General features: G+C 38.2%; 1 pseudogene; it reads right to left on the bottom strand.

The window, feature by feature from the left end:
- Positions 1-45,662: 45,662 nt before the first annotated feature.
- On the bottom strand, positions 45,663-51,708 carry LOC142167779 (uncharacterized; annotated as a pseudogene).
- Between the last annotated feature and the right edge of the window lie 15,265 nt (positions 51,709-66,973).

Genomic DNA, 66,973 nt, shown 5'->3' with positions numbered 1-66,973 from the left:
TCACGACCCAAAATCCCACCACATGAGTCGTGATGACATTTAGTCTCTAAAACTAGGTAAGCCGATTTCCATTGTATTTTTGAAGCTATTTTTTTTTAATTAAATAAATAATCAAAACTAATAGCGGAAAAAATTACAATATACAACCTCCCAAGACTGGTAGTACTGAGTCACGAACTCTAACTGAATACATAGAATGATCACGAGGACCGAATATACAATACTGTTTGATTACAAATTAACAGTACAATGAAATGAAAAAACTCCAAGGGACTGCAACAACCAAGCAGCTCTACCTTGAATCCTTACGATCCCGCTTTAACTCTGTTCAAATCTGTTAACTTCAATACCTGGCTCTGCACAAAAATGTGCAGAAGTGTAGAGTGAGCACACCACAGCGGTGCCCAGTAAATATCAAGACTAACCTCAATGGAGTAGAGACGAGGTATAGTCAAGATACTCACTAGTCTAATAACCTGTGCAATATAATATGCAAAATAATAGGAAACAAATAATCATAAAGGCAGGATAAAACAACCAGTGATATACACAACCGACAACAAGAATACCATTAATATCATTCAACAATTAATAAATACAATTACACCCAATTAAATCAAGCCCTTCAAATAAATGTCTTTCACATAATTCTTCCAGATAACTCTCTTTCAAATATAATTTTCTCAAATAATTATTTTTCAAATATAATTCTTTCAATAAATCTTTTCAAATACAATTTTCTCAAATAAATATCTTTCAAAATACAATTCTTTTATATAATATTTTCTAAGTAAAAATTCTTCCAAATAAATATTTTGAATATAATTCTTTCAATTAAAAAGTTACCACGTGACACCTCATTTCAAAATTATCAAAATACGGGTCTCAGTCCATTTTTATATTTTTCATAAATACGGGTCTCAGCCCATTTTTATATTTCAATGGCACCCCGTGCCCATAATTAAATCATCATATCTGCTCGGCACCTCGTGTCCTCATTTCATATCACAACTGCACGGATAATTCACGTGCCAAATATCATTATCATTTCATCACAGCACCTCGTGCCGATATTTTATATCACAACTGCACGGACAATTCACGTGCCAATATCCCCATTTCATATCACAATTCACGGCACCTCGTGCCTACATTTCATTTTATAAACCGCCTGGCAATAGCCACATGCTCCCAATTTCAACATAAATCAGATTATTATCAATTTACTAACAACAAGACAAGTTGCACAAGGTATAAACATAAACACAAGAAAATCACAACATCACATGAAAATTGTCAACACCACAACCCCACATCATCACATATCGTCCCTGACAATAGCCACCCTTATCACTCCTATAGCCACCCTTATTGCTCCGCCCAGACAATACCAATAGTCACCCTTATCGCTCCTATTGCCACCCTTATCGCTCCTATAGCCACCCTTATCGCTCCGCCCAGACAATATTCCAACAAACACAACAGTGAAATGCCACTCTTATAACCACATAATATCAACGGTGAAATGCCACCTTTATCTCCCCAAAATAACAACTCACACAACACAACAATTTACACGAGAAATTATCACAGCAACATAATAAAATTAATTCATATCACAATTTGCCCAATGGCCACAACCAAATTCCAAAGATATGACAAAATCAATTAATTTCACAACAAATAGCCCAAGGCTCCACACAATGTATATAACACCCAAAAACAATCAATAGAGATAGAAATTACTCAACATAAAACAAAGTCTTCATTAAATTCAAATTTTCAATAATTATATAAACACCTCTTCTTAAGCTCATTTAATTAATTATTTACAGAGAAAAATTCATATTAGAATTAATTTCCAAGAAATATTAAACCAACAATACTCACGAAATTTCATAAATATTTTAAGTAACCATCACATCAAATTATCATATAAAAATAAATTCAACAATAAGGATTTAGGCATGGCAAACAGATGATTTAATAATTTTTCACAATTTTCCAATTTACTACACAAAAATGCCTAAGACTTTAATTCAATGAATTTTTGCACGTATAATCCCGAGTACGTACTCGTCACCTCGCATACACGGCTTTTCAAATTTTACAAATGGCACATAAGACTCAATGCCTAAGGGGTAATTCCCTCACTCGAGGTTAAGCAAGACACTTACCTTTTTGAAGTTAGGCCGATATGTTAAAATAGCCTTTTTGCTTGAATTGACCTCCGGACAGCTCAAATCTATCTAAATTAATTGTATAACTTCATTAAAATTTATCGGAAACAATTCCGGATAATAATGCGTCGACTTAAAATTTTATTCCAAAAAGTCAACAAAAGTCAACGCGGGGCCCGCCCCTCGGAACCCGACAAAATTTTCATGAAATCCGAACACCCATTCCGATACGAGTTCAACCATACCAATTTTATCGAATTCCAATAACAACTCGACCTCCAAATCTTAATTTTTTGTTTTCAAATCCCTAAGTTCAAACCCCCGATTTATACCTCAAAAACATGTAATCTAATCGGATTATTCAATAATAATTCAATATTATGGAGTAGAAATGATCACAAGGGACTTACCTCAAGTTTTCCCGTGAAAACCTTGCTCAAAAATCGCCCAACCCGAGTTTGAAATGCCCAAAAATGGCAAAAGCTCGGAACCCCTATGTTTTTGTATTGCCCAGGGGTTTTCGCATCCGCGGTGATTTCTTCGCACCTGCGGTAAATTTTTCGCACCCGCGGTGCCTGTCCAGTTCATGAATTTTTCCGCTTCCGCGACTCATTTCTCGCATCCGAGCTCGCACCTGCGGCCCTTTTTCGCGCAGGTGCGATCACACCAACAGCCCAGCTGCTTCAGCTCCTCCTCCAAATCCAAATTCGATCCATTAAGCATCTGAAACTCACCCGAGACCCTCTGGACCCCGTACGAACATACCAACAAGTTTCATAACATAACACGGACCTACTCGAGGCCTAAAATCATATCAAAACGATGAATCGCACCTCAAATCAAAATCTATGAACTTTGAACTTTCAAATTCTATATCTTGAGCCGAAACATATCAAATAAATCCAGAATGACTTCAAATTTTGCACACAAGTCATAAATGACATAACGAAGCTATTCAAATTTTCAGAATAATATTTCGACCCCGATATCAAAAAGTCAACCCCCCGGTCAAACTTCCCCAAATTTAATTTGTTTTCGCCATTTCAAGCTTACTTCCACTACGGACCTTCAAATAATTTTTCGGACACGCTCCCAAGTCCAAAATTACCATACGGAGCTATTAACATCATCAAAATTACATTCTGGTGTCGTATACTCAAAAGTCAACTGTAACGACCTGACTTGTCGTTTTAAGAATTTACGCCCCGTTCAGTGACTTAAGGTTTCGAGCAACCTCGTAATATGTATTATGACCCATGTGTGTGGTCGAGTTTGAATTACGGATGATTTGGAGTGATTTGGGACACTTAGTCTCTAAGACGGAAGCTTAAGTTTTAGGATTTTGACCGTAGTCAGAAATGTATGAAGACGACTCCGGAATGGAGTTCCAACGGTTTCGTTAGCTTCGTTGGTGATTTTGGACTTAGGAGCGTGTCCGGACTATGAATCTGAGGTCTGTAGCCAATTTAGGCTTAAAATAGCGAAAGTCGAATTTTTGGGAAGTTTGACCGGGGGGTTGACTTTTTGATATCGGGTTCGGAATGCGATTCCGAGAGTTGGAACAGCTCCATTATGTTAATTGGGACTTTCCTGCAAAATTTGACGTCATTCCGGGTTGGTTTAATAGGTTTCGGCACGAGTTTTAGAAGTTGGAGGTTTTGGAAGTTCATAAGTTCGATTTATGGTGCGACTTGTATTTTCAGCGTGATTTGATGTGATTTGAAACCTCGAGCTAGTCCGTGTTATGTTATGAGACTGGTTACCAGGATTTGGATGGGATCCCGAGGGGCTCGGGTGTGTTTCGGACCAAATTGGAGCTGTTGGACTACTGTTGCTGAAGTCTGATTTCCTTCTTCGCGAACGCGAAGAGGAATTTGAGGGGCTGATGAATTGTCCTTCGCGAACGCGAAGCTGTGAATGCAAACGCGAAGAAGGAGCAAGGCAAGCCTTCGTGAACGCAGCCCAGGCAACGCAAACACGAAGAAAAAAGGAAGATTTGGGGCCTGGGATCGTTTGGCCTTCGCGAACGCGAAGAGTGGAACGCGAACACGAAGGAGTTGGTCAGCTGGTCATCGCGAACGCGACGAGGACTTCGCGAATGCGAAGAGGAAATGATGGGGCAGAAACAATTGGCCTTCGCGAACTCAACGATGAGGTCACGAACGCGATGTAGGATTTGAGGCAGTTGGGTTTTGGCCTTCGCGAATGCGAAGCAATGGTTGCGAATGCGAAGAAGGTCTATCTGGGCAGAATTAAACGTCCCAAAAACGGGAGTTTGAGTTCATAACTCAAAATCAAATTTGGAGCTCGGTAGAAGGCAATTTTTGGAGAGATTCTTGCGTGGGTGTTTGGGGTAAGTGATTCTCATCCATTTCTGATTAATTTCCATGATTATGTCTTTGAATCCATCATTTAATTCGGATGTAATGGAGGAAAAATCAAGATTTTTGTAAAATCTTCCAAAAACGAAAATTTAAGATTTGGAAGTCCAGTTGTTATTGGAATTCGAAAAAATTGGTATGGTTGAACTCGTATCGGAATGGGTGTTCGAATTTCATGGAAATTATGTCGGGTTCCAAGGGACGGGTCCCGCGTTGACTTTTGTTGACTTTTTGGAATAAATTTTTAAAGTCGACGTATTATTATCCGGAATTATTTCCGATGAATTTTAATGAAGTTATATAATTAATTTGGATAGATTTGAACGGCCCGGAGGTCAATTCAAGCAAGAAGGTGATTTTGGAATATTTACATAACTTCAAAGAGGTAAGTGTCTTGCTTAACCTCGAGTGGGGGAATTACCCCTTAGGTATCAAGTCTTATGTGCTAAATTGTGTAATTAAAAATCATGTACGCGAGGTGACGAGTACGTACTTGGTTTATATGTGCAAATTTCATGGATTAAAAATTCTTAAATACCCTTATGTATTAAATTAAAAATTATTGGCAATTATTAAATCTTCTATTTGTTATGCCTAGATCCTTGTTTGTTGAAAGTAATTTTACATGATGATTTGGTGGAATTGCCACATTGACTTTTATGTGAAATATTATTTTGTTGAGTTGTTCACTTTAGGATATTTTGTTAAGATTTTTGTGCACATTATGGTCGAGCCATGGGCTCCTTATTGTAGAAAATAATGTATTGTTGATTTCTGTGGCAAGTTATAATATTTGGGCACTCGAGGTGCAATTTGTGATATGTTGTAAGATTTGAGCACACGATGTGCAATTTGTGATATGTTGTAAGATTTGAGCACACGATGTGCAATTTGTGATATGTTGTAAGATTTGAGCACCTGATGTGCGATCTGTGATATGTTGTAAGATTTGAGCACTTGATGTGCAATTTGTGAAATGCTGTAATATTTGGGCACTTGAGGTGCGATTTGTGAAATATTGTGATATTGATACGCATGCGGTGAGATAAGGGTGACTTGAAGCGCGTGGCTAGTAGGAAAACTACTAGAAGTCATGCGGTGATATAAGATCAGGGTGTTGAAATGCATGCGGTGAGATAAGGGTGCCTTGAAATGCGTGGCTAGTAGGGGAACTACTAGAAGCCATGCGGTATGATAAGGGTGGCTAAAACGCGGGATGCTATTTCGAAAAAATGATTTCCTAGTTGCATTGTGTTGACTTTGGCTTTTTAGCACGAGACTCTGAAGAAGTATATCTTTGGATTTTCTTACTGATTTTCGATGATTGAGTTGATTTAAATAAAAAAGAATTTTTATTATGTTTTAAATTAAATAATTTTACAACCAAACCACTAGTTTATCTGATGCTTCGATATAAGTGCAAAGTTATTTTCTTCACCCAAATGATTTCAAAAAAATAAAATAAATTCTTTGTTGATTTCTTACTTGATTTAAAAAAAGAACTTTCAAACTCATTTTAGTGGAAATAAATTGATCATGTGGATTTTATATACATTGAGGATATTGGCATGTGAATTGTACGTGTGGTTGTGATATAAAATGTGGGCACGAGGTGCTGTGATTAAATGATAATGATATTTGGCACGTGAGTTGTCCGTGCAGTTGAGATATAAAATGAGGGCACGATGTGCCGGAAAAATATAATGATTAAATTATGGGCATGAAGTGCCGTGGAGATATGAAAAATGGGCTGAGACCCGTATTTATAAAAAATATAAAAATGGGTTGAGACCCGTATTTTTTTATGATTATGAAATGAGGTGTCATATGATGACTTTTTAATTGAAGAATTATATTCAAAATATTTATTTGGAAGGATTTTTATTTAGAAAGTATTATATGAAAGAATTGTATTTGAAAGATAATTATTTGAAGAAAAATTATATTTGAAAGAGAGTTAATTGGTAGAATTAAATGTGAAGGATATTTAATTGAAGAACTTGATTTAACTAAGTATAATTATATTTATTAATTGTTGAGCGATATTAAATGGTGATCTTATTGTCTTACTGTGCATATCATTAGTTGTTTTATGTTGCCTTGTTGTGATATCACAGGTTGAGTTGTTGTTATCATTGCTAGTATTTTTTCAGTACTATTGTATACTATTATATTGTACTGGTTATTAGACTAGTGAGTGTCTTGACTGTACCTCGTCTCTACTCCATTGAGGTTAGTCTTGATACTTACTGGGCACCGCTGTGGTGTGCTCACTCTACACTTCTGCACATTTTTGTGCAGAGCCAGGTATTGAAGATAACGGACTTGAGCAGAGTTAAAGCAGGATCGTAAGGATTCAAGGTAGAGCTGCTTGGTCGTCACAGTTTCTTGGAGTCCTTTGATATCATTATACTGTTAACTTGTAATCAAACAGTATTATATATTCGGTCCTCGTGACCATTCCATATATTCAGTTAGAGTTTGTGACTCAGTACTACCAGTCTTGGGAGGTTGTATATTGTAATTATTTCCGCTGTTAGTTTTGGTTACTTTTTTTTTTTTTTTTAAAAAATGGCTTCAAAAATGCAATGGAAATCGGCTTACCTAGTCTTAGAGACTAGGTGCCATCACGACTCCTGTGGTGGGATTTTGGGTCGTGACATCAATTCTCCGGTCAACTCTTTCCATTTAAGCTTCAAATTAAGGATTGTTCTTTTAATTTAATTCCAAATCTTCTGTAAATCAAACTCGACCACAACCGTGGGTCATAATACATATTAAGAAACTTCTCGAGACCTTAAGCCACTGAACGGGGCGTAAATTCTTAAAACGACAAGTCGGATTTTTACAAATACAGAGAGCAAACAACACACCATATTGGGAGAAACCCGCATAGACATGCAATCTGCCCTGCCCTTCATTAGTTTTTTCTCAAAAATATTTTAACCCGCCCCGCACCCGTACCGCTCTGCAAAACTTTAAACCCGCCCCGCCCTGCACAGGTTTAGACATATATATTATTATATCATCGTATCATCATATCATCATACTATATTATAAGTGTGAAGGCCGAAGTGCAAAATTAAAAGACCAAAATATTCATTAAAAGCTAAGTGATATTTTTGCCCTTCATATAAATACTACTCTTATGTCATTTTTGCACCAAAAGGTAAAAGTATCTCATAATAAATTGAGCCTTTAATTCTCTACTACACTTTACACGAAAACATAAAATATAATGTAACGTATAAAATATTTTTTGAAACTTGCAAAATATTTTTGTAGTCCCAACTAAATTCATCTAATATCCAGTTGAAACTCTTTTAGTCATTTTCATAGTCTTGCCCATTAGTCTTAATTGGATAACTACTTAATGTATATGGTCTATTAAAAATATCTGATATTTTTTGTATTCTCGATTAAATTCATAGAATCTTTGCTTTGAGAACATTCCAGATAAAAATACTATTAATGATATTTGATAGACATATTATTTTATAAACAAACTAAAATATAGTAGTAGTATTTACTGGCTAGCGCTCCTTGTATTATAAGGAAGACAAAGCCTGCCATTATTTTCGTAACTAACTTTACAATTTTGGGTTGCCTTACGAGCCTAACAAATCACTTGCTTATATGGATGACATATCTAATAAGTTCTTGGATATGGTGTTGCCTTTGGACAATCATTGGTGTTGCAACAAGTTAGAGGAGGCGTTTGTGCCGATGATAATTTAATGACGTCTACTATAAAAATTAGAGAGCTTACAAGGCTAAACACTTTTCTCTTTTGTGTTCAGATAAATATTTTTTCGGCATAATTTCTTTAGTTTTTACTCAAAGTATATAGCTTTTTGCCACCCTAAAGGTGTTTTGACTTTTTGAAACAAGCTAATAAATATATCTAGATCACCATAAGATATCAAGAACTTGTATTTCTTTCTTTAATCATCATATCATCATCATACTATACTAAAAGTGGGAAGACTCTAAGTTGTAAAGTTGATTTACTAAAATATTCATAAAAAACTAGACGACATTTTTAACCCTCATCTAAAAACTACTCATATAATAAATTTGTACTAAATAGTAAATTTACATTCCAATAAATAATAAATATATCAATTAAATGGGAAGTCATTGGCTTGAAAGTTCCATGTATCTGCCAAGCACTTATTCACTTTCTTGAAATTGGAATTACTTTCGTCTTCCGGTAATTATTACTATGTCTATTCATTAATGTTTTGAAAACTCTCATTTTCAAACAATATTGTCTCAAAATTAGCCGAAGAGTTGTAACAGAACTGGGTAATTAAAGAGTTGTAGTATTGGTGACTATTTTGCCATTATTTTTTAAAGATAACAAAAAGAAAACAATTTATTAAAGTTAACAAAAAATGTGATAAAATCCAAAGAAAGAGAAACATTCAGATGAGTTCAAGTGGCCAGCCTTTAATAGGACAATCTTTTAGTAAGGTCTTTGGTTTTCTTAGGATGTGTGTCAAAGCGCAACAGTGAAACTGAAACTTTTTATAAAATAAACAAGCTAAATGTGGAGAATTATTTCATCTGCCAGTTGTTATTGCAGTGTGTCAGTTACATAAAAAATTTTAATTGTTATTTACAAATCTTTTCACATTTTTTTGTTGTTGTTCCTTTCAGCTTGCACTGTAATATTCTTTTTGCACAATCTTTGACATTTTTTACTGCAATCTATAGAAGTGCACAACTAAAAGTTCCTATTTCTCTTGCTTCTGTCACAATTCCTGTAACGACCCGACTTGTCGTTTTAAGAATTTATGCCTCGTTCAGTGACTTAAGGTTTCGAGCAGCTCGCAATATGTATTATGACCGCGTGTGTGGTCGAGTTTGATTTACGGATGATTCAGAGTGATTTGGGACACTTAATCCCTAAGACGGAAACTTAAGTCTTAGGATTTTGACCGTAATCGCAACTGTGTGAAGACGACTCCGGAATGGAGTTCTGTCGGTTTCGTTAGCTCTGTTGAGTGATTTTAGACTTAGGAGCATGTCCGGACTGTGAATCTGAGGTCTGTAGCCAATTTATGCTTGAAATGGCGAAAGTCGAATTTTTGGAGAATTGGACCGGAAGTGGACTTTTTGATATCGGGGTCGGAATGCGATTCCGAGAGTTGGAACAACTCCGTTATGTTATTTGGGACTTGCCTGCAAAATTTGACGTCATTTCGGGTTGGTTTGATAGGTTTCGGCACGAGTTTTAGAAGTTGGAAGTTTTTGAAGTTCATAAGTTCGATTGGTGGTGCGATTTGTATTTTCGGCGTAATTTGATGTGATTTGAAACCTCGAGCGAGTTTGTGTTATGTATTGGGACTGGTTGGTACGATTGGACAGGGTCCCGGGGGCCTCGAGTTTGATTCGGGGTGGTTCCGGACCAAGTTTGGGTATTTTGATGTTGCTGGTTGCTGGTTCTGGTGATGTTCTTCGCGTTCATGAGGAGCCTCTTGCGTTCGCGAAGAAGGATTTTGCTGTTAGGACTTTGTTCTTCGCGTTTGCGAAGAGGTTCTCGCGTTCGCGAAGAAGAAAGTTTTGCTGTTCGTCGTCTGATTTTAGAAGCTCATATCTCGCAATCTATAAGGAATTTAGAGATGATCCAAAAATAAAAGTTGTAGCCCTTTGTGTCTAGGTTTCAGAAAAGTAAACCATTTGGCATTTGGAGTTGTGTACAAAACGTTATGGTGGATACACTATAGGCTGTTCGGGAAGAGTTTGAAAATCTCTGTTGCACCGGGCTGACTTTGGAAGCTTATATCTCGTAATCTATAAGGAATTGGGAGATGAGCAGCAAATGAAAGTTATAGTCCCTTGGAGCCTTTGTACAAAAAGTTATAACCGTTATACTAGAGGCTGTTTGAGAAGAGTTTGAAAATGACTTTTGAAGAATTTGTTCTTCGCGTTTGAAGAACAAACCCCTGGACAGCAAAATAAAGTCCAAATTCGTGTCATTCTTCCATTTTTGGACCAAGGAAGCACGGGTGAGGCGATATTTCGAGAGTTTTTCATGGAAAACATTGGGGGTAAGAATTCCTAACTTGATTTTGGTTAAATTACATGAATCTATTATTGTTTTTATCACTAAATTAGTGAATTGGGTTGAAAATTTTAGAAAACCCTCTTGGTTTAAATTTAAGATTTTGAGGTCGATTTATTATTGGAATTCGATAAAATTGGTATGGTTGAACTCGTATCAGAATAGGTATTCGGATTTCATTAAAATTATGTCGGGTTCCGAGAGGCGGGTCCCGCGTTGATGTTTGTTGACTTTTTGGAATAAAACTTTAAGTCGACGTATTATTATCCGGAATTGTTTCCGATGAATTTTAATGAAGTTATACAATTAATTTGGATAGATTTGAGCTATCCGGAGACCAATTCAAGCAAGAAGGCTATTTTGGAATATCGGCCTAACTTCAAAAAGGTAAGTGTCTTGCTTAACCTCGAGTAGGGGAAATTCCCCTTAGGCATTCAGTCTTATGTGCAATTTGTGTAATTGAAAATCATGTACGCAAGGTGACGAGTACGTACCTGGTTTATATGTCCAAATTCTATTGAGTTAAAGTCTTGAGCATATTGTATAGTAAATTGGATAATTGTGAGCATATATTTAATCATCTACTTGTCGTGCCTAAACCCTTGTTGTTGACTCTGTTTTTATATGACAATGTGATGTGTTTGTTATTTGATTATTATGAATTTTTGTGAATTTGCTGGTTTGATAATTATTGGAATTTAATTTCATTTTGAATTTTCCCCTTTGCATATAATTAATTAAATGAGCTTAAGAAGAGGTGTTTATATAATTATTGAAAATTTGTTCTTTTATGAAGACTTTGCTTTATGTTGAGTAATTTCTATTTCTATTGATTGTTTTTGGGTGTTGTACACATTGCGTGGAGCATTTGGCTATTTTCTGTGAAATTAATTGACTTGGTTGTAGCTTTGAAATTTGGTTGTGGCCATTGGGCAAATTGTGATAGTTTCCCGTATAAATTATTGTGTTGTGTGAGTTGTTATTTTGGAGAGATAAGGGTGGCATTTCACCGTTAATACTATGTGGTTATAAGGGTGGCATTTCACTGTTGTGTTTGTTGGCTATTGATATTGTCTGGACGGAGGGATAAGGGTGGCTATAGGAGCGATAAGGGTGGCAATAAGAGCGATAAGGGTGACTATTGATATTGTCTGGGCGGAGCGATAAGGTTAGCTATAGGAGCGATAAGGGTGGCAATAGGAGCGATAAGGGTGGCTATTGTCAGGGACGATATGTGATGATGTGGGGTTGTGGTGTTGGCAATGTTCATGTGATGTTGTGATGTTCTTGTGTTTATTTTTATACCTTGTGTAACTTGTCTTGTTGTTAGTAAAATTTATAATAATATGATATATGTTGAAATTAGGAGCATGTGGCTATTGACAAGCGGTTTATAAAATGAAATGTGGGCAGGAGGTGCCGAGAATTGTGATATGAAATGGGGATATTGGCACGTGAATTGTTCGTGCAGTTGTGATATAAAATTTGGGCACGAGGTGTTGTGATGAAATGATAATGATATTGGGCACGTGAATCGTCCGTGCAGTTGTGATATGAAATAAGGGCACGAGGTGCTGGGCAAATACGATGATTTAATTATGGGCACGAGGTGCCGTGGAAATATGAAAATGGGATGAGACCCGTATTTACGAAAAATATGAAAATAGGCTGAGACCCGTATTTTGATGATTTTGAAATGAGGTGTCACATGGTGACTTTTAATTGAAAGAATTATATTTGAAATATTTATTTGAAGGATTTTTACTTAGAAAGTATTATATAAAAGAATTGTATTTTGAAAGATATTTATTTGAGCAAATTGTATTTGAAAAGATTTATTGAAAGAATTATATTTGAAAAATAATTATTTGAGAAAATTATATTTGAAAGAGAATTATCTGGAAGAACTATGTGAAAGACATTTATTTGAAGGGCTTGATTTAATTGGGTGTAATTGTGTTTATTAATTATTGAGTGATATTAATGGTATTATTGTTGTCTGTTGTGCATATCACTGATTGTTTTATCCTGCCTTTATTATTATTTGTTTCCTATTATTTTGTATATTATATTGCACAGGTTATTAGACTAGTGAGTGTCTTGACTGTACCTCGTCTCTACTCCATTGAGGTTAGCTGAGCAAGCATCCACACATACTACTAGGGCTGCAAGAGGCCGGGGCCGAGGTAGAGGCCGAGGAAGGGCACGTGGTACGACTAGAGCATCTGTCAGAACAACAGTTGGGGAGCCACTAGTAGCTCCTGTTGGGGGACAGGTACCAGAAGCACCTACCAGGCGGGATTGATCTCTGTTGCACCAAATATGTCGCAGATTGGGGGAGTAACTCAGACTCCTACCACCACTCCAGAGCAACAGGTTCACGTTGCTCAGGTTCCGGGTGTAGTACCGGTACAACCTTATATTCCGGCATCAGAAGAAGAACAAAAGAGACTTGAAAGGTTTAAGAGGTATAGTCCACCTACTTTCAGTGGTACAACTACAGAGGATGCCCAAGGATTTCTGAAAAATTGTCACTGTATTCTCCGTACCATGGGTATTGTGGAAGTGAGCGGAGTTTTCTTTACTACATTTCAACTGTCAGGCACAGCATATTGGTGGTGGCAAATCTATGAAGAAGGTAGACCAGCCGATGCCACACCACTAACTTGGGCTCAATTTTTGAAAATGTTCTTGAAAGAATTTGTTCCCCAGACTCTCCGAGATGCGTGGCGCACAGAGTTTGAACGGTTACGTCAGGGCACTATGACAGTGTCAGAATATGCTATCAGGTTCAGTGAGTTAGCCCGTCATGCACCTATCTTAGTTCCTACAATCAGAGAACGGGTCCGCAGATTCATTGAGGGGCTCGATTATGATATTAAAATATTTATGGCTCGAGAGTTGCAAACTGATGCTCCATTTCAACAAGTAGTGGAGGTTGCAAGGAATATTGAGGGTGTTTTAGGCTAGGAAAGGGAGTCTAAGGAGGCCAAAAGGTCTCGAAGATCTGGAGAGTTCAGTGGATTTTACTCTTCAGCTAGAACCCATTATAACGGAGGGTCAAGCAGTCGGTCAGCTCAGTCCGCACATCAGATTACATGGGGTGCTCTAATTTATAGTGCACCACCGACACGAGATTCTTACAGTGGTTATTCCAGTTATCTGGCACAGACTCAGTACGAGCAACCGCGACCTCAGAGGGGTTATTATGAGTGTGGTGATATTAGGCATATCATGAGAGATTGTCCCAGACTTGGGAGGGGTGGATTTCATCAGAAAACTCCAGCTACAAGCTTATTCCAGTTGATACTCCACGTGCACAGTCAGTTAGAGGTGGAGGACAGGCGGGTAGTGGGCGCCTAAGAGGTGGAGGCCCGACCCATTGATTTAATCACTATATATGATTTGGCTAAGGCCAATACACCAGATGGTATCATTACAGGTACGATCCTGATTTTTATTATAAAAGGATATATTCCTTAATTTGATTCAGTACTGAATATTGAGGTGAATCCTCCTATTATGCTCCACTTATGGGTGAGCTTCGTAAATTTGTGACCCACTTATATGTGTATCCATGTTGGGAGATTTAAAGATGTGAGCCTGTGTCTATCACTTTATTTTTGTGCACCATTGAGGGCTATAAGTCTAAAAGTAAAATTTTATTATTCAATTCAGTGGGTTTAATGTGTTTCGGAATAATTGATTCCAATTTTTATGAATTATACGCCCTACCGGTATGAGGGTTCATTATATGTGGTAAAAATTGTGTATGAAGTATATTGAAAAGAAGAAAGAAAGGAAATTGAAAATTTCAGTTGGCACAATATGCAACGTAATTGTGATTCGGATTTGAGGACGAGATCCTCGCATTTTAATACATGATGTGAAATAATTAAACCGGGCTGCAAGCCGCGATGGAAGTTATATAAGGACGAGGTCCTTGTGGTAAAATATTTATGAGTTTAAAAATTTTCTCTTTGTGAAATTAATTTGTAAAATAATATTAATAGGGAGTCATGCCTGTTAGGCTTATTTGATAATTCTTGTATATTTTTCTGTTCATATTTAGCCAGTTTCGTGCTGTAAACATTGAGTTTTTGCTTATGAGGTGAGTGCCCAGGTGGCGTTAAATATGACTCATTAATCCGAGTAAGTAATCATGAGGTCTTCATGCCTCACATTCTGTTGTCAGTATTGTGAAAATTCAAAACGAGGTGATGGTTAATATGAGATTAATTGATGATGCTGGAATTAATTATGAACAACTTTTAAGACCAGATATGTGGTGATGAGCATACATATGATGTGCCTCATGTCCTGATATCATTATGATAAGGCAATGCTAAGATTAATGTTATTGATATATACCCAGTGGTATTTTGTTGGGTTGTGGATATGTTGTTAGAAGTTGTTTGGATGTTACTCTAGCAGGTGGATAGGCCCAATTAGAGGGGAGATTCTGCCGAAATTTCTAAAAAATTTGGGAGTTAGTAAAATTTGGGGGCTTGAGATTTGCAAAGGAAAAGATAAATTATGTTATGTGTTTGAGGGCGAATGATCCTAAGTGGGGAATAATGTAGCACCCCAGAGAAAGTTTTGAATTACTTCAACACTATTGAGAAAATTTATATGTGCATATGCACGAATTGCTATAGTTAGTTGAGACTAATACTGTGCGTTGTTGTGAGAAATCAGGCATTTTGGAAATGATTGGAGAGTTAGGGACTTTGCTTTAAAGCTTATAAGAATGGAGAAAATAAATAATCTCAATTGAGATGGTGTTGTCGGACCTGTGTTAAATTGCGGGAATGTAAAATCACTCACAATTATGTGTGCAAGAATATACTAAGTAATTTAAAGACCTCAGAAAGATTCTTAGCAAGTTCGAGGACAAACGTTTGCTTAAGAGGTGGAGAATGTAACGACCCTACTTGTCATTTTAAGAATTTATGTCCCGTTCAGTGACCCGCGTGTGTGGTCGAGTTTGATTTACGGATAATTCGGTGTGATTTGGGACACTTAGTCCCTAAGACGGAAGCTTAAGTCTTAGGATTTTGACTGTAGTCGGAACTGTGTGAAGACGACTCCGGAATGGAGTTCTGTCGGTTTCGTTAGCTCCGTTGGGTGATTTTGGACTAAGAAGCATGTCCGGACTGTGAATCTGAGGTCTGTAGCCAATTTAGGCTTGAAATGGCGAAAGTCGAATTTTTGAAGAATTGGACCGGAAGTGGACTCTTTGATATCAGGGTCGGAATATGATTCCGAGAGTTGGAACAACTCCGTTATGTTATTTGGGACTTGCCTGCAAAATTTGACGTCATTCCGGGTTAGTTTGATAGGTTTCGGCACGAGTTTTAGAAGTTGGAAGTTTTTGAAGTTCATAAGTTCGATTGGTGGTGCGATTTGTATTTTCGGCGTAATTTGATGTGATTTGAAACCTCGAGCGAGTTTGTGTTATGTATTGGGACTGGTTGGTACGATTGGACGGGGTCCCGGGGGCCTCGGGTTTGATTCGGGGTGGTTCCGGACCAAGTTTGGGTGTTTTGATGTTGCTGGTTGCTGGTTCTGGTGTTGTTCTTCGTATTCGCGAGGAGCCTCTCGTGTTCACGAAGAAGGATTTTGCTGTTAGGACTTTGTTCTTCGTGTTCGTGAAGAGGTTCTCGCGTTCGCGAAGAAGAAAGTTTTGTTGTTTGTCGTCTGACTTTAGAGGCTCATATCTCGCAATCTATAAGGAATTTAGAGATGATCCAAAAATGAAAGTTGTAGCGCTTTGTGTCTAGGTTTCTGAAAGGTAAACCATTTGAAATTTGGAGTTGTGTACAAAAGTTATGGTAGATACACTATAGGCTGTCTGAGAAGAGTTTGAAAATCTCTGTTGCACATGGATGACTTTGGAAGCTTATATCTCGTAATCTATAAGGAATTAGGAGATGAGCGACAAATGAAAGTTATAGCCCTCGGAGTCCAGTTTTCAGAAAGTCAAACCATTCATTATTTGAAATTTTGTACAAAATATTATGACCATTATACTAAAGGCTATCTGAGAAGAGTTTGAAAATGACTTTTGAAGAATTTGTTCTTCGCGAACGCGAGGGGAGTCTCGCGAACGCGAAGAACAAACCCCCGGACAGCAGAATAAAGTCAAAATTCGTGTCATTCTTCCATTTTTGGACCAAGGAAGCACGGGTGAGGCGATTTTTCGAGAGTTTTTCATGGAAAACATTGGGGGTAAGAATTCCTAACTTGATTTTGGTTAAATTACATGAATCTATTGTTGTTTTTATCACTAAATTAGTGAATTGGGTTGAAAAATTTAGAAAACTCTCTTGGTTTAAATTTAATATTTGGAGGTCGATTTGTTATTGGAATTCGATAAAATTGGTATTGTTGACTCGTATCGGAATGGGTGTTCAGATTTCATTAAAATTATGTCGGGTTCCGAGAGGCGGGTCCCGCGTTGACTTTTGTTGATTTTTTGAATAAAATTTTAAGTCGACGTATTATTATTCGTAATTGTTTTCGATGAATTTTAATGAAGATATACAATTAATTTGGATAGATTTGAGCTATCCGGAGACCAATTCAAGCAATAAGGCTATTTTGGAATATCGGCCTAACTTCAAAAAGTTAAGTGTCTTGCTTAACCTCGAGTGGGGGAAATTTCCCTTAGGTATTCAGTCTTATGTGCAATTTGTGTAATTGAAAACCATGTACGCGCGGTGACGAGTACGTACCTGGTTTATATGTGCAAATTCTATTGAGTTAAAGTCTAGAGCATATTGTGTAGTAAATTGGATAATTGTGGGTATATATTTAATCATCTACTTGTCGTGCCTAAACCCTTGTTGTTGACTCTGTTTTTATATGACAATGTGATGTTTTTGTTATTTGATTATTATGAAATTTTGTGAATTTGCTGGTTTGATAATTATTGGAATTTAATTTTATTTTGGATTTTTTCCTTTGCAAATAATTAATTAAATGAGTTTAAGAAGAGGTGTTTATATAATTATTGAAAATTTATTCTTTTAAGAAGACTTTGCTTTATGTTGAGTAATTTCTATTATTATTGATTATTTTTGGGTGTTGTACACATTGCGTGGAGCATTTGGCTATTTTCTGTGAAATTAATTGACTTGGTTGTAGCTTTGAAATTTGATTGTGGCCATTGGGCAAATTGTGATAATTTTCCATGTAAATTATTGTGTTGTGCGAGTTGTTATTTTGGGAAGATTAGGGTGGCATTTCACCGTTGATATTATGTGGTTATAAGGGTGGCATTTCACTGTTATGTTTGTTTGCTATTGATATTGTCTGGGCGGAGCGATAAGGGTGGCTATAGGAGCGATAAGGGTGGCAATAGGAGCGATAAGGGTGACTATTGATATTGTCTGGGCGGAGCGATAAGGGTGGCTATAGGAGCGATAAAGGTGGCAATATGAACGATAAGGGTGACAATTGATATTGTCTGGGCGGAGCGATAAGGGTGGCAATATGAGCGATAAGGGTGGCTATTGTCAGGGACGATATGTGATGATGTGGGGTTATGGTGTTGACAATGTTCATGTGATGTTGTGATGTTTTTGTGTTTATTTTTATACCTTGTGTAACTTGTCTTGTTGTTAGTAAAATTTATAATTATCTGATATATGTTGAAATTGGGAGCCTGTGGCTATTGTCAGGCGGTTTATAAAATAAAATGTGGGCACGAGGTGCAGAGAATTGTGATATGAAATGGGGATATTGGGTACGTGAATCGTCCGTGCAGTTGTGATAGGAAATGAGGGCACGAGGTACCGGGCAAATACGATGATTTAATTATGGGCACGAGGTGCCGTGGAAATATGAAAATGGGATGAGACCCGTATTTACAAAAAATATGAAAATGGGCTGAGACCCGTATTTTGATGATTTTGAAATGAGGTGTCACATGGTGACTTTTTAATTGAAAGAATTATATTCAAAATATTTATTTGGAAGGATTTTTACTTAGAAAGTATTATATAAAAGAATTATATTTTGAAAGATATTTATTTGAGCAAATTGTAATTGAAAAGATTTATTGAAAGAATTATATATAAAAAATAATTATTTGAGAAAATTATATTTGAAAGAAAATTATCTGGAAGAACTAAGTGAAAGACTTTTATTTGAAGGGTTTGATTTAATTGGGTGTAATTGTGTTTATTAATTATTGAGTGATATTAATGGTATTATTGTTGTCTGTTGTGCATATCACTGGTTGTTTTATGTTTTTCCTTTATTATTATTATTATTATTATTATTATTATTATTATTATTATTATTATTATTATTATTATTATTATTATTATTATTATTATTATTATTATTATTATTATTTATTTTTTATTATTTTGTATATTATATTGCACAGGTTATTAGACTAGTGAGTGTCTTGACTGTACCTCGTCTGTACTCCATTGAGGTTAGTCTTGATACTTACTAGGTACCGCTGTGGTGTGCTCATTCTACACTTCTGCACATTTTTTGTGCAGAGCCAGGTATTGAAGATATTGGACTTGAGCAGAGTTAAAGCGCGATCATAAGGATTTAAGGTAGAGCTGCTTGGCCGTCGCAGTCCCTTGGAGTCTTTTCATTTCATTGTACTGTTAATTTGTAATCAAACAGTATTGTATATTCTGTTCCTTGTGATCATTCCATTTATTCAGTTAGAGTTCGTGACTCAGTACTACCAGTCTTGGGAGGTTGTGTATTATAATTATTTCTGCTATTTGATTATTTATTTAATTCAAAAAAAAATAGCTTAAAAAATACAATGAAAATTGACTTACCTAGTCTTAGAGGCTAGGTGCCATCACGACTCCTGTGATGAGATTTTGGGTCGTGACAATTCCCTTTTCATGTACTTTGCTCAACATTATCTTAGTACATCACAGGTAAACATATTCTTTTCTTATTAGACAAGTTCATTTTTTACTACTTCCTTCTATGTAGGGAGTTGTATTTATTGGGTGACATGTAATACAATATTAACTTTCTGCAAATATCATTGGACTTACTTGCCAATCTCGCAGTCAAAAGTTTCGACCTTATTGAATATATTATAGTCTATTTGGCCAAGCTTCTCAAGAGGTTAGAAGTATTTTTTTTTCTGTTTTGAAAGCACTTTTTTTTCTAACTTGAGGTATTTGGCCAAGCTTTTTTGGGGAAAAAAGTATTTTTGGGAAGAAGCAGAAGCAGTTTCTGAGAAGCAGAAAAAAGTAATTTCTTTCCAAAAGCAGAAGCAGAAACAGTTTTGACTTTTCTTCTTACCAAAAATACCTTTAACAAAATATAGTATATACTAAAATAACCGTCCAACCTAATACTTAGGATATTAAGGTATAAATAATTCTTATTATTTTTAGGATAGCTTTTTAATATATAATGACTTTAGGGGTGAATGTTTTTATATTTGTTGAATCATTTTTAATATATTTAACTTATATTAAAATAATTAAGTACTTTTAAATTTTATTTTCATATTGTACTTAAATAAAATAAAAAGATTTAATTATTGCATGTAATAAAAAAATTTGAGATTATTTATTTACTCATAATATTAACTATTAAGTAAATCTATTCATGTCCTTATTCGTAATTTGATACTTAAAAGCCTTTTTGAAAAGTTTGGTCGAACACAAATTATTGTTCAAAAGTGCTTTTCAGAGTGATTAGCCAAACACAAACTGCTTCTCTCCAAAAGTATTTTTTTAAAGCACTTTTAAAAAAAGCACTTCTCAAAATAAGTTGATTTCTCCGACTTGGCCTAACAAGCTATTAGTCTATTGAGGGAAAAAAACAAGATGTGCTGATGATGAATAGTCAGTAGAATGCATCATTTTCATTTGGTGGAATTTCTGTAAAAACTTAAGTGAAATGATTAATGTATGATTAATAAATAGAGAACTACATTAGTTTAAATCTGTATAAGTTGTTGAACAAATAAATTATTTTCTATATATTGTACATAAAAATATGATCTACCGTTTTTTAAAAATTTGTGTGAATAATACGCTTTAGAAATGAATTTCGTAGATATTTTTTATGGGGTATTTAATCATCATGTAAAATTTATAGCAAGTATATTCTCTTTTTCTTCCCAATTTGACAAGGTGGAAGGTATGAGAAATGTAATTTTTAAAAGTAAAGTTACAAGAGTTTCACAAAGACAATACTTACAGTTTTTTTTTCTTTTTCTTTGAGAACTTGAACGTTAAAGTGTCTAAAATGAAATTACCCCGAAAGCAGAACATTTAGATTACTTTTGCGAAAAACTTGACATTTTATTATAAAGACGAATATCAAAATTTATCCAAAAAGTTATAAATAATATAGGGAAAAAAATTATACTCTAGATGGCTGTTGTTAGATTTCTGATCTTCTTTCGCTTTCAATAAAATGTTTCCAAATAACGAAGAAAATTAGTTCATCGCACCTACTTTTATACTAATTGATATAGACACACGTGCAACGCCCCAAAGTGCAAAGTCGAATTGCCAAAATGTCCATAGAAAATTGAATTACCATTTTATCCTTCGTGTAATCTTGTAATAGACAAAATTAGCAATATTATGTACTTTAACACCTGTTAGAAAACGAAGTTATTCCTTCATAAATAGGTACATTAACCAAGCTTCTTTTTATGAATTAAAAAACTGAAGGATTTGAAGAGTTGTAATTGATAAAATAATGAAAACTAAATGAGTCCTTCTTAAATGGGTACGTTATCCAAGTTTCTTGTACCAAAAAAAAGTTAACCAATCTTCTCGATCGTTTTCTAAACTTAAACCGAAGAATTTGAAGAATTGCCATTGACAAACTAATATACTTGCATATTCATCTATAAAATACAAACGACTTCTAGATTGTCATTCTTCCATTAACATCATTCATTCTAATTGGATTACTCTCTATAATGGATTGTGGAACAAACTGCCAAGACGTCGTTATTCATGTCTATATTGATAGGAACTATGAGATATTCATCTATGTAACGATCCGGCCGGTCGTTTCGAGTATTACGGTCCCGTTCCCCAATTTACTGCTTAATTTATGCCTTACAATTTATTTATGACTTATCGGATTAGTTAGTTCGAGTCCGGAAGGAATTCGAAAAGAAATGAGACACTCAGTCTCATTATTGAAAATTGAAGTTAGAAAAGTTGACCGGATGTGGACCTAGGTGTAAAAGACCTCAGATTTGAATTCCGATAATTCCAACAGCTCCGTATTGTGATTTTGGACTTAGGAGCGTGTCCGAAAAATTATTTGGAGGTCCGTTGTCACGATCCAATTTCACCTATAGGTCGTGTCACGACCCAAAATCCCACCACAGACGTTGTGATGGCACCTAGTCTCTAAGACTAGGTAAGCCGATTTCTATTACATTCTGAAGCCATTTTTTTTAAAAATTAAATAAGTAACCAAAACTAACAGCGGAGTAAATATGAATATACAACCTTCCAAGACTGGTAGTACTGAGTCACTAACTCTAACTGAATACATGGAATGATCACGAGGAGTGAATATACAATACTGTTTGATTACAAATTAACAGTACAATGAAATGAAAGGACTCCAAGGGACTACGACGACCAAGCAGCTCTACCTTGAATTCTTACGATCCCGCTTTAACTCTGCTCAACTCCGTTATCTTCAATATATGGCTCTGCACAAAATGTGCAGAAGTGTAGAGTGAGCACACCACATCGGTGTCCAGTAAGTATCAAGACTAACCTCAATGGAGTAGAGACGAGATACAGTCAAGACACTCACTAGTCTAATAACCTTTGCAAATATAATATACAAAATAATAGAAAATAAATAATAATAAAGGCAGGATAAAACAAACAGTGATATGCACAACAAACAACAAGAAAACCATTAATATCACTCAACAATTAATAAACACAATTACACCCAATTAAATCAAGCCCTTCAAATAAATGTCTTTCACATAGTTTTTCTAGATAACTCCCTTTCAAATATAATTTTCTCAAATAATTATTTTTCAAATATAATTCTTTCAATAAATCTTTTCAAATACAATTTTCTCAAATAAATATCTTTCAAAATACAATTCTTTTATATAATACTTTCTAAGTAAAATCCTTCCAAATAAATATTTTGAATATAATTCTTTCAATTAAAAAAAAGTCACCATGTGACACCTCATTTCAAAATTATCAAAATACGGGTCTCAGCCCATTTTCATATTTTTCGTAAATACGGGTCTCAGCCCATTTTCATATTTCCACGGCACCTCGTGCCTATAATTAAATCATCATAATTTTCCGGCACCTCATGCCCTTATTTCATATCACAACTGCACGGACAATTCACGTACCAAATATTATTATCATTTCATCACAGCACCTCGTGCCCACATTTTATATCACAATTGCACTGACAATTCACGTGCCAATATCCCCATTTCATATCACAATTCACGGCACCTCGTGCCCACATTTCATTTTATAAACCGCTTGGCAATAGCCACAGGCTCCCAATTTCAACATAAATCAGATTATTATCAATTTACTAACAACAAGACAAGTTGCACAAGGTATAAAAATAAACACAAGAAAATCATAACATCACATGAAAATTGTCAACACCACAACCCCACATCATCATATATCGTCCCTGACAATAGCCACCATTATCGCTCCTATTGCCACCCTTATCGCTCCGCCCAGACAATATCAATAGTCACCCTTATCGCTCCTATTGCCACCCTTATCTCTCCTATAGCCACCCTTATCGCTCCTATTGCCACCCTTATCTCTCCTATAGCCACCCTTATCGCTCCGCCCAGACAATATCAATAGCCAACAAACACAACAGTAAAATTCTACCCTTATAACCACATAATATCAACGGTGGAATGCCACCCTTATCTCCCCAAAATAACAACTCACACAACACAATAATTTACACGGAAAATTATCACAACAACATAACAAAAATCAATTCATATCATAATTTGCCCAATGGCCACAACCAAATTTTAAAGCTACAACCAAGTCAATTAATTTCACAGCAAATAGCCAAATGTTTCACACACTGTGTACAACACCCAAAAATAATCAATAGAGATAGAAATTACTCAACATAAAGCAAAGTCTTCATAAAAGATCAAAATTTCAATAATTATATAAACACCTCTTCTTAAGCTCATTTAATTAATTATTTTGCAGAGGGGAAAATCCAAGATGAAATTAAATTCTAATAATTATCAAACCAGCAAATTCACGAAATTTCATAAATAATCAAATAACAATCACATCACATTGTCATATAACAACAGAGTCAACAACAAGGGTTTAGGCACGACAAGTAGATGATTAAATATATGCCAACAATTATCCAATTTACTACACAATATGCTCAAGACTTTAACTCAATAAAATTTGCACATATAAACCAAGTACGTACTCGTCACCTCGCGTACATGGTTTTCAATTACCCAAGTTGCACATAAGACTCAATGCCTAAGGGGAATTTCCCCCACTCGACGTTAAGCAAGACACTTACTTTTTTGAAGTTAGGTCGATATTCCAAAATAGCCTTCTTGCTTGAATTGACCTCCAGACAGCTCAAATCTATCCAAATTATTGTATAACTTCATTAAAATTCCTCGAAAATAATTCCGGATAATAGTATGTCGACTTAAAAATTTATTCCAAAAAGTCAACAAAAGTCAACGCGGGGCCCGCCCCTCGGAACCCGACAAAATTTTCATGAAATTCGAACACCCATTCCGATACGAGTTCAACCATACCAATTTTATCGAATTTCAATAACAAATCGACCTCCAAATCTTAAATTTAAACCAAGAGGATTTTCTAAATTTTTCAACCCAATTCACTAATTTAGTGATAAAAACAACAATAGATTCATGTAATTTAACCAAAATCAAGTTAGGAATTCTTACCCCCAATGTTTTCCATGAAAAACTCTCGAAAACTCGCCTCACCCGTGCTTCCTTAGTCCAAAAATGGAAGAATGACACGAATTTGGACTTTATTCTGCTGTCCAGGGGTTTGATCTTCGCGTTCGCGAGACTCCCCTCGCGTTCGCGAAGAACAAATTCTTCAAAAGTCATTTTCAAACTCTTCTCAGACAGCCTCAAGTATAATGGTTATAACTTTTTGTAAAAAAACTCTAAATGATGAATGGTTTGACTTTCTGAAAACTAGTCTCCAAGGTTTATAACTTTCATTTGCTGCCATGAATCATACCCCAATTCAAGCCTAATGAACTTTAAAATTTCAAATTCTATAACTTGTGCCGAAACACATCAAATCAATCCGGAATGATTTCAAATTTTGCAGGCAAGTCCCAAATAACATAACGGAGGTGTTCCAACTCTCGGAATCGCATTCTGACCCCGATATCAAAAAGTCAACCCCCGGTCAAACTTTCCAAAAATTCGACTTTCGCCATTTCAAGCCTAAATTGGCTGCCAGACCTCAGATTCATGGTCCGGACACGCTCCTAAGTCCAAAATCACCCAATAGAGTTAACAGAACCGACAAAACTCTATTCCAGAGTCGTCTTCACACAGTTCCGACTACGGTAAAAATCCTAAGGCTTAAGCTTCCATCTCAGGGACTAAGTGTCCCAAATCTCTCCGAATCATCCGTAAATCAAACTTGACCATACACGCGGGTCATAATACATATTGCGAGGCTGTTAGAGACCTTAAGTCACTTAAAGGGACATAAATTCTTAAAACGACAAGTCGGGTCGTTACATTCTCCACCTCTTAAACAAACGTTCGTCCTCGAACGTTCTAAGAATTATTTTGAGGTTACCGAGTTGATAATTTTACTTTTACACATAAACTCACAGTTGATTCCACGTTACCGCATTTGGGATAAGCCCGACAACATCATCTCACTTGAATTATTTCTTTTATCCATATTTGTAAACTTTAAGGCCATTTTCTTACGCTCTAATATTTTCAAAAGGCCTGATTTCTTACAACAACGCACAATATTAGTCTCAACTGGCTATAGCAACGCGTGCCTATGCACACATCAATTTTCTCGATAGTGTTGAAGTAATTCAAAACTTCCTTTGGGGTGCTGCATTATTCCCCGCTTAGGATCATTCGCCCTCAAACACATAACATAATTTGTCTCTTCTTTTGCAATTCTCAATCCTTCAAATTTTACTAACTCCCAAATTTTCCAGAAATTTCGGCAGAGTCTCCCCTGTAATTGGGCCTATCCACCTGCCAGAGTAACACCCAAACAACTCCTAACAACATATCCACAACCCAACAAAATACCACAGGGATATATCAATAACATTAATCTCAGCATTGCCTGATCATAATGGTATTAGGACATGAAGCACATCATATGTATGCTCATCACCACATCTCTGGTCTTAAAAGCTGTTCATAATTAATTCCAATATCATCAATTAATCTCATATTAACTGTCACCTTGTTTCAAATTTTCACAATACTGACAACAGAACGTGAGGCATGAAGACGTCATGATTACTTACTCGGATTAATGAGTCACATTTAACGCCACCTGGGCACTCACCTCATAGGCTAAAACTCAATATTTACAGCACAAAAATGGATGAATATGAACAGAAAATATACAAGCATTATCAAATAAGCCTAACAGGCATGACTCCCTATTAATATTATTACATAAATAAATTTCACAAAGGGAAAATTTTTAAACTCATAAATATTTCACCACAAGGACGTCGTCCTTACATAACTTCCATCGCGGCTTGCAGCCCGATTTAAATATTTCATATCATATATAAAATTCGAGGATCTCATCCTCAACCCCGAATCACAAGTAGTTTTGCACATTGTGCCAACTAAAATTTTCAATTTCCTTTCTTTCTTCTTTTCAATATATTTCATAAATAATTTTCACAACATATAATGAACCCTCCTACCGATAGGGCATATAATTCATAAAACAGATTGGAATCAATTATTCCGAAACATATTAAACCCACTGTAGTGAATAATAAAAATTACTTTTGGGCTTATAGCCCTCAATGGTGTACCAAAAATAAAATGGCAGACACGGGTTCACATCTTTAAATCTCCCAACAGGGATAAACATATAAGTGAGTCACAAATTTACGAAGCTCACCCATAAGTGGAGCATAATAGGAGGACTCACCTCAATATTCAGAACCGAATCAAATTAAGGGAAATTATCCTTTATAATAAAAAATCAGGATCGTACCTATAACGACACCATCTGGTGTATTGGCCTCAGCCATATATAGTGATTAAATCAATGGGTCGGGCCTCCACCTCTTAGGCGCCCACTACCCGCCTGTCCTCCACCTCTAGCCGACTGTGCACGTGGAGTACCAACTGGAATAAAGCTTGTAGCTGGAGTGTTCTGATGAAATCCACCCCTCCCAAGTCTGGGACAATCTCTCATGATATGCCTAGTATCACCACACTCATAACAACCCCTCTGAGGTCGCGACTGCTCGTACTGAGTTTGTGCTGTATAACTGGAATAACCACTATAAGAATCTTGTGTCGGTGGTGCACTATAAACTGGAGCACTCCGAGTAATATGATGTGCAGACTGAGCTGACCGACTGCTCGAGCCTCCGCTATAATGGGTTCTAGATGAAGAGTAAAATCCACTAAATCCTCTAGATCTTCGAGACCTTTTGGCCTCCTTAGACTCCCTTTCCTCGCCTAAAACACCCTCAATCTTCCTTGCAATCTCCACTACTTGTTAAAATGTAGCATCAGTTTGCAACTCTCTAGCCATGCATATTTTAATATCATAATCGAGCCCCTCAATGAATCTGCGAACCCGTTCTCTAATTGTCGGAACTAAGATAGGTGCATGACGGGCTAACTCACTGAACCTGATAGCATATTCTGACACTGTCATAGTACCCTGACGCAACTGTTCAAACTCTGTGTGCCATGCATCTCTGAGAGTCTGGGGAATAAATTCTTTCAAGAACATTTCCGAAAATTGAGCCCAAGTTGGTGGTGTGGCACCGGCTGGTCTACCTTCTTCATAGATTTGCCACCACCGATACGCCGCGCCTGACAGTTGAAATATAGTAAAGGCAACTCCGCTCACTTCCACAATACCCATGGTGCGGAGAATACGGTGACAATTCTCTAGAAATTCTTGGGCATCCTCTGTGGCTGTGCCACTGAAAGTTAGTGGATCATACTTCTTAAACCTTCCAAGTCTCTTTTGTTCTTCTTCTTATGCCTCGGGCCTGACCTCAGGCAGAATCGTAATAACAGGTTGTACCGGTACTTCACCCGGAACTTGACCAACGTGAACCTACTGCTCTGGAGTTGTGGTAGGAGTCTGAGCTACTCCCCCAATCTGCGAAATATTTGGTGCAACAGAGATCAATCCCGCCTAAGTTAACGTACCAAATATACTCAGGAATTGTGCTAAGGTCTCCTGAAATTCGGGGGTAACAACAGGTGCTTCTGGTACCTTTCTTCCAACTGGAGCTACTAGTGGTTCCTCAATTGTTGTTCTGATAGGTGCTCTAGTCGCAACACGTGCCCTTCCTCGACCTCTACCTTGGCCCCGGCCTCTTGCAGCCCTAACAGTATGTGCGGATGCTTGCTCAGCTAACCTAGTAGCACGTGTTCTCACCATCTATGAGAGAATGGAGATACAAACGTTCAAATTCAGAATTCAACAAATTCCGCACGATGAACCTAGAGCTCTGATACCAACTTGTCACGACCCAAAATCCCACCACAGGCGTCGTGATGGCACCTAGTCTCTATGACTAGGTAAGCCGATTTCTATTACATTTTGAAGCCATTTTTTAAAATTAAATAAATAACCAAAACTAACAGCGGAATAAATATGAATATACAACCTCCCAAGACTGGTAGTACTGAGTCACGAACTCTAACTAAATACATGGAATGATCACAAGGAGTGAATATATAATACTGTTTGATTACAAATTAACAGTACAATGAAATAAAAGAACTCCTAGGGACTGCGACGACCAAGCAGCTCTACCTTGAATCCTTACAATCCCGCTTTAATTTTGTTCAAGTCCGTTATCTTCAATACCTGGCTTGGCACAAAATGTGCAGAAGTGTAGAGTGAGCACACCACAGCGGTGCCCAGTAAGTATCAAGCCTAACCTCAATGGAGTAGAGATGAGGTACAGTCAAGACACTCACTAGTCTAATAACCTGTGCAATATAATATACAAAATAATAGGAAACAAATAATAATAAAGACAGGATAAAACAACCAGTGATATGCACAACAGACAACAAGGATACCATTAATATCACTCAACAATTAATAAACACAATTACACCCAATTAAATCAAGCCCTTCAAATTAATGTCTTTCACATAGTTCTTCCAGATAACTCTCTTTCAAATATAATTTTCTCAAATAATTATTTTTCAAATATAATTCTTTCAATAAATCTTTTCAAATACAATTTCCTCAAATAAATATCTTTCAAAATACAATTCTTTTATATAATACTTTCTAAGTAAAAATCCGACCAAATAAATATTTTGAATATAATTCTTTCAATTAAAAAAAAGTCACCATGTGACACCTCATTTCAGAATCATCAAAATACGGGTCTCAGCCCATTATCATATTTTTCGTAAATACGGGTCTCAGCCCATTTTCATATTTCCACGGCACCTCGTGCCTATAATTAAATCATCATAATTTTCCGGCACCTCATGCCCTTATTTCATATCACAACTGCACGGACAATTCACGTGCCAAATATCATTATCATTTCATCACAGCACCTCGTGCCTACATTTTATATCACAACTGCATGGACAATTCACGTGCCAATATCCCCATTTCATATCACAATTCACGGCACCTCGTGCCCACATTTCATTTTATAAACCGCCTGGCAATAGCCACATGCTCCCAATTTTAACATAAATCAGATTATTATCAATTTACTAACAACAAGACAAGTTGCACAAGGTATAAAAATAAACACAAAATCACAACATCACATAAAAATTGTCAACACCACAACCCCACATCATCACATATCGTCCCTGACAATAGCCACCCTTATCGCTCCTATTGCCACCCTTATCGCTCCTATAGCCACCCTTATCGCTCCGCCCAGACAATATCAATAGCCACCCTTATCGCTCCTATTGCCACCCTTATCACTCCTATAGCCACCCTTATCGCTCCGACGACGAACAACAAAATTTCCTTCTTCGCGAACGCGAGGTCCTCTTCGCGAACGCGAAGAACAAAGTCCTAACATCAAAATCCTTCTTCGCGAATGCGAGAGGCTCCTCGCCAGCAACCAGCAGCATCAAAACACCCAAACTTGGTCCGGAACCACCCCGAATCAAACCCGAGGCCCCCGGGACCCCGTCCAATCGTACCAACCAGTCCCAATACATAACGCGAACCTGCTCGAGGCCTCAAATCACATCAAACAACATCAAAGCCATGAATCATACCCCAATTCAAGCCTAATGAACTTTGAAATTTCAAATTCTATAACTTGTGCCGAAACACATCAAATCAATCCGGAATGACTTCAAATTTTGTAGGCAAGTCCCAAATAACATAACAGAGCTGTTCCAACTCTCAGAATTGCATTTTGACCCCGATATCAAAAAGTCAACCCCCGATCAAACTTCCCAAAAATTCGACTTTCGCCATTTCAAGCCTAAATTGGCTGCAGACCTTAGATTCATGGTCCGGACATGCTCCTAAGTCCAAAATCACCCAACGGAGCTAACGAAACCGACAGAACTCTATTCCAGAGTCGTCTTAACATAGTTCTGACTATGGTAAAAATTTTAAGGCTTAAGCTTCCATCTCAGGGACTAAGTGTCCCAAATCTCTCAGAATCATCCGTAAATTAAAATCGACCATACACGCGGGTCATAATACATATTGCGAGGCTGCTAGAGACCTTAAGTCACTGAACGGGGCGTAAATTCTTAAAATGACAAGTCGGGTAGTTACAGGTCGTGATGGCGCCCAACATTACGACTAGGCAAGCCAACTTAATAAATTAATCATTAATTGGCAAAATTTAAAACCAAGAAAAATAATAAAACACCAAATTCTACCAATGTGTGTGCCAAGACCTGGTGTCACAAGTGTATGAGCATCTAGTAGATTATACAAAACCTCAAATACTGTCTGAAATAAAAATAGACAGAATGAAAAATACAAAGAGAGACACTAGTAGCTGCAGAACGGATCAGAGAAACAGCTCACCACTATTCCTCTGGATAACGTGGGTGTAAGACGATAGGCCCCCCACTAGTATTTGTCTCAGTTCCTGCACAAAAAGTGCAGCAAGTGTAGTATGAGTACGTAAACAATGTGTACCCAGTAAGTATCAAGCCTAATCTCGAAGTGGTAGATGCGAGATGGCCGACTTTGACACTCACCATGGGTCAATAATAATAATTGAAATACAATTAGGATATTTAAATCAACATGATTTACAGAATTTAAAATAATTTATTTAATCAGCGTAAATAATCAAATTGTTTCAAATACAACAATTCTCAATATATTAATTAAATTGCTTCAATTCAAATAATTTTTAATTTATCAATTAAATATCATTTACAGGAATAACAATTAATTCTTTAACAAGCAAGAATAATAATTCATTAAATTCTAAGGATTTTTCAATTTATCAATTAGCTTCGCAAGCTGAAATAAATTATTAAACTATCGTGTAGTTATTATTATCAAGCACGATTTTTGCCGAGAACGTATGGCACGATCCAGAGTGTCATGTACACTGCCGAGGGACGTGCGACGCGATCCATAGATGCATCTATCCTGCCGAGGCCTTCGGCCCGCTCCACAAGAAAGGAGGTCATTTTCTTATGTACCTCCGGAAGAAGAGTATATTTATTATAAGATGAATTCGGGAGGAAGAACAATTTTTCTTAACAATTAATTAATTTAAACAGAAAATCAAGTATATGAGATTTTCATCCTTTAATATTTTTATCTAACAATTCACAATATATGTATATATCAAATAATATTAATTAAACAAAGAATACAATTTACACAAGTAATTCATGCTTTGAGTTCTAAACTACCCAGACTTTAGCATTAGTAGTAGCTACGCACGAACTGTGATGACCCAAAATATCATCTTTAAAATTAATAATTAATTCTATGTTCTAAGACCTCGAAAAGTACTATTTATCATCCCTCGACTTGCGTGCGCAGTCCGTAAAATTTTCCGAAAAGTTTTTATGTGAAAAATGGATTAAAATATGAATTAGAGTTTTAAAACTCAATTGAGTTGACTTTGGTCAACATTTTGAGCAAACGGACTCAGATCAGTATTTTGACAGTTCCAGTAGGTCTGTATCGTGATTTGGGACTTGGGTGTATGCCCGAAATCAAATTCCGAGGTCCTTAGCGTGAGATATGGAATTTTGATGAAAAATTAAAAGTTTAAGTTCAAACAGTGACCGGGTGTCGAATTATGTGCAAATGACCTCGGAATAGATTTTTGATGATTTCAATAGCTCCATATGGTGATTTTGGACTTAGGAGCATGATCAGAATTTTATTTGGAAGTCCGTAGTGAAATTAGGCTTGAAATGACTAAAATAGGAATTTAATGTTTGGAAGTTTGACCGGGGAGTTGACTTTTTGATTTCGGGGTCGGAATTCAGTTCTAAAAATTTTCACAGCTCAGTTATGTCATTTATGACTTTGTGCAAAATTTGAGGTCAATCGGGCTTGATTTGATAGGTTTCGACATCGAATGTAGAAGTTGAAAATTTTAAGTTTCATTAAGCTTGAATTGGAGCATAATTCGTGATTTTAGCGTCGTTTTATGTGATTTGAGGTTTCAAATAAGTTCGTATGATGTTATAGGAGTTGTTGGTATATTTGGTTGAGGTCTCGAGGGCCTCGAGTGAGTTTCAGATGGCTAACAGATCAAAAGTTGGACTTAAAACACTTGCTGCAATTTTTCTCTGCTGCTGGAAATTCTGGCCCAAGATCGAGGTAGCCCAAGATGAGGCAGCCCAAGATCGGACTCCCCATGATCGGACTCACTATGATCGGACTCCCCATGATCGGACTCCATGATCGGACTCACTATGATCGGACTCCCCATGATCGGACTCCATGATCGGACTTCCCATGATCGGACTTCCCCATGATCGAGGTCACCCTGGACAGATCTGTAAGTTATAAAAACAGGGGGGCTTCGTCCATTTCGCCATTTTTAATAACTTGGAACTTGAGCAGAAGCGATATTTGATATATTTTCAAGGAAAAATATTGGGACAAGTGATTCTAACTCGGATTTGGTCAATATACACGAATATATCATTGTTTTCACCATTTAATTAGTGTTTTGAGATTGAAATTTGGAAAATTTTAGAAAATCTCATAGAAATAAATTTTTGAGATTTCAGTATCGATTCGGAGTCGGATTTGAGTGAAACTGGTATGCTTGGACTCGTAATTGAATGGGTTGTCGGATTTTTTGAGTTTCGCTTAATTCCGAAGCGTGGGCCCCACGAGCGATTTTTGAGCTAATTTCGGATTTTATTGAATAATGTAGTATTTTCTTATAGAATTAATTCTATAATTTTTGTTGACTGTATCGAATTATTTATGACTAGATACGAGTCGATGGGAATCGGAAAATCGAGGAAAAAGCATATTACTTGGTTAAATTGGAGCAAGTTGAGGTAAGTGACTTGTCTAACCTTGTGTGGGGGAAATTTTTCTAGGATTGGTATTAATTGTATTGTGATGAAAGTCGTGTACACGAGGTGACGAGTGTGTACACAGACTAAATGTGAAGGATTATGTGTTCAAATTATGAAGATCACTGTTACATATTAATTAAATTATTAAATCTTGTTATATTCTCCATTATTGATTTGATTTGTATACCTTAAATTTGCTTGACCTTTTTCTGCTAATTGTTTTACCTGTTTAATTGAAACTTGGTTTCTTTTATACTGTGCATTATTTGAAGGTTGATTTTCTTTAAATTAAGTATTATTAATATGAATTATTTGACATTCTAAATTTGATATTGAAGCAACGTACTAAAGATTTTGAAATATTATTTTCCTGAATTATTTTATTCCTGAATATTTTTGTAAGATTTTTGATACTCATTGTGATGGAGCCGTGAGCTCTTTATTGTGGAAAAATATTATTGTTGGATTATTTTGGCATGAGCCGTGAGCTCTTTATTATTGAAAAATATTGTTGTTGATTTATTTTTGGAAAATTGAAATATTGGGCACTTGAGGTGCAAATTGTGATATATTATGATATTGATACGCATGCGGTGGTATAAGGTCTGAGTATTAAAACGCATGCTGTGAGATAAGGCTTGATACGTGTGACTAGTAGGGGTGACTACTAGAAGTCATGCGGTGTGATAAGGGTGGCTAAAACGCGGGATGCTATTTTGGAAAAAATATTTTTTTAAAATAAATTGTGAAGGCTCCCGCGGTGATATAAGAAAATGAGATATTGTGAATTTATTTATGATTTGGGACTACGAGGCGGTACCTCAGTAGTGCCCTTGTTGATATTGATTTATGGCATAGTTGATTTATTATTGTGATTTTCATAAAGCTGAAAGAAAATTCTGTTTTGATTCCACGAGATATTATTTACAATTAATTGGTGTCATTAAATGTGACATACTATTTGATTCATTTCCACAGTCATTTTTATCTTATAAAATTGTTTAAATATTTTTCCATATCATTATCTATTCTCCAGTAGGGCCTGACCTGACCTCATCACTACTCTACTGAGGTTAGGCTTGGCACTTACTAGGTACCGCTGTGGTGTACTCATACTACGCTTCTACATATCTTTTTGTGCAGATCCAGGTACATCTTACCAGTCTAGACGTCAGTGAAGTTACCTGCGCCCGGAGACTTCGAGGTATATCTGCCAGCGTCCGCAGACTCCGGAGTCCCTTTCTATCATTTTATGTTGCTTCCTTATTTTTCTTTAGACCTTGATACATAGAAATATTGAGAATAAATTTTAGAATCTTGTGACTTATTTCTACCGAGTTTTGGGAGTTGTAATTATTTGAATTGTAGTTTATTTATTTTAGATATTTATGATTATTCCGCATTGATAGGCTTACTAGTCTTAGAGACTAGGTGCCATCACGAGCTCCTACGGAGGGAATTTGGGGTCGTGACACGGACTCTCGTCACCTCGTGCGTACGCAGCCCCAACAATTAGCAACAATTATTTAATTTTAATCACCTATGAGGTAATTTTTCCCTCACAAGATTAGACAAGAGACTTACCTCGTCATGCTCCAATTTAATCCACTATAAGGCCTTTTCCACGATTTTCCAACTCTGTCTCGCTCGAATCTAGCCAAAAATAATCGATATAATCACTAAAAATTATAGGAATCAATTCTATAAGAAAATACTACATTTGCAATAAAAATTCTGAAATTAATTAAAAATTCATCCGTGGGACCCACGTCTCGGAATCCGGCAAAACTTACGAAATATGAACACCCATTCAACCACGAGCCTACCCATACCAAAATCACTAAATTCCGATAACAATTCGGCCCTCAAATCCTCAAATCTATCCAAGAGGGTTTTCAAACTTTTCCAACTCAATTCACCAATTAAATGATTACAATAGTGATGAATTCGGATAATTTAACCAATATTGAGTTAGGAACACTTATCCCGTTGTTTTCTCTGAAAATCTCCCAAATATTGCCTAGATCTTAGCTAAAAATGGAAAATGGTCCCATTTTCAGAACTTAAACTCTTTGCCCAGTGATTTCTTCTACGCGATCGCGAACTTCCTCACGCGATCGCGTAGCACAAATTTTCTGCCTAAACATTAACCCTACGCGATAGCATCAAGTCCCATGCGATCGCGATGCACCAGGTTCTGACTCTACGCGATCGCATCCCTCTTCACGCGATCACGTAGCACAAACGCGTGGCCCAGCTTCCTCTAAAATTTCCCCTACGCGATCGCAAATAATGACACGCGATCGCGATACACACACTGGCCAATCCTACGCGATCGCGGACGTATCCACGCGATCGTAGTGAACAAATTTCTAGCTGCCTAAATTAACCCTACGCGATCGCAATCCCATTCACGCGATCGCGTAGAACAAATCCACCTCTACCTAAATTACTCTACATGATCGCAGACCAACTTACGCGATCGCGTATAAGGATACCAGAAGAAAATACCAGCAGCTATCAACAATGTTCCAAAGGCCAAAAGTGGTCCGTTAGTCGTCCGAAATTCACCCGAACCCCTCGGGACCTCAACTAATTATACCAACAAGTCCCAAAATATCATACGAACTTAGTCGAACCCTCAAATCACACCAAACAACGCTAAAACCACGAATCATCCCTCAATTCAAGCTTAATAAAACTTAAGATTTCCAACTTCTACATTATGTACCGAAACCTATCAATTCAAGTCCGATTGACCTCAATTTTTACACACAAGTCATAAATGACATAACAGAACTATGAAAATTTTCAAAACTGGATTACGACTCCGATATCAAAAAGTCAACTCCCCGGTCAAACTTCCAAACTTAAATTCCTATTTTAGCCATTTCAAGCCTAATTTAACTACAGACTTCCAAATAAAATTCCGAACACGCTCCTAAGTCCAAAATCACCATACGGAGCTGTTGGAATCATCAAAATTCTATTCTGGGGTCATTTTTCTCAAATTGTTGACCGAAGTCAAATTTAACACTTTAAGGCCAACTTAAGGAACCAAGTGTTCCGGTTTCAACCCAAACACTTCCAAATCCCGAATCAACCATCCCCGCAAGTTATAAATCATTAAAAGCACATATGGAAAGTTTTATTTTAGGGAACTGTCACGACCCGAAATTCCCACCTTCGGACCGTGATGGCGCCTAACATTTTACTTGCTAGGCAAGCCAACGTTAGAATAATATTAATCATTTTAAAAACAATTTTAAATTTATTAATAACAAGGAAACAAACGCGGAAGCAAAGTTTGAAATATAGTGAAATATTCCATCAAAACAACGGTGTCTAAATACCACGCCAGAATTGGTGTCACAAATGCACGAGCTTCTAGAATAAATACAAATAAAGGTCTGAATAAAATAAAGCTGTCTGGAAACAAACACACAGCTAAAGTAAAGTAGATGGGGACTTCAGAACTGCGAACGCCGTGTAGTTATAACTCAAGTCTCCTCTGAATAGTTGAAATCCGAGCAAGTCTACGGTACGCCGTTGGGACCAACTCCAAAATCTGCACAAGAAGTGCAGAGTGTAGTATCAGTACAACCGACCCCATGTACTGGTAAGTGCTGAGCCTAACCTCGATGAAGTAGTGACGAGGCTAAGGCGGTTCACTTATATTAACCTGTACGCAATATTAATAACAATCACAAATAATAGAAATAAATCAGGTAACTCATTTATTATAATTGAAGCCAACGCAGCAGTCATAATCAATTATCATTTCCATCAATTCTGACGACGTATAGACACTCGTCACCTCGCCTATACGTTGTTCACATGCAATTCACATAACAAATAATTTAATGGTTCTATTCCCTCAAGTCAAAGTTAACCACGACACTTACCTTGCTTTGCAAATTCCAATCAATTACTCAACCACAGCTTTTCTTTTTAAATTTGTCTCCAAAAACTTCAAATCGATTCACAAACAATTCGATATACTCAATACGAATCATAGGAATTAATTCCATATGAATTTACAAATTTTCCGGATAAAAATCCGAAATTCATTAAAATATTCAGCAGTGGGACCCATGTCTCAAATCCCGAAAAAACTCGCGAAATCCGAATACCCATTCTGATACGAGTTCATCCATATAAAATTTGTCCAATTCCGATACAAAAATTCGAATTTCTTCCATCTAAATCTGAGATAAAAGATGAATATAGACATAGATTTGTGAAATATAATCACTTTTGGTTAAAGAACACTTACCCAATTTAAAGTCGTGAAAATCCCCCTTGAAATCGCCCAAATCCGAGACTTAAAGCTAAAAAATGAGTAAAAGTGGCGACTTCCGAATTTATGGGTTCTGCCCAGTCGTTTTCGCATCTTCGAATTAAAGTTTCGCATTTGCGAGACAAAGCTCGCATTTGCGATGCCAGGCTGCCAGGTGAAGTTCCGTATCTGCGGACACCCCTGTCGCACCTGCGACATCCGCATCTGCGCAAAAAGGCCGCACCTATGAAGACCCCAGACCAGCCCAGTCCCGCATCTGCGATGGAAGTCTCGCTTCTGCGAGCTCGCACCTGCGGTAAAATATCCGCAGGTGCGATTACACCAGAATATTTTGCTTAAGTCCAATTCTTGATCTGATTTCAATCCGTTTCACTCTCGGGGTACTCGGGACCCCGTACGAATATACCAACAAGTCCAATAACATAATACGGATTTAAACGGGGTCTCGTAACATGTCAAACAACGCTGAAATTACAATTCACACCCCGATTCAAACTTTGAGTTTTAAACTTTTAAATTTACAAATCTCGTGCCAAAACATATTAAATGAATCCAGAATGACTTCAAATTTGGCACGCAAGACATAAATGACATAACAGAGCTGTTCAAATTTCAAGAATTGGATTCCGACTCCGATATCAAAAAGTCAACCCCGTGGTCAAACTTGGAATCTTTAGCTTTTAAATTGCTAGTTCCGTTAAATGGTCATAACTTGAGCTAGGGACCTCCAAATTAAATTCCGAGCATACGCCCAAGTTCCAAATCACGATACGGAGCTACTGGAACTGTCAAAACATTGATCCGGATCCGTCTGCTAAAAATGTTAACCAAAGTCAACTCACTTGAATTTTAAAGCTCTATTTCACATTTTAATTCATTTTTCACATGAAAACTTTCTGAAATATTCTACGGACTGCGCACGCAAGTCGAGGAATAATAAAATGGTGCTTTTCGAGGTCTTAGAACACATAATTACTTATTAAATTTAAAGATGACATTTTGGGTCATCACAGGAACAGGGTTCTAAAAGTGAAAATGACCGTTTGGGTCATTACATTCTTCACCTCTTAAACAAACGTTCGTCCTCGAACGGGTTTAGAATTGTACCTGGAGTGCCGAATAAGTGTGGATATCTATTCCGCATGTCTTCCTTGGCCTCCCAAGTCACTTCCTCGAATGGTTGGCCCCTCCACTGGACCTTTACTATAGAAATCCTCTTGGACCTCAACTGGCGAACTTGTTTATCAACAATGGCAAATGGATCTTCTTCATAACCCAAACTCTGATCTAGTTGAACTGTGCTGAAGTCCACAACATGTGATAGGTCAGCATGATACTTCCGGAGCATAGATATATGGAAAATTGAATGAACTCCCGATAGACTGGGAAGCAATGCAAGCTCATAAGCAACCTCCCCAACTTGTCTCAACACCTCAAATGGGCCTACAAACCTTGGGATCAACTTGCCCTTCTTTCCGAATCTCATAATCTCCTTCATCGGCGAAACCTTCAAGAGAACTTTTTCACCTACCATAAAGAATAAATCACGCATTTTCTGATCTGCCTAACTATTCTATCTGGACTGTGCTATACGAAGTAGCTCCTGAATCAACTTTACCTTTTCCAAGGCATCCTTTACCAAATCAGTACCATATAACTTAGCCTCACCGGGCTCAAACCACCCGATGGGCGAACGACATCGCCGACCAAATAAAGCCTCAAATGGAGCCATCTCGATGTTGGATTGGTAACTGTTATTATAAGCAAACTCGGCCAAAATAGGAAACGATCCCACTGACCTCCAAAGTCAATCACACATGCCCTGAGCATATCCTCCAAAATCTGAATTGTCCTCTCTGACTGTCCATCGGTCTGTGGATGAAAGGCTGTGCTGAGCTCTACACGGGTCCCCAACTCACTCTGTACTGCTCTCCAAAAATGTGAAGTAAACTGAGGACCTCTATCTGATATGATAGAAAATGCCACACCGTGCAACCGAACTATCTCCTGAATATAAATCTGGGCCAACCTCTCTGAAGTATACGTAGTCACAACAGGAATAAAATGTACCGACTTAGTCAACCTGTCAACAATGACCCAAACTGCATCAAACTTCTGCAAGGTTCGCGGCAACCCAACTACAAAGTCCATAGTGATGCATTCCCATTTTCACTCTGGTATAGTCATCTGCTGAAGTAGGCCACCTGGCCTCTGGTGCTCATATTTAACTTACTGGCAATTTAGACACCTAGCTACATACTCAACTATGTCCTTTTTCATTCGTCGCCACCAATAATGCTGCCTCAAGTCACGATACATCTTAGTAGCACCTGGATGAATAGAATACCGAGAACTGTGTGCTTCCTCCAGGATCTTTTTCCTTAGTCCATCGACATTAGGAACACATAGACGATCCTGGAGTCGCAGAACACCATCCACTCCAATTGCAACTTCCTTGGCACCACCTCGTAGTACCGTTTCTCAAAGATCCATCAAGTGTGGATCATCATACTGACGAGCCTTAATCTGTTCAAATAGTGAAGACTGAGCTACAACACATGCAAGAACTCGGCTGGGCTCTAAAATATCCAGCCTTACAAGTCTGTTAGCCAAGGACTGAATATCCGAGGCTAATGGCCTTTCCTCTGCTGAAATGAAAGCCAAACTGCCCATACTCTCCGCCTTTCTGTTTAAGGCATCTGCAACCACATTTGCTTTGCCCGGATAATACATGATAGTAATATCATAATCTTTTAGTAATTTCAGCCATCTGCACTGCCTCAAATTTAGGTCCCTCTGCTTGAACAAATGCTGCAAATTGTGATGATCAGTATAAACTTCACAGGACACCCCATAAACATAATGCCTCCAAATCGTAACGGCGAGAACAATCGCAGCTAACTCCAAATCATGTACCGGATAATTCTTCTCATGGGGCTTCAACTGACGTGAAGCATATGCAATAACTTGCCCTTCCTACATTAATACACCGTGCAACCGAACTATTTCCTGAATATAAATCTGGGCCAACCTCTTTGAAGTATACGTAGTCACAACAGGAATAAAATGTGCCGACTTGGTCAACCTGTCAACAATCACCCAAACTGCATCAAACTTCCTCAAGGTCCGCAGCAACCCAACTACAAAGTCCATAGTAATTTGTTCCCATTTTCACTCTGGTATAGTCATCTGCTGAAGTAGGCTACCTGGCCTCTGGTGCTCATATTTAACTTGCTGGCAATTTAGACACCTATCTACATACTCAACTATGTCCTTTTTCATTCGTCGCCACCAATAATGCTGCCTCAAGTCATGATACATCTTAGTAGCACCTGGATGAATAGAATACCGAGAACTGTATGCCTCCTCCAGGATCTGTTTCCTCAGTCCATCCACATTAGGAACACATAGATGATCCTGGAGTCGCAGAACACCATCCACTCCAATAGCAACTTCCTTGGCACCACCTCGTAGTACCATTTCTCGAAGAACCATCAAGTGTGGATCATCATATTTACGAGCCTTGATCTGTTCAAATAGTGAATACTGAGCTACAACATATGTAAGCACTCGGCTGGGCTCTGAAATATCCATCCTCACAAGTCTGTTAGCCAAGGACTGAATATTCGAGGCTAATGGCCTTTCCTCTGCTGAAATGAAAACCAAACTGCCCATACTCTCCGCCTTTCTGCTCAAGGCATCTGCAACCACATTTGCTTTGCCCGGATGATACAGGATAGTAATATCATAATCTTTTAGTAATTCCAGCCATCTGCGTTGCCTTAAATTTAGGTCCTTATGCTTGAACAAATGCTGCAAACTGTGATGATCAGTATAAACTTCATAGGACACCCCATAAAGATAATTCCTCCAAATCTTAAGGGCGTGAACAATCGCAGCTAACTCCAAATCATGTACCGGATAATTCTGCTCATGGGGTTTCAATTGACGTGAAGCATATGCAATAACTCACCCATCCTGCATCAATACACAACCCAAACCAACGCGTGAGGTGTCGCAATACACTATATACGTTCCCGAACCGGAAGCTAACACTAACACTGGTGCTGTAGTCAATGCTGTCTTGAGCTTCTAAAAGCTTGCCTCACAATCATCGGTCCACCAAAACTGAACACCCTTATGGGTTAATTTGGTCAAAGGTGCTGCAATAGATGAAAAACCTTCCACGAACCGACGATAATAACCTGCTAAACCCAAAAAACTCCTGATCTCAGTCGCGTAGTGGGACGATGCCAATTCTGAATTGCCTCAATCTTTTTGGGATCAACTCTAATACCTTCGCCCGATACAATATGTCCCAAAGTCTTGAATCCATTGTCGGTCGGGGTGATTGTAATGACCCGACCGATTGTTTTGAGCATCCACGCTCCTTTTAACTATTTAAAGTCTTGAATAACTTCCTACGAGGTATTATGACTTGTGTGAATTGTCGGTTTTAATTTTTAAGGTATTTCAGAGTTAGTTTGGAAGAATGAATTTTCATGTTGGAAATTTAGTTGAAAAGGTTGACCGGATGTTGACGTATGTGTAATGACCTCAGAGAAATTTTACGAAGGAAATTAAGGTTTGATGCTGCCGAGGTAGATCAATGCACCGATGTGTAGAGGAAAATTTTGTCAGAAAAAAGGTCATTTCTGCGACCACTATGCGGTTGCAGAATCACTCTGCGGACCGCATAATGGTCGCAAAGTGGTTCAGGAGAAGGGAAAGATTTGAGGAAAATCTGCGGTGCACTATGCGACCGCAGACCTGTTTTGCGATGCATTACCGCAGAACAAGTATACAGACCGCATAATGACCGCAGACCTGGTCAGTAACGCCCAGTTTTGGAGGCCAAATTATGCGGCCGGTATGCGGACCGCATACCTGTTATGCGATCGCATAACTGCGTCGGAGCTTCCATTCTTTTTAATTTTTGACCCAACCCAACTTCGATTTATAGCCTTTGAAGCTCATTTTTTAGCCAAAATCTGATATTTTAGAGAGAGGTGAGAGCATTTTAGAGAGAGAAAGTGAAGACTTAGTCATTTATCCATCAATTCTTGTTCAAGGTTTGAAGATTTCACAAGGATCTTGCTAGGGCTTCAAAGAGGTAAGAATTTCTTTCCTCAATCCTTCAATTTCGGGTTTGGAGTAAAAATGGGTGATTTATAGTATGATTCTTGGGTGTAAGAGTATTATGTATACATACCAATAAGGCTGTGGAAAGATTGTTAAGTTCAAATGGGTAAGGATTGGGTTGAAAATGGTAGAAATCTTCATAGGTTTTAATTGAAGATTTGAGGGTCGAGTTGGTGTCGGATTTTGGTAAAATTTATATGGTTGGACTCGTGGTTGGAGGAGCGTTCATATTCTGTAAGTTTTGTCGGGTTCCGAGACGTGGACCCTACGGGCGATTTTTGAGTTAATTTTGGATTTTATTGGGAAAATTAGTATTTCCTTATGGAATTAATTATAATAATTTGTATTGACTGATTCGAATTAATTGTGGCTAGATACGAGGCCTTCGGAGACCAATTTTCGTGGCAAGGGCATAGAGGAATAAAGAATTACTCGGGTTGAGGTAAGTAACCGTTTTAAATTTGGTCCTGAGGGTATTAAACCCCGGATTTTGGTATCATGTGATTATTTTGGAGGTGACGCACATGTTAGGTGACGAGCGTGTGGGCATGCACCGAGGGGATTGTGACTTGGATTGTCCCGGAAAATTGTAAAGTTGAATAATTTGTTGTTAGCTATATGCCCTTTATGTGTTGATAAAATTTGACTGTAAATCGTGTTAGAAATCATGCTTAGGCTGTGTGATAGTACTGTTGGGACCCACAAAGGTCGTGTACTTTTTGAATTGCCTGCTAAATGCTATATTTACTCAGTCTCAGTTTTTACTTGCACATTTTATCTCAGTCTCTGTTATTATTATTGATACATCATATCATTGTTGTTTGGGCTGATTCATGATTATTGAGAGCCCGAGAGACTGGAGAGATTTATGACTGAGGGAGGCCGAGGGCTTGATTGTGAGGATATTTTATGGATCGGGGCTGCCCGCATGCAGCAGGCCTTATTGGCTTATTATTGCACGTGAGTTGGCCGTGCAACACGTGAGTTGGCCGTGCGGATCCTTATATTATTATTGCACGTGAGTTGGCCGTGCGGATCCAGATATTTATATTATGGTACGTGAGTTATCCGTGCAGCACGTGAGTTGTCCGTGCTTATAGCGCTTGGGCTGTAGGAGCCCCTCATGAGTCTGTACACCCCCAGTGAGCGCGGGTACCCATTGAGAGTGAGTGATGAAGGCTGGGAGCCCAGGGAGTGATTAGGGCTGGGAGCCCAGAGAGTGAATGTTGTCCTAAGAGGTTGTACTTGATTTCCATTTGTTGTTGCACTTGGTTGCTATCTCTCATTGTTGTGAAATATCTGAAAGAATCTATATCCGGATTACTTGAAATTGAACGGTATAAAATTGATTTGACTTAAACTGCTGGATTTGAAAGCATGTCTATTCTTTGCTGGAACTACTGAAAGTGAACTATGACTGTGTAGCTCGTCATTATCTTCAGTTCCTTAGTTATTATTGTTACTTGATAAGTTTGTTGTACTCATACTACACCCTGCACTTCGTGTGCAGATCCAAGTGTCCCTGAACATAGCGGGTGTTGATCATTTCGCGCAGTTGATTTTCAGGAGATTTTGAGGTAGCTGCCGTGTTCCGCAGACTTTGTCTCTCCCTCTCTATCTCCTTGTTTACTGTATTTGGTCTCAGACTATTATAGACCGTATTTTCCAGACTTGTACTCATATTAGATGCTCATGTACTCAGTGACACCAGGTTTTGGGAATGTTGTATCGGAATTTGCTAGATTTTGGTATTGTATTAAACGTTACATTTTTAAATTGAAAGGAAATCGTGGGTTATTGATGTTGTCGGCTTGCCTAGTATTGAGATAGGCACCATCACGACAGGTTAGGATTTTGGGTCGTGACATAATTAAAGAGTTGTAGTGTTGGTGACTATTTTGCCATTATTTTGTAAAGATAACAAAAAGAAAATAATTTAATAAAGTTAACAAAAAAAGTGATAAAATCCAAAGAAAGAGAAACATTTAGATGAGTTCAAGTGGCCAGCCTTTAATAGGACAATCTTTTAGTAAGGTCTTTGGTTTTCTTAGGATGCGTGTTAAAGCGCAACAGTGAAACTGAAACTTTTTATAAAATATACAAGCTAAATGTGGAGAATTATTTCATCTGCCAGTTGTTATTGCAGTGTGTCAGTTACATAAATTTTTTTAATTGTTATTTACAAATCTTTTCACATTTCATTCTTTGTTGTTGTTCCTTTCAGCTTGCACTGTAATATTCTTTTTGCACAATCTTTGACATTTTTTACTGCAATCTATAGAAGTGCACAACTAAAAGTTCCTATTTCTCTTGTTTCTGTCACAAATTCCCTTTTCAGGTACTTTGCTCAGCATTATCTTAGTACATCACAGGTAAATATATTCTTTTCTTATTAGACAAGTTCATTTTTTACTACTACCTTCTATGTAGGGAGTTGTATTTTGTTACGATCCGAAATTCCCATCTTCGGATCGTGATGGCGCATAACATTTTACTTGCTAGGCAAGCCAACGTTAGAATAATATTAACCAATTTTTAAACAATTTTTAAATTATTAATAATCCAAGAACAAATGCGGAAGCAAAGTTTGAAATATAGTGAATAATCCATAAAAACAACGGTGTCTAAATACCATCCCAGAATTGGTGTCACAAGTGCATGAGTTTCTAGAATAAATACAAATAAATGTCTGAATAAAATAAAATTGTCTGAAAATAAACACACAGCTAAAATAAAGTAGACGGGGACTTCAGAACTGCGAACGCCATGTAGTTATACCTCAAGTCTCCTCTGAATAGCTGAAATCCGAGCAAGTCTACGGTTCGCCGCTGGGATCAACTCCAAAATCTGCACAAAAAGTGCAGAGTGTAGTATCAGTACAACCGACCCCATGTACTGGTAAGTGCTGAGCCTAACCTCGACGAAGTAGTGACGAGGCTAAGGCGGTTCACTTACATTAACCTGTACGCAGTATTAATAACAACCAAAAATAATAGAATTAAATCAGGTAACTCATTTATTATAATTGAAGCCAACGCAGCAGTCATAATCAATTATCATTTCCATCAATTCTGTTGCAGCGTGCAACCCGCTCTCACAATATATTCACATTCAGTTCTGTTGCAGCGTGCAACCCGCTCCTCCAATATATTCATTTTAATCAAGTCTGTTATATATTTATTTCAATCAAGTATATATATAGACTTTTAAATAAGTCTATTGCGGCGTGCAATCTGATCCCCAATATTGACGTTTTATTAAGTCTATTGCGGTGTGCAATCCGATCCCACAATATTGACTTTTAATAAGTCTATTGCGGCGTGCAATCTGATCCCCCAATATTAACTTTTAATAAGTCTGTTGCGGCGTGCAACCCGATCCTCCAATATTAACTTTTTAACAAGTATGTTGCGGCATGCAACCCGATCCTCCAATATTGACTTTTTAATAAGTCTGTTGCGGAGTGCAACCTGATCCTCCAATATTGACTTTTTATTAAGTCTGTTGTAGCGTGCAACCCGATCCTCCAATATATTCATTATAATCAATCCTGTTGCGGCGAGCAACCCACTCCTCCAACATATTCATTTATGAATTCTTATAGAAGAAATTTTCCCAATAAATGTAACAATTAATATAAAATTATAAGACAACAAGCATACAATAATTATGATTTAATTATGAAGCAGACAATGACAAATAGAAAATTATTATGGAAATCAGGGAGCAAATAGTCCGTTTAATATTTAATATACTAAATGTCAAATAACAATTAAGGCACATAATTCAAATAGCATATAACAATTAATGCAGGAATTCAAGAATTAATATTTGACAAAGAATAAGAGAGAAACAATAATTATAATAATTAATTTATGATTAAAAATAATTTATGATTTTTTCAAGTAAGCAGGCAAAGAATTAATTTGACGACGTATAGACACGTCACCTCGCCTATACGTCGTTCACATGCAATTCACATAACAAATTATTTAAGGGTTCTATTCCCTCAAGTCAAGGTTAACCACGACATTTACCTCGCTTTGCAAATTCCAATCAATTATTCAACCACATCTTTTCCTTTTAAATTTGCCTCCGAAAGCTTCAAATCTATTCACAAACAATTTGATATATTCAATATGAATCATAGGAATTAATTCCATATGAATTTATAAATTTTCCGGATTAAAATCTAAAATTTATTAAAATATTCTGCTGTGGGACCCACGTATCAAATCTCGGAAAAACTAACGAAATCCGAATACTCGTTCCGATACGAGTTCTACCATACCAAATTTGTCCAATTCCGATAGCAAATGGACCTTCAAATCTTAATTTTTCATTTTTGGAAAGTTTTACAAAAATTCTAATTTCTTCCATCTAAATCCGAAATAAATGATGAATATAGGCTTAGATTTATGAAATACAATCATTATATGATAAAGAACACTTACCCAGTTCGAAATCGTGAAAAACTCCTTTGAAATCACCCCTAAGCCGAGTTATAATTGAGGGTTTGTGAAAAATGGGAAAAATCTCGTTTTTGGTTCTGTTTTAAGTCACAAGGGTCGGGCCTTCTTCGCGTTCGCGAAGGCCTGTCATGTTCGCGATGAGTAGCAGCCCGTGGCTTTCGCGTTCGCGAGTCCTCCTTTGCGTTCACCAAGGTTTCCCCCCTGGCCTTCGCGTTCGCGAGGCATAGCTCGCATTCGCGCTGAAGGAATGATCCACCCTCCCCCAGGTGTGCCTAACACTACGCGTTCGCGAGGAGCTGGTCGCGTTCGCGAAGGGTAATGCCCCCATCGCTTCGCATTCGTGACCAAGCCTTCGTGTTCGCGAAGAAGAAAAATTCAGCTGCCTAGTTTACTCTTCACATTCGCGAACGCGAAGAAGGACATGCCAGAACACGTGCTGCAGCAAAATACCAGATTTTCAAAGTCCAAAACATCTCGTAGCCTATCCGAAACTCACCCGAGTCCTTCGGGGCTCCAAACCAAACATGCACACATGTCCTAAAACATCATACGAACTTGCTCGCGCGATCAAATCGCCAAAATAACATCTAGAACTATGAATCAGATAACAAATCAAAGGAAGTTTTCAAGAAAACTTTAAAACTTATATTTTTACAACCGGACATCCGAATCACGTCAAATCAACTCCGATTCTCACCAAATTCCGCAGACACGTCATAAATATTATAGTGGACCTATACCGGGCTCCAGAACTAAAATACGGACCCGAGGTCAATAAAGCCAACATTAGTAATTTCTTAGAAATCCTTAAGCTTTCAAGCTTTTAATTTTTCATCAAAATTCCATATCTCGAGCTAGGGACCTCGGAATTCGATTCCAGGCATACGCCCAAGTCCCAAATCATGATACGGACCTACCGAAATTGTCAAAACACTGATCCGGGTCCTTTTTCTCAAAATGTTGACCAAAGTCAACTTAGTTGAGTTTTGAAGCTCTATTTCACATTTTAATTATTTTTCACATGAAAACTTTCCGAAAATTTTTACGGACTATGCATGCAAGTCGAGGAATGATAAATAGTATTTTTCGAGGTCTTAGAACAAAGAATTACTTATTAAATTTAAAGATGACATTTTGGGTCATCACATTCTCCAACTCTAAAACAACCGTTCGTCCTCGAACGGAGTTAGAAAAAAAAGTACCTGAGCTGGTAAATAAGTGTGGATATTTACTTCGCATGTCCGACTCGGACTCCCAGGTAGATGCCTATGACGGCTGACCTCTCCATTGCACCCGAACTGAAGGATAACTCTTTGACCTCAACTGTCAGACCTGCGGGGCTAGAATAGCCACCGGCTCCTCCTCGTAAGTCAAATCTTTGTCCAATTGGACTGAGCTGAAATCTAACACATGGGACGGATCACCATGATATTTCTGAAGCATAGACACATGGAACACCGGATGAACCGCTGATAAACTAGGTGGTAATGCAAGCCTGTAGGCTACTTCACCCACCCTTTCAAGAATTTCAAAGGGTCCGATATACCTAGGGCTCAACTTGACCTTCTTTCCGAACCTCATTACACCTTTCATAGGTGAAACCCAGAGCAATATTCTTTCTCCAACCATGAATGCAATATCACGAACTTTTCGGTCGGCATAACTCTTTTGTCTAGACTGAGCTGTGAGAAGTCGATCCTGAATAATCTTGACCTTATCCAAGGCATCCTGTACCAAATCGGTACCCAACAACCGAGCCTCTCCCAGTTCAAACCAACCAACTGGCGATCGGCATCGCCTTCCGTATAATGCCTCATATGGAGCCATCTGAATGCTCGACTGGTAGCTATTATTATAAGCAAACTCCGCAAGTGGCAAGAAATGATCCCAAGAACCTCCAAAGTCTATAACACAAGCGCGGAGCATATCTTCCAATATCTGAATAGTGCGCTCTGACTGTCCGTCTGTCTGTGGATGAAATGTTGTACTCAACTCCACCCGCGTGCCTAACTCACGCTGTACAGCCCTCCAGAAATGTGAGGTAAACTGCGTACCTCGATCTGAAATAATAGACACGGGCACACCGTGAAGGCGGACAATCTCACGAATGTAAATTTCAACTAACCTCTCTGAAGAATAGGTAACTACCACTGGAATGAAATTTGCTGACTTGGTCAACCTTTCCACAATGACCCAAACTGCGTCAAATTTTCTCTTAGTCCGTGGGAGCCCAACAACAAAATCCATAGTGATACGCTCCCACTTCCACACAGGAATTTCTAACTTCTGAAGCAAACCACCAGGTCTCTGATGCTCGTACTTAACTTGCTGACAATTCAGACACCGAGCTACATATGCAACTATATCCTTTTTCATTCTCCTCCACCAATAATGTTGCCGCAAATCTTGATACATTTTAGCGGTACCTGGATGAATAGAATACCTGGAACTGTGTGCTTCTTCAAGAATTAATTCACGAAGTCCATCCACATTAGGCACACAAATACGACCCTGCATTCCTAGAACCCCATCTTCCCCCACAACAACCTGTTTGGCATCACCGTGCTATATTGTGTCCTTAAGGACAAGTAAGTGAGGATCATCATACTGCCTCTCTCTGATGCGCTCATATAAAGAAGACCGAGCGACTGTGCAAGCTAGAACCCGACTGGGTTCTGAAACATCTAACCTCACGAACTGATTAGACAAAGTCTGAACATCTGTAGCTAATGGCCTCTCACCAACCGGAATATACGCAAGACTGCCCATACTCACAACCTTTCTACTCAAGGCATCGGCCACCACATTGGCCTTTCCGGGGTGATACAAAATGGTGATATCATAGTCTTTCAACAACTCCATTCATCTTATTTGCCTCAAATTAAGATCCTTTTGTTTGAACAGATACTGGAGGGTACGATGATCAGTAAATACCTCACACGAGACACCGTAGAGGTAATGCCTCCAAATCTTCAGCGCATGAACAATGGTTGTCAATTCTAAGTCATGAACATGATAATTCTTATCGTGAACTTTCAACTTCCGTGATGCATATGCAATTACCTTTCCATCTTGCATTAATACTGCACCAAGCCCAATGTGAGATATGTCACAATATACCGTATACGATCCTGAACCTGTGGGTAATACCAACACTGGCGCCGTGGTCAAAGCGGTCTTGAGCTTCTGAAAGCTCAACTCACACTCGTCTGACCATCTGAACGGGACACCTTTCTGTGTCAATCTGGTCAATGGGCTTGCTATAAATGAAAACCCTTCCACGAACTGACGATAATAACCTGCTAAACCCAGGAAACTCCGAATATCTATAACTAAAGTAGGTCTAGGCCAATTCTGAACAGCCTCAATCTTCTTAGGATCCACCTTTATGCCTTCTGCCGATACAACATGACCCAAAAAGGCAACTGAGTCTATCCAAAACTCACATTTTGAAAACTTGGCATATAACTGATTATTCTTCAAAGTGTGAAGCACACTTCGAAGATGTTGCTCATGCTCCTCTCGACTGCTGGAGTAAATCAAGATATCATCAATGAATACAACCACAAAAGAATCCAAATAAGGCTTGAACACCCGATTCATCAAATCCATAAATGCTGCTAGAGCATTTGTCAACCCAAATGACATCACTAGGAACTTGTAATGCCCATACCGAGTCCGAAAAGCTGTCTTAGGGATATCAGATGCCCTAATCTTCAACTGATGGTAACCAGATCTCAAATCAATCTTTGAAAATACCTTGGCACCCTGAAGCTGATCAAATAAGTCATCAGTTCATGGCAGCGGATATTTGTTTTTGATAGTGGCCTTGTTCAACTGCCGATAGTCTATACACATCCGCATAGAGCCATCTTTCTTCTTTACAAATAATACTGGTGCACCCCAGGGCGAGACACTGGGTCTAATGAATCCCTGATCAAGCAAGTCTTGTAACTGCTCTTTCAATTCTTTCAACTCCGGCGGGGCCATACGGTATGGTGGAATAGAAATGGGCTGAGTGCCCGGAGCCAAATCAATACAGAAGTCAATATCTCTATCGGGTGGCATCCCCGGCAAATCTGCAGGAAATACTTCTGGAAATTCACGAACAACTGGTACTGAGTCCATAGAAGGAACATCCGCACTGGGATCACGAATATAAGCCAAATAGGCTAGACACCCTTTCTCTACCATACGCCGAGCTTTCATATAAGAAATAACCCTGCTGGCAGAATGGCCAGGAGTTCCTTTCCACTCTAACTGAGGTAACTCCGGCATAGCTAGGGTCACTGTCTTGGCATGCAAGTCCAATATAGCATGATAAGGAGACAACCAATCCATACCCAAGATGACATCAAAATCTAACATATCAAGAAGTAGAAGATCCATACTAGTCTCAAGATTACCAATAGTAACCACACATGAACGATAGACATGATCTACTACGACAGAGTCTCCCACCGGTGTAGATACACACACAGAAGCACTCAGAGAATCACAAGGCACAACCAAATATGAAGCATAATAGGAGGACACATAGGAATAAGTAGATCCTGGATCAAATAGAACTGAAGCATCTCTAAGGCAAACTGGAATAATACCTGTGATCACAGCATCAGATGACTCGGCCTCAGGCCTAGCTGGAAAAGCATAAAATCTGGGCTGGGCCCCACCACTCTGAACTGCATCTCTGGGACGATCTCTAACTGGCTGGCCTCCACCTTTAATGGCCTGACCTCCACCTCTAATGGCCTGACCTCCACCTCTAGCTGCCTGACCCCTGCCTCTAGCTGGCTGACCAGGCAGTGAAGCAACCAGTGCCGGTACGATGGCACGAGAATCCTGCCGAGATCTGTTACTCGCCAATCTAGGGAAATACCTCCTGATGTGACCAATGTTCCCACATTCATAACACCCATCCTGATGCCGTGGCTGCTGAAGCTGAAGCTGAAGCTGACCAAAGTGGGCCGGATAACCACTGTAGTAACTCTGGAGTGGTGGTGCACGGATAGGAGCTGAATGTGCACTGAATACTGGCTGCCCAGAGTAAGGCATAATAGGACCGTGACTCCCTAAAGCACCGGGAGATACATGAAGTGCTGAATGAAACGGTCTGGGAGGATGACCCCTACCAAAATTACCCCTGCCTCCAGACGAGGCACCACTGAAATCACCGAACTGACGAGGCCTCTTATCAGACCTCTGCCCTCTCTCCTGTGCAAGAACCATCTCGATCCTCCTGGCGACATTTGCAGCCGCATGAAAAGAAATCTCACTTCCGGTTTTCTTGGCCATCTGAAGTCTGATGGGGTGAGTGAGTCCCTCAATAAACCTCCTCACTCTCTCTCACTCCGTGGGTAGTAATAGGAGAGCATGACGGGCCAAATCCACAAAACTGGACTCATACTGAGTAACAGTCATACTGCCCTGCTGTAGACGCTCAAATTGCTTGTGGAATTCCTCTCTTAGTGTGATAGGGAGGAACTTCTCCAGAAATAGCTGAGAGAACTGCTCCCAGGTAAGTGCATGCAATCTGACTGGTCGGGTCAATGTATAATCTCTCCACCACCTCTTGGCGGAACCCGTCATCTGAAATACAGCAAAATCAACCCCATTGGTCTCAACTATACCCATGCTCCGCAACACCTCATGGCAGCGTTCAAGATAATCCTGTGGGTCCTCAGAAGGTGTACCATTGAAGTGAACTGGAAAGATCTTAGTAAACTTATCCAGTCTCAATAAGGCCTCAAAAGACATGGCGGGCCTATCACTGGTTTGTGCCGCAACAACTGGCTGAACTACCCCAACTGGCGGGGCTGCTGGAGCCTGATTCTGGGGAGCCATCTGCTCCGGAGCGGGAGTAGTGGGAGTTTGTGCTCCTCCCCCAGCCTGTGAGACGGCTGGTGCCACTGGAAATGTACCATTCTGGGCCACGCCCTCCATAAGACTTACCAATCGGACTAGAGCATCCTGAAGCACTTGAGTGGGCTATGAATCCTTCCGGGACCTGAACTGGTCCAATTGGTACATTCTGAACTGGGACCTCCTCTTGAAGGTCTACCTGAGGTTCTACAACAGGTGCAGTTGCTCGAGCTCTGGACTGAGCTCTACCTCGGCCTCTGCCTCGGCCTCTAGCACGACCTCAGCCTCGACCTCTACCCTTAGCCATAGTTGCCACTGGGGGTTCTGGTCCCTGTCTATCGGTAGAGGTATTACGTGTTCTCACCATCTGCGAGAGAATAAGAGTATAATGGTTCAATCATCGATGATAGAATACAATCGCACGACAGAATAAGAAAGAAGTGATATTGTTCCTAAACTTCATAGCCTCTGAGAGATAAGTACAAACGTCTCCGTACCGATCCTTCAGACTCTACTAAGTTTGCTCGTGACTCGTGGACCTATGTAACCTAGTGCTCTGATACCAACTATCACGACCCGAAATTCCCACCTTCGGATCGTGATGGCACCTAACATTTCACTTGCTAGGCAAGCAAACGTTAGAATACTATTAACCAATTTTTAAATTATTAATAATCCAAGAACAAATGCGGAAGCAAGTTTGAAATATAGTGAATAATCCATAAAAACAACGGTGTCTAAATACCATCCCAGAATTGGTGTCACAAGTGTACGAGCTTCTAGAATAAATACAAATAAAAGTCTGAATAAAATAAAATTGCCTGGAAATAAATACACAGCTAAAATAAAGTAGACAGGGACTTCAGAACTGCGAACACCATGCAGTTATACCTCAAGTCTCCTCTGAATAGCTGAAATCCGAGCAAGTCTACGGTACGCTGCTAGGACCAACTCCAAAATCTGCACAAGAAGTGCAGAGTATAGTATCAGTATAATTGACCCCATGTACTGGTAAGTGTTGAGCCTAACTTCGACGAAATAGTGACGAGGCTAAGGCGGTTCACTTACATTAACCTGTACACAGTATTAATAACAACCAAAAATAATAGAATTAAATCAGGTAACTCATTTATTATTATTGAAGCCAACGCAACAGTCATAATCAATTATCATTTCCATCAATTATGTTGCAGCGTGCAACCCGCTCTCACAATATATTCACATTCAGTTCTATTGCAGCGTGCAACCAGCTCTCACAATATATTCACATTCGGTTCTGTTGCGGCGTGCAACCCGCTCCTCCAATATGGACTTTTAATAAGTCTGTTGCGGCGTGCAACCCGATCCTCCAATATTGACTTTTTAATAAGTCTGTTGCGGCGTGCAACCCGATCCACAAATATTGACTTTTAATAAGTCTGTTGCGGCGTGCAACCCGATCCTCCAATATTGACTTTTTATTAAGTCTGTTGCGGCGTGCAACCCGATCCTCCAATATATTCATTATAATCAATCATGTTGCGGCGTGCAACCCGCTCCTCCAACATATTCATTTACCAATTCTTATAGAAGAAATTTTCCCAATAAATGTTACAATTAATATAAAATTATAAGACAACAAGCATACAATAATTATGATTTAATTATGAAGCAAACAATGACAAATAGCAAATTATTATGGAAATCAGGGAGCAAATAGGCAGTTTAATATTCAAATAACAATTAAGGCACATAATTCAAATAGCATGTAACAATTATTGCAGGAATTCAAGAATTAATATTTGACAAAGAATAAGAGAGAAACAATAATTATAATAATTAATTTATGATTAAAAATAATTTATGATTTTTCAAGTAAGCAGGCAAACAATTAATTTCACGACGTATAGACACTTGTCACCTCGCCTATACGTCGTTCACATGCAATTCACATAACAAATAATTTAAGGGTTCTGTTCCCTCAAGTCAAGGTTAACCACGACACTTACCTCGCTTTGCAAATTCCAATCAATTATTCAACCACAACTTTTCCTTTTAAATTTGCCTCCGAAAGCTTCAAATCTATTCACAAACAATTCGATATATTCAATACGAATCATATGAATTAATTCCATATGAATTTACAAATTTTCCAAATAAAAATTTGAAATTCATTAAAATATTTGGCTGTGGGACCCACGTCTCAAATGCCGAAAAAACTCATGAAATCCGAACACTCGTTCTGATACGAGTTCAACCATACCAAATTTATCCAATTCTGATATCAAATGGACCTTCAAATCTTAATTTTTCATTTTTGGAAAGTTTTACAAAAATTCTAATTTCTTCCATCTAAATCCGAAATAAATGATGAATATAGGCTTAGATTTATGAAATACAATCACTATATGATAAAGAACACTTACCCAGTTTGAAATCGTGAAAAACTCCTTTGAAATCGCCCCTAAGCCGAGTTATAATTGAGGGTTTGTAAAAAATAGAAAAAATCCCGTTTTTGGTTCTTTTTTAAGTCACAGGGGGCAGGCCTTCTTCGCGTTCGCGAAGGCCTGTCGCGTTCGCGATGAGTAGCAGCCTGTGGTTTTCGCGTTCGCGAAGGTTTTCCCCCCTGGCCTTCGCGTTTGCGAGGCATAGCTCGCATTCGCGCTGAAGGAATGATCGACCCTCCCCCAGGTGTGCCTAACACTACGCGTTCGCGAGGAGCTGGTCGCGTTCGCGAAGGGTAATGCCCCCATCTCTTCGCGTTCGCGACCAAGCCTTCTCGTTCGTGAAGAAGAAAAATACAGCTGCCCAGTTTACTCTTCATGCTCGCGAGAGTACCTTCGCGAACGCGAAGAAGGACATGCCAGAACACCTGCTGCAGCAAAATACCAGATTTTCAAAGTCCAAAACATCCCGTAGCCTATCCGAAACTCACCCGAGCCCTCGGGGCTCCAAACCAAATATGCACACAAGTCCTAAAATATCATACGAACTTGCTCGCATGATCAAATCGCCAAAATAACACCTAGAACTATGAATCGGACACAAAATCAAAGGAAGTTTTCAAGAAAACTTTAAAACTTATATTTTACAACTGGACGTCCGAATCACGTCAAATCAACTCCGATTCTCACCAAATTCGGCAGACACATCATAAATATTATAGTGAATCTATACCAGGCTCCAGAACTAAAATACGGACCCGAGGTCAATAAATCCAACATCAGTAATTTCTTAGAAATCCTTAACCTTTCAAGCTTTTAATTTTTCATCAAAATTCCATATCTCGAGTTGGGGACCTCGGAATTCGATTCCGAGCATACCCCCAAGTTCCAAATCACGATACTGACCTATCGGAATTGTCAAAATACTGATCCGGGTTTGTTTGCTCAAAATGTTGACCAAAGTCAACTTAGTTGAGTTTTAAAGCTCTATTTCACATTTTAATTATTTTTCACATGAAAACTTTTCGAAAAATTTTACGGACTGTGCACGCAAGTCGAGAAATGATAAATTGTGCTTTTTGAGGTCTTAGAACACAGAATTACTTATTAAATTTAAAGATGATATTTTGGGTCCTCACATATTTATTGGGTGACATGTAATACGATATTAACTTTCTGCAAAAATCATTGGAATTACTTGCCAATCTCGCAGTCAAAAGTTTCGACATTATTGAATATATTATAGTCTGTTTGGCCAAGCTTCTCAAGAGGCTAGAAGTGTTTTTTTTTTTCCCGAAAGTACTTTTTTTCCTAACTTGAGGTGTTTGGCCAAGCTTTTTTGGGGAAAAAAATATTTTTGGGAAGAAGCAGAAGTAATTTCTGAGAAGCAGAAAAAAGTAATTTCTTTCCAAAAGCAGAAGCAGAAGCAGTTTTGACTTTTCTTCTTACCAAAAATACCTTTAACAAGATATAGTATATACTAAAATAACCGTCAAACCTAATACTTAGGATATTAAGGTATAAATATTTTTTATTATTTTTAGAATAGCTTTTTAATATATAATGACTTTAGGGGTGAATGTTTTTATATTTGTTGAATGATTTTTAATATATTTAACTTATATTAAAATAATTAAGTACTTTTAAATTTTATTTTCATATTGTACTTAAATAAAATGAAAAGATTTAATTATTGCATGTAATAAAAAAAATTTGAGATTATTTATTTACTCATAATATTAATTATTAAGTAAATCTATTCATGTCCTTATTCGTAATTTGATACTTAAAAGCATTTTTTGAAAAGTTTGGTCGAACACAAATTATTGGTCAAAAGTGCTTTTCGGAGTGATTAGCCAAACACAAACTGCTTCTCTCCAAAAGTATTTTTTCAAAAGCATTTTTGAAAAAAGCTCTTCTCAAAATAAGTTGATTTCTCCGACTTGGCCAACAGGCTATTAGTGTATTGAGGGAAAAAAACAAGATGTGCTGATGATGAATAGTCAGTAGAATGCATCATTTTCCTTTGGTGGAATTTCTGTAAAAACTTAAGTGAAATGATTAATGTATGATTAATAAATAGAGAACTACATTAGTTTAAATCTGTATAAGTTGTTGAACAAATAGATTGTTTTCTATATATTGTACATAAAAATATGATCTACCGTTTTTTTAAAATTTGTGTGACTAATACGCGTTAGAAATGAATTTCGTAGATATTTTTTATGGGGTGTTTAATCATCATTATGAATGTAAAATTTATAGCAAGTATATTTTTTTTTCTTCACAATTTGACAAGGTGGAAGGTATGAGAAATGTAATTTTTAAAAGTAAAGTTACAAGAGTTTCACAAAGACAATACTTACAGTTTTTTTCTTTTTGTTTGAGAACTTGAACGTTAAAGTGTCTAAAATGAAATTACCCCGAAAGTAGAACATTTAGATTACTTTTGCGAAAAACTTGACATTTTATTACAAAGACGAATGTCAAAATTTATCCAAAAAGTTATAAATAATATAGGGAAAACAATTATACTCTAGATGGCTGCGGTTAGATTTCTGATCTTCTTTCGCTTTCAATAAAATGTTTCCAAATAACAAAGAAAATTAGTTCATCGCACCTACTTTTATACTAATTGATATAGACACACGTGCGTTCAAAAACTAGTTATATTAAAAGTAGGAAGCTCCAAAGTGCAAAGTCGAATTGCCAAAATGTCCATAGAAATTTGAATTACCATTTTATCCTTCGTCTAATCTTGTAATAGACAAAATTAGCAATATTATGTACTTTAACACCTGTTAGAAAACGAAGTTATTCCTTCATAAATGGGTACATTAACCAAGCTTCTTTTTATGAATTAAAAACTGAAGGATTTGAAGAGTTGTAATTGATAAAATAATGAAAACTAAATGATTCCTTCTTAAATGGGTACGTTATCCAAGTTTCTTGTACCAAAAAAAAGTTAACCAATCTTCTCGATCGTTTTCTAATCTTAAACCGAAGAATTTGAAGAATTGCCATTGACAAACTAATATACTTGCATATTCATCTATAAAATACAAACGACTTCTAGATGGTCATTCTTCCATTAACCTCATTCATTCTAATTGGATTACTCTCTGTAATGGATTGTGGAACAAACTGCCAAGACGTCGTTATTCATGTCTATATTGATAGGAACTATGAGATATTGATGTATGTAATGACCCGGTCGGTCATTTCAAGTATTACGGCCCCGTTCTTCAATTTACTGATCAATTTATGCCTTACAATTTATTTATGACTTATCGGGTTAGTTGGTTCGGGACCGGAAGGAATTCGGAATGAAATGAGACACTTAGTCTCATTATTGAAAATTTAAGATAGAAAAGTTGACCGGATGTGGACCTAGGTATAAAAGACCTCGGATTTGAATTCTGATAATTCCAACAGCTCCGTATGGTAATTTTGGACTTAGGAGCGTGTCCGAAAAATTATTTGGAAGTCCGTGGTGGAATTAAGCTTGAATTGCCGAAAGTCGAAATTTTGGAAAGTTTGACCGGGGGTTGACTTTTTGATATCGGGGTCGGAATCCGATTCTGAAAATTTGAATGGCTTCGTTATGTAATATATGACTTGTGTGCAAAATTTGAAGTCATTCCGGATTGATTTGATATGTTTCGGCACACGATATATAATTTAAAATTTCAAAGTTCATAAATTTTGATTTGATATGCGATTCGACGTTTTGATGTTATTTGATGTGATTAGAGGTCTCGAGTAGGTCCGTGTTATGTTATGGAACGTATTAGTATATTTGGTTGAGGTCCCGAGGGGCTTGGGTGTATTTTTAGATTATTGGTTGAGAGATTAATAAAGTTAAGAAATTTGGGAGTTTGTCCATGGTCAATATATGGTCAAGATGACCTCCTTTTAGTGTTTTGAGTGCGCGAGCAGGTCCGTAGCGTATTTTATGATTGAAATTCATATATGGTTTGTGTCTGGGAGGTTCCGGATGAGTTTCGGGGTGAGTTTTGAACGAATCCGGGTATTTCGGTACTCTAATATTGTTCTGGCACTTTTGGGGGTGCAGACCGCACATTTTTAGGTGTTGAGGCGAAGGAGGGGCGCGGACCGCACATAAGAGTGCGGACCGTAGCAGAATTTCGCGGCCGCACTTGGAATTTTGCGGACCGCACAATTCTGTCCGCGGCCGCGCTCCAGGGAGTTCTGCAGATTCGTTGGTCCGACTTCGGAAGCCTATATCTTTTGATATACAAGAAATTTTGAGATGATTTAAAAATGAAAGTTGTAGCTCTTCGTGTCTAGTTTCTCGAAAGGTAAAGAACCATCATTTGGATATCTGTAGAGAAAATTATGGCCAAAATACTAAAGTTTGGCGGTGCAGCCCCAAGAATTTCGCGGACGCACCAGTTTTTCGCGATCGCGAGACCCAGGGCGCAGCCGCGCTCAAAATTTTGCGGACCGCAAAGTGGGAGATCAGAGGTGCACTATATAAATGGGGTTTAGGGCATTATTTTATTTTTGGACTTTGGTACTCGGTTTGAGACGATTTTTCGAGGGTTTTTCAAGAAATTTATCGGGGTAAGTGATTCTAACTCGAATTTAGTTAATATACATGAATATATCAATGATTTCATCATCTGATTAGTACTTTGAGATGGAAATTTGGGAAAAATTATAAAAACTTCATAAAATGAATTTTCGAGATTTGAACACCGATTCGGAGTCGGATTTGAGTGAAATTAGTATGGTTGAACTCGTAATTGGAAGGGTTGTCGAATTTTGTGAGTTTTATTGGATTTCGAGATGTGGGCCCCATAGGTGAGTTTTGGGGCGTAATTTCGAATTTTGTGGAATGTCACGACCCAATTTCACCTATAGGTCGTGATGGCACCCAACACTACCATTAGGTAAGCCAACTAATAAATTAAACGTATATTGATTAAACTTTTATTCCAAGAAAAATAATAAAATACCAAATTTTATCAATGTGTGTGCCAAGACCTGGTGTCACAAGTGTATGAGCATCTAGTAGATTATATAAAACTCCAAATACTGTCTGAAATAAAATAGACAGAATGTAAATATAAGAAGATACACTGGTAGATGCAGAACGGCTCAAAAAGGCAGCTCACCACTATGCCTCGGGATGACGTGGGTATGTGATGATAGGTCCTCCACTAGTACCTGTCTCAGATCCTGCACAAAAAGTGCAGCAAGTGTAGTATGAGTACGTAAATAACGTGTACCCAGTAAGTATCAAGCCTAATCTCGAAGTGGTAGAGACGAGATGGCCGACTTTGACACTCACTATGGGTCAATAATAATAATTGAAATAAAACTAGAATATCTAAATCAGCATGATTCACAGAATATAACAATAATTTATTTAACCAACAGAAATAATTAAATTCCTTCAAATGCAACAATCCTCAATATATTAATTAAATTCCTTCAATTCCAATAAATTTCTAATTTATCAATTAGCTTTGCAAGCTGAAATAAACTATCAAAGTATCGTGTAACTATTATTATTAAGCACGATTTCTGCCGAGGTCGTTCGGCCTGATCCAGAATATTGTGTATACTTCCAAGGGATGTGCGGCACGATCCATAGATGCATGTATCTTGCCGAGGCGTTCAGCCCGATTCACAAGAAAGGAGGACATTTTCTTATGTACCTCCGGAATAAGAGTATTTATTGTAAAATTTATTCGAGAGGATAACAATTTATTTCAATAATTAATTAATCTAAACAAAAATTAAGCATATGAAAATTTCGTCTTTTACTTTCTTTCATAACAATTCACAATATATACATCAAATAATTTAATTAATAAAGAATACAATTTATAAAGTTAATTCATGCTTTGAGTCCTAAACTACCCGGACTTTAGCATTAATAGTAGCTACCCACGGACTCTCATCACCTCGTGCGTACGTAGCCCCCACAATTAGCAAGAATTATTACTTTAATTACCTATGGGGTAATTTTCCCCTCACAAGATTAGACAAGAGACTTACCTCGTCTTGCTCCAATTTAATCCACTAGTAAACCCTATCCTCGATTATCCAATTCTGTCTGGCTCGAATCTAGCCAAAATAATTCGATACAATTACTATAAATTATAGGAATCAATTCCATAAGAAAATACTACATTTTCAATAAAATCCCGAAATTAATTAAAAATTCGTCTGTGGGGCCCACATCTCGGAATCCGGCAAAAGTTATGAAATACGACAACTCATTCAATTACGAGTCCAACCATACTAGTTTCACTCAACTCCGACTCCGAATTGATATCGAAATCTCGAAAATTTGTTTCTATGAGATTTCAAAAATTTCTCAAATTTCAATCTCAAAACACTAATTAAACGGTGAAAATAATGATATATTTGTGTATATAGACCAAATCCGAGTTAGAATCACTTACCCCAATGTCTTTCCTTGAAAATCTAATCCAAAATCGCCTTTGCTCAAGCTCCAATTTGTTACAAATGGCGAATGGGACGAATGCCCTCTTTTTATAAAACTTCCCAGACAGCCTTCAGAACTAGGCCTCGAACGGGGCCTCGATCGTAGTTTCGATCATGTCCCTCGAGCCTAGGCCTCGATCGTGGCTTCGATCACATGCTCGAGCCTAGACCTCGGTCATGGCCTCGATTATGGCATCGATCCTGGTCCTTGGATCATAGCCTCAATCATGACATCGAGTTTGAGCCTTCGATTGTGACCCTCGATCTTGGGTCTCGATCCTGGCACTCGAGCCTTGCCTTCGATCATGGCCCTCGAGCTGGACCTTCCATCATGGCTTCGATACACAAGCTCGAGCCTGAGCCTAGTCAACCCTAGGCTTGATACTTGGGCTCGATATCTGGGTTTGATACCCGGGCTCGATATCTGGGCTCGATCACAGCCCAGAATGTCCAACAGAAGAGGAAAAGTTGCAGCAGCTTTTTATATCCAACTTTTGATCCGTTAACCATTCGAAACTCACCCGAGGCCCTCGAGACCTCAACAAAATATACCAACAAGTCCTAAAATATCATACGAACTTATTTGAAACTTCAAATCACATAAAACGACGCTAAAATCATGAATCATGCTCCAATTCAAGCTTAATGAGACTTAGAATTTCCAACTTCTACATTCGATGTCGAAACCTATCAAATCAAGTGCGATTGATCTCAAATTTTGCACACAAGTCATAAATGACATAATGGAGCTGTGAAAATTTTCAGAACTGGATTCCGACCCCGATATAAAAAAGTCAACTTCCGGTCAAACTTCCAAACTTTAAATTCCTATTTTAGCCATTTCAAGCCTAATTTCACTACGGACTTCCAAATAGAATTCCGATCACGTTCCTAAGTCCAAAATCACCATACAGAGCTGTTGAATTCATCAAAATTCTATTTCGGGGTCGTTTGCACATAATTCGGCATCCGGTTACTATTTGAACTTAAACTTTTAATTTTTTATCAAAATTCCATATCTCGGGCTAGGGACCTCGGGATTTGATTCTGGGCATACGCCCAAATCACGATACGGACCTACCGGAACTGTTAAAACACTGATCCGAGTCCGTTTGCTCAAAATGTTGACCAAAGTCAACTCCGTTGAGTTTTAAAGCTCTAATTCACATTTTAATCCATTTTTCACATAAAAACTTTTCAGAAAAATTTACGGACTGCGCACGCAAGTCGAGAATGATAAATAGTGCTTTTCGAGGTCTTAGAACACAGAATCAATTATTATATTTAAAGATGACATTTTGGGTCATCACATTCTCCACCTCTAAAACAAACGTTCGTCCTCGAACAGGTTTAGTATTATACCTGAAGTGATGAATAAGTGTGGATATCTGCTCCGCATGTTTTCCTCGGCTTCCCAAGTCGCTTCCTTGACTGGTTGGCCCCTCCACTAGACTTTAACTGCAGAAATCCTCTTGGACCTCAACTGGCAAACCTGTTTATCAACAATGACAACTGGCTCCTCTTCATATCCCAAGCTATTATCTAGTTGAACTGTGTTGAAGTCTAACATATGTGATAGGTCGGCATGATACTTCCGGAGCATAGATACATGGAAAATCGGATGAACTCCAGATAGACTGAGTGGCAATGCAAGCTCATAAGCAACCTCCCCAACTCGCCTCAACACCTCAAATTGGCCTATAAACCTTGGGCTCAATTTCCCCTTTTTCCCAAATCTCATGATTCCCTTCATCGGCGAGCCTTTCAAGAGAACTTTTTCACCTACCATAAATGATTAATCACGCGCTTTCTGATCCGCATAACTCTTCTGTCTGGATTGTGCTGTACGAAGTCGCTCCTGAATCAACTTTACCTTTTCCAAGGCATCTTTCACCAAATCAGTACCATATAACTTAGTCTCACCGGGCTCAAACCATCCGATGGGCGAACAACATCGCCGACCATACAAAGCCTCAAATGGATCCATCTCAATGTTGGATTGGTAACTGTTATTATAAGCAAACTCGGCCAAAGGCAAGAAACGATCCAACTGACCTCCAAAGTCAATGACACATGCCCTGAGTATATCTTCCAAAATCTGAATTGTCCGCTCTGACTGCCCGTCAGTCTGCAGATGAAAGGCTGTGCTGAGCTCTACACGGGTCCCCAACTCACTCTGTACTGCTCTCTAGAAATGTGAAGTAAATTGAGGACCTCTATATGATATGATAGAAATTGGCACACCGTGCAACCGAACTATCTCCTGAATATAAATCTGGGCCAACCTCTCTGAAGTATACGTAGTCACAACAGGAATAAAATGTACCGACTTAGTCAACCTGTCAACAATGACCCAAACTGCATCAAACTTCTGCAAGGTTCGCGGCAACCCAACTACAAAGTCCATAGTGATGCGTTCCCATTTCCACTCTGGTATAGTCATCTGCTGAAGTAGGCCACCTAGCCTCTGGTGCTTATATTTAACTTGCTGGCAATTTAGACACCTAGCTACATACTCAACTATGTACTTTTTCATTCGCCTCCACCAATAATGTTGCCTCAAATCATGATACATCTTCGTAGCACCTGGATGAATAGAATACCGAGAACTGTGTGCCTCCTCTAGGATCTTATTCCTCAGTCCATCCATGTTAGGAACACATAGACGATCCTGGAGTCGCAGAACTCCATCCGCTCCAATAGTAACTTCCTTGGCACCACCCCGTAGTATCGTTACTTGAAGAACCATTAAGTGTGGATCATCATACTGGCTAGCCTTGATCTGCTCAAATAGTGAAGACTGAGCTACAACACATGCAAGAACTCGGCTGGGCTCTGAAATGTCCAGCCGCACAAGTCTGTTGGCCAAGGACTGAATATCCAAAGCTAATGGCCTCTCCTCTGCTGAAATGAAAGCCAAACTACCCATACTCTCTGCCTTTCTGCTCAAGGCATCTGCAACCACATTTGCTTTACCCAGATGGTATAGGATAATAATATCATAATCTTTCAGTAATTCTAGCCACCTGCACTGCCTCAAATTTAGGTCCCTCTACTTGAACAAATGCTTCAAACTATGATGATCAGTGTAAACTTCACAAGACACCCCATAAAGACAATGCCTCCAAATCTTAAGAGCGTGAACAATCGCAGCTAACTCCAAATCATGTACCGGATAATTCTGCTCATGGGGGTTCAGCTGACGTGAAGCATATGGAATAACTCGCCCTTCCTGCATTAATACCTAACCCAAACCAACGCGTGAAGCATCGCAATACACTGTATACATTCCCGAACCAGAAGGCAACACTAACACTGGTGTTGTAGTCAATGCTGCCTTGAGCTTCTGAAAGCTCACTTCACAATCATCGGACCTTCGGAACGGGGCACCCTTCTGGGTTAATTTGGTCAAAGGTGCTGCAATAGATGAAAAACCTTCCATGAACTGACGATAATAACCTGCTAAACCCAGAAAACTCCTGATCTCAATCGCCGAAGTGGGACGATGCCAATTCTGAACTGCCTTAATCTTTTTGGGATCAACCTTAATACCATCACTCGATATAATATGCCCCAAAAATGCTACAGACTCTAGCCAAAACTCACATTTAGATAACTTAGCATATAGTTTTTGTTCATGTAATTTCTGAAGCACTACTCTCATATGCTGCTCATGCTACTCCTTACTGCGCGAGTAGATCAAAATGTCATCAATAAAGACAATGACAAACGAATCAATGTATGGCCTGAATACCCTATTTATCAGATCGATAAATGCTACCGGGGCGTTAGTTAAACCGAAGGATATCACCAGAAACTCATAATGACCATATCTAGTCCGAAAAGCAGTCTTCGAAACATCTGAATCCTGAATCTTCAACTGATGGTACCCTGACCTCAAGTCGATCTTAGAGAATACCCTAGCACCCTGCAACTGGTCAAATAGATCATCAATACGCGGCAACGTGTACTTGTTCTTAATAGTGAATTTGTTTAGATGACGATAATCAATACACATCCACATTGTTCCATCCTTCTTCTTGACAAATAATATCGGTGCACCCTAAGGCGATACACTTGGTCTGACAAACCCTTTGGCTAGTAACTCCTAAAGCTGTTCTTTCAATTCTTTCAATTCTTTCGGAGCCATGTGATACAGTGGGATAGATATAGGCTGGGTATCTTAAGACAAGTCAATACAGAAATCAATATCACGATTAGGTGGCATACCTGGAAGATCTGACAAAAATACATCGGAGAACTCCCGAACTACATGCACTGAATCAATAGCCGGTGTCTCTGCAGTAGTATCCCGAACATAGGCTAGATAAGCCAAACAATCCTTCTCAACCATGTGTTGAGCCTTTATAAAAGAAATAACTCGATTAAATGAACTAACAGGCAAACCCTTCCACTCCAGCTTAGGCAATGCTGGAATAGCCAAGGTAACAATCTTGGCATGACAATCTAGAATAATATGATATGGAGATAACCAGTCCATGCCTAGAATAATTTCAAAATTGGTCATCTCAAGCAATAAGAGATCTGGTCTAATTTCATAACCACAGAATGTAATAATACAGGACCGGTAGATCTGGTTCACAACAATAGAAACACCTAAAAGAGTGGACACAAAAACAAGAGTACTCAAGGACTCACGAGAAACACCCATGAATGGAGCAAATAGAGATAACACATATGAATTCAGAGATCCTGGATCAAATAATACTGAGGCTTCTTTGCCGCAAACAGAAATAATATCTTTAATCATGGCATCTGAGGCCTCTGCATATGGTCTGGCCGGAAAAGCATAGAACCGAGCTGGAGCGCCAACTGGCTGGCTTCTGCCTGGCTGACCTCCACCTCTAGGATGTCCCCTACACACC

This window comes from Nicotiana tabacum, chromosome 2, assembly GCF_000715075.1.
Source record: "Nicotiana tabacum cultivar K326 chromosome 2, ASM71507v2, whole genome shotgun sequence".
Classification (NCBI taxonomy): Eukaryota; Viridiplantae; Streptophyta; class Magnoliopsida; order Solanales; family Solanaceae; genus Nicotiana; species Nicotiana tabacum.
The sequence above is the reverse complement of the archived record's forward strand: the minus strand, read 5'-3'. Positions and strand labels throughout refer to the sequence as shown.